This window comes from Pseudochaenichthys georgianus, chromosome 10, assembly GCF_902827115.2.
Source record: "Pseudochaenichthys georgianus chromosome 10, fPseGeo1.2, whole genome shotgun sequence".
Lineage (NCBI taxonomy): Eukaryota > Metazoa > Chordata > Actinopteri > Perciformes > Channichthyidae > Pseudochaenichthys > Pseudochaenichthys georgianus.
The window spans coordinates 6,661,378-6,733,466 of record NC_047512.1 but is presented as its reverse complement, the minus strand read 5'-3'; the positions used below and the strand labels follow the sequence as shown (position 1 = coordinate 6,733,466).

Below are 72,089 nucleotides of genomic sequence, written 5' to 3'. Positions count from 1 at the left end.
AGGTTTATATGAATAATTGTTGTTATCAAAGCAAGGTTACATCTGTGAGTTGGATGTAGAAGTGTCAGAATCAATATAGATGTTTCTGTGTCAGAGTAAATTCAGATGGAACATAGCAAAAAAATGTAAATTCCTGTCTCCGCCTAAAGAAAACCCATTACTTATAGTGAAGACCAACCTTGAATGATGGGTTAGTAGCCTAAAAGCTTTAGGAATCCAAATTATAACATATAATAAGTACCCTGTATCAAGATTGAGGCAAAACAAGTGACATTTGACCTTTTTAGAGAGGTTTATGAAAATAAAGTCCAGGCGGAATAAGCTTTGGGCACATTTGGTTCCATCAGTGCCATTTGACCTTTTTCAGATACCAGACTATACAAATCATTGTATTACATTGAATAATCACTATAGGTATTCATTCCATTCAAAAATTTTTTTTTTTAAATATTTAAATAAAAAAAAATATTCTTAAAAAAATATTAAAAATATTTGTGTGAGTGTGTATAAAAAAAATCAGGGTCCCCGTCGGCGGGGACCTTCGGGCTTAACAGGTTAATTCACCAAACAAAGTTGCTGTACGCCTTCATCAAAACACATACAGGTTATCTCCCTGAACTCAAGATATCTGGTGACTGCTTTCAATGTGTGTTAATCCCACAGAAACAACTGACATGTTATGATTCTCTCAATACCTTCTGACTTCTCGACCCTGTCCTTGGCGAATGTGAATCTTCCGAGTAGACAAACATGCCATAAATAGAGTTTCTTTCAAAATACACTTCTCATTAGTTCTCTAAAGCAACACGGTCCTGTAGCTTTTAGCTAACATCCCTTAAAGCAGAGTTAATGGTGCGTTTCTTGAGGACTATTTCTCGCTGCTGCTTAATAGTAGACTTTACTGCATTAACGACAGCAGGATGGAGTTTACCTTTCTTTGCACTAGAGTAAATTACATCATAATGTTTCTTCACATGTGATTTTTCTTTAAATAGATTTGTTGGCATGGAAACAGACGTGTATTTCTAGGACTTTTTTTAATAAGTCAGGATGATACGTTTTCACATTCAAATGTATTAAGAAGAAGAATATTAGTCCCTAAGAACAAATTCTGGGCCTATTCTTCCGCTCACTATCAAACCAGGGATTGTCAAAGCTGAGTGTACTAATCAAATGATGTCGTTATGCTTCTTTACAAAGTCTGCCATCCCTGTTAGCCAACTTGATTGATGGTTTGAAAGTTCCAACATTGAAACCAAAAATGTTGTTGCTAAGCAGTTAGCGAGTCCTTCAGAAGAAGCACCAGTCTCACATGCTTTGCATTTCCTTAACCTTTAGTATCAATTGGCAAACACAGGTGCTGCATGCAATCTGATGTGAGGATTGACCTTTCGTTTCTGAAGGGAAACAGGTTATGACGCTGAAACTCTAAAATCAGTTCCTCTTCATGAGGACTGTTAACGGTCTGCAGTGTTCTCTCGTTCACTTCAATCTAGTGATTCCTTGCATCAGTCCAGCGTGGATCATCTGGATGTCTAGCCTGTACTGTGTGTGTGTGTGTGTGTGTGTGTGTGTGTGTGTGTGTGTGTGTGTGTGTGTATGTGTGTGTGTGTGTGGTGAGTGGCCTAGCATTACCATCCTTGTGGGTACCTACATATGTTTACACAGTCACGTGTAATGGAGGTCATTCATTTTAGGGTGAAGACTTGGTTAAGGTTAGCGTAAGGGTTAGGCATGTGTTGGTTATGGTTAAGGTTAGGATAAGTCTCCAGGAAATGCATGTAAGTAATGTATACATGGTGTGTGTGTGAGTGAGTGAGTGAGTGAGTGAGTGAGTGTGTGTGTGTGTGTAGTAATAGTGGGGGATGGTAACCACTGCAGAGCACGTTTGGAAAGCCGCTGAGAGGTTATTGATTGGCTTGGAAATGATTAAACCTGCAGGAGTCGAAAGAGGCTGTTGCTGTGCTGCAGGAGTCACATTTAAAGCTGTAGCCATTCATAACCAATGGCAATAACAATCATGACAAATATAAATGTGTCACAATCACAGAGAAAAAAACTCGTTTCCAAATGTAGGGCTAGGGCTAGGGTTAGGGTTAGGGTTAGGGTTGTAATACAATGTTAAGCTGGGAAATTTAAATATTTGAATTGGACTTGTTGTATTGGGGTTATGGTCATTTATATGTTTCTATTAAAGAAACTTTTGGTCATTGCTCTTGTTGTCATCCTCAATGTCAATTTGACATGATAACAGCTTTCGTTTGCTGAGCTGAATTTTGTGCAGGAGTTACTTAAAAGGGAATGAATAACTCACCAGAAGGTCAAATACCTTATTTGTGTAAACAAGATACCCATGATTCCTGCTGTTGGCTTCATTCTGCTCTCAGGTGACACTGAGGTTATCGGAATATGTTTGACTTAGCGGAAGAAATATATCTTCTCCCCATCCGATTTCCTACCTATCAATCAATTACAGGGTCAATCAATATGTTAGTCTCAGTTCTATCTGTGAACCGTATGTACTGTAACGTTGTGGAGGCAAGCAAAACGGTCCTCTGATCTTCTGAGTGAGGCTTTCAGATTTAGTTGCATCCTTCTTAATCTTGTCTGATTGCAAGCTTCAGATTTCTTTTTTTTAGTATTCTGCAGAATAAAGGCCATCTCCCTGTGCATACGTTCCTCTCATTTTAATTCCTCAACCGTGAACCTATTACAAGTATGATGCCAGCATACAAATTCTGATGTTTGGTGACAAACGCTGTGAATTTATTAGAGATAAGTTAACTTCAAGAGAGTTTTACCCATTCACAAAGTAACTTTAAAACTGTGTGGATTGTAAAAATAACAAGAAGTGCAATATTAAAGTTTAAAATGAGATATGTCGTAAAAACCTAAAGTATAAGGCGAACAAGTAACTGGATACAACAACACCATTTTTAAAATTGACAACGTTATGGAGAACACACGATTAAAGCAGTGGGAGGCTGTGGCTCAGTGGGTAGTGCGCTGAACTTCGAATCGGGGGGTAGCAAGTTTGAGTCCCACTGCAGTCAGCATGTCGTTGACACTTCACCGCAAATTGCTCCTGTGGAGATTGTCCACAGTACAAGTGACATGTAATGTAATAAACAAATTATAATATAAGTTCAATATTGATGGCAAAATAATAGAACAACATCTAATAAAAAAAACTATAAAATGCCAATGGGTGTAAACAAAGAAAGGGAATGCGATTATTAAGAGTGTGTGCTTGTGTATGTGAAGGGGACAACCTGCATTGACTCCTAAGCCATACTATTGTTAATATCCCTATAAATGGAACAAAAAAATAAAACATGGACCCATGGACATCCATCGGGAGAAGCAGTTACAAAACAGCAGATGAATGGCTTCTTGTAACATTTTATAGATAAATAATACAAATAAAACAGTAAAACATTACCAATTGTTAAGTGACTCACAAATTATTGTTACTGTACGTAAAGTGCCCTAATGCTCCAAAAACGGCATTTTCATATCTTTGCCTGGTCTCGTTCTGGATACAGTTAAACTGCCACAGAACTGTGGGTTGCTAATAGCAACAGAAACTGGAACTAACTGCTGGTGGCAGATAAGATTGTGGTTTAACTCGGGATTAATGGCACAATACAACTGTGATACATGACATAAGGCAGCCGAGTGGATTCATACCAAGTGACAGAGCTATGTGTAACCTCCTGAGGAAAGTCAAAGGTCTCTGTTGTTAGAAATCAGACAGAGATGAAGTACAATGGAAAAAAAAGAAAAATTCACTATTTGCTTGTATTTTGCTGTATGTCTTTCTGAAATGGTGGATGTAACAATGGCTGATGTCGTACTATTTAAAACACAATACTGTCTCATGGACAGACCTGCGGTAGAGCAAACAAACAGTACAATTAATTGTTTTAAATAAGTTTAAAAAGGACCTGTTAACATGCCTTAATGTTCAAAAAGGTCCTTATGTTCCTCTGCCTGAGCTGCAGCAACTCCTCCTTTCACCCTCTATCTACATTACATCTATCAGCTCAGTTTTTAGGATTCTCCAGCTACAGTTTTCTTCAAGCATTCAAGGTAACATGCAGTTTCAAAACACTCGTTGATAACCTTTCACTTGCTACTGTATTCAATGTTATCACAGGAAGAGGATGCAGGCACATCTTTGTTAGCAGACAGGCCTTTAATGACTTCCTGTGGTGGTACAAGGCCGGTCCGATGTCATCGTTTCTCAGAGGATGAGGTATACAGTTCTATGTGACCCATATTCTTCTGCACCTGCAGCTAGCTGCCAAGTGTCCTCTTGCCAGGAAACACAACAGTGAAGGTGCAATGAATCAAACAAGGACACACTCAGCGACAGACATGAAGCTCCTGCACAAGTCATTGAGTTTAATAAATGAGGTGAGGAAAGGATCGCGGTCCAGTGGCTTTTCTTTGCACAGCGACTCCCGACAGACTGTATGCATGAAGAAGCCATGGATGATAGTGTGATGAAAGACTTCAATCTGTTTAAAGTCCTCAAACCCACATTTATTATGTCAGTATTCATTCTGCTGTACAGTATTTCATATACATGTTGTCTTTTTAGAATTCAGATCGTGTTTTATGTGAAAGCACTTATGGCACATTTCCACTACTGCACGGAACTCGCTTTAAGCGTGCCGTGCCCGTTTTTGGTTGCGTTTCCACTTGGCGTAGTTCCGGCTAGCGGGTACTATTTCACAGTTTTTCTGGCCCCATAAAATCGAGGTTCTTAGCGGGCCAACAACCAGGCTGAGTCGGGCTGAGCATGCTAAACTAGAGAGAGAATCGCTGGCTAGGGGGCTACAACTACAACAAGATGAACATATTTGACCGTGATTTAATTTTTCAAAATGATGCCGAAGTAACGACATACTGATACCGGTTAGTAAAAACCATGAATTAATGCTTTGACAAGTCTGCAGAAAGACGGCAGGCGAAAAACCCTTTTAAAATGCGTGTTTTCTAAATGGAGATCGGCTAAATTGACGCTGTATATGCTCCTTCCGTCCACACTCACAACCAGGGTCCGCTCTAGAACAAATCGAATGGGGGGGCAATCATTTACCAAGGGGGGGGGCACACACTGCCGTCAACAACTAACACACAAACACCAACGCAACTTCAATTTCAAAAAACATGCTGTAAAGTCTATTGTCTTTCGCACACATTGCAGGAGTGTAGTGCTATTGTATAGCGCACCTATGACTTGTGCACACATGCACGGTTGTGGCACGACCACCAAAACAGAAACATATGGACATAGGCCACCATATAAAAAGTGTACAAATGTATTTAGTATCCTATCCATGTGAACATGTTTTAGGTGGGGGTGGACCTCCTCTAGGAGGGTCTGGGGGCATGCTCCCCCGGGAAGATTATTTTTAAAATATTGAAGTTAAATCAATCTGGTGCACTTTGAGAGCTAAATGAAGAGATCTATGGATAGCCTACATCTCTCAGCATCCATATGAAACAGAACTGTACACAAATGTACTTTTTCTTTATGGATATTTTACTATCCCTTTTAAACTGTGTTCTTGTGTTACTGTCCTATAATATTTCATACCCGTTTTTCATTTATTCTCTTATTTTTTTAATAACTATAATGATCATATAAATGTGTTCCTCTCAAATACTTGTTTACATAAATGGTGACCAAACCGTTTGAGACCCACTGATAACTTACACTAAAGTGAACTATCTAAAACACTGAGAGTCCTTACCTCACTGAGCTGAGGTCGATCCTCTCAGTCGGACAGGAGAGGACTCTCCTCCACCTTGGTGTAGAAACAGCTCTTTATATCCGTTAGCATAGCTAGCTAACCAGATGCTAACAACAACATTCCACGTTACCGCTCGCGCACTCACAAAATGCGATCGTGCCACACACACAGAGCCGAGCTTGAATGAAACACAGAGACCCAGAAATAGGCTTGCACTGTATATCATATTATTTTCGATGGCTTTACTGTATAAAGATGAACAGATTGCCACCGGCTTTCATCTAAACACACAGCCACGTAATGATAACAAAACAAAAGTCAGGGGTCATTGGTCAAGGAACACACCAATCAGAGAGCAGCAGTGAGCACATCTCAGGCTGTGTTTTATATTTGTATTCTTTATTTCTGACGTATTTCACACAAAAAACCTTTAGTGGAAACGTTTTCACTTATATATTTTTTAAACGGCAAAGTGGCAAGGCTTGCCCACCCTGCGTTGGGGGGGGCACAGTGACTAATTTGGGGGGGCATGGCCCGCGAATGACCCCCCATGGCGTCGACCCTGCTCACAACAACGGCCTACAGACATAAATAAAGCAGCGACTGTATTTGCCATGACACAGACAGTCTGTGGTTTGAACTTGTTTCACTTTTGTCTAGTTTCTGAACAGATATGAGGAGCTTTGAGCTTGAGGGCTAACAGCTAACGGCTGATGTTGTTTTTCTGTGGTTCTCATTGAAGATGACATCACGGCTCCGCCTACACTGCGTTACTATAGTTACTGCCCCAGTTCCTAAACTGTAATGGAAACGCAGCATAAAGTGAGCCAGTCCTAACAAGTCCTAACGAGGCCTAGCCATACCGAGCGAGGCTGAGCGAGGCCCTGTAGTGGAAATGCGCCATTAAGTCTGTTTGGAAATGTGAGCATATTCGTATCTACCTTGAACTATTTTATTCTATTATGTTTTTACTGTTATGTTTAGTGTATGTTTTATTGTTGGAGGAGCCGGAGACTTAACGTTTTTACGGCCAAAGATACTGTGTTTCTGTAGCTTTTGAAAAATAAAGCCTTTGAGTAAATAAAGCCACATTATTTCTCTAAAACACTTTATTCAGAAACAAATACTTTAAGTTATTCAATATGTCCTTTAGAAATAAAATAAAAATACCTAGCTCATTAAAAACACCTCTTTAAAACCACGTATACATCCAGACTGTTGTTTTAGTTTCAAACAATGAACAGAACTGAGAGTATGTACGTGGTAACATTAATGTCTCATGTTCCCTCTAGAGGTGTAAAGACTAGAATTAGTCAAGTAAACAAAAAAGTCTCTATTCACCATCCAGTTTTGACATTTCACTGACCCATGTCTCATTAAGAGTCCTCTCTCACCATTCATTCGCCCCGCATGCAGGCTGGCCAGTAAATTGCTGCAGGGGCGTTGATGTGCAAGAAGAGCCGGCCGTCTTAATGGGGGACGTGAGTGGGTGGTCTGTTCTCCGAGGCTTTCTGCAGACCCTTACCTTGCTGTAATGACTCATTCAGATCCGATCAGTCAGCCGGCTCTCTGCTGCTTTCTGCAACGTATTGAAATGCATAACATGAGCAATTCAGGCAATTTTCTTTGCCTTTTATCATGAGTCATTAACAACAATCAGCCAGTAAGATTGCCATTGTCTGGAGATGTTCTTGTAGCTTTTTGGTGAAATTATGCCTGATGTTTGAAGGAAACAATATGATCATGGGCGCGGGAAGGGGGGTGCTGGGGGCGCAGCAGCTCCCCTGTCTGAATTATTATTTGACGGTTATTGCTGCTCCCGCTGTGCATAATCTGTGTAATATGTAGCCAATCAATTCCACATTGTTGGTCAAATAATATTTTGGCCTGCCCCGAATGTTTTTTCTGTAGCCCCGGACAATTCTACCTCAATAATATAATACATTAACCGTGCTTTACGTGAACCTCATCAAGACACTAGAGAGGATGGCAGGATTGTAATTTCCCGTGTTCAGTGAATGCAACAGAGGCAAGACACCGGACCAATCAGAAAGTTGCATGGAAATAAAAGTGTGCTTGTGTCAGCTCGGCTCTGTGTGTGCGTGCGTGCGTGCGTGTGTGTGGAAATAGCGCATTTAGTGTGAGAGAGAGAGAGAGAGAGAGAGAGAGAGAGAGACCGGTGCCAGCAGCAGGGACCGTGTTGTTAGCATCTGGTTAGCTAGCTAGCTGCACTAACGGACGGAGCTGTTGGTTCCACAACAAGCTGGAGGAGAGCTCTCCTCTCAGACTGAGAGGCTCAGGTGAGCTGAAGGACTCTCTGTGTTTAGATAGTTAACTTTAGTCTAAGTTATCTCAGTGGGTCTCAAACGGTTTGGTCACAAAGTATTCAAAAGATTATTTCCGCGGCACACCTTCATATGATCATTATAGTTATACAAACAATAAGAGAATAAAGGAAAAACAGTTATGAAATACTATATGGCAGTAAAACAAGAATACAGTTTAAAAGGGGAGTGATTTGTAAAATATCCATAACGAAAAAGAACATCTGTTTACAGTTGTGTTTCATCTGGGTGTTGAGATGTATCCATAAATCTCTTAATGTTTCTCTCAAAGTGCACCAGATTGACGCTTTTAACTTCAATATTTAAAAGGAGGTGAGGTCCGCTCCCCACTCATAAAAAAATAGCACTTTATGCAGTGAGTTGATTATCGAGCCTTCATTGTAACAGTCGCGGGTGTACTGTGTGTTTGCGTGTAGGGAGTGCTTTTGTGCGTGCCCGTAATAGTGTTAGTCCAGCACCTCAGCACCCCCACTCAAAATTCCTTCCCGCCTCTGGATATGATGGTTGGCCTTTAATCTGAGAGATGCAGCTGGCTCTTCACTCAACGGGCGAGGAGAGATGTTTCCTCTTTGTCTCGCAGTGAGTGTTTTCTTCATCTCTGCAGACGGTCTCTTGACTTTTGCCATTTCCAGTTTTGTCCAGATGCTGTTTGTTTTTTCTCCTGTGTTTATTCAAAGATTCAAAGGTTTTATTTTCATATGCACAACAGCTGCTGCGTAGTTTGGCAATGCAAAAGTCCAAGGCCCCTCCAACAATGCTACATACAATATATATAAGATTTTTTTTTTTAAAGGAATAGTGCAAAAAGAAGTAGAAATATAAGTCATATTAAAATTAAATTAAAACAAAAAAAGTTGATTAATAAAAATAAAAATATAGTGCAATCAAATGTTGCAAGTGTCATAATGTGCAAGTAAATACAGTGAATGACTCTACAGTGGAATTACATACTGCTTATTGTATTAATATATACATAGACTGTGAAAAGAGTTAGCTGGTAACCAAAATAACACAAAGTAAAAAAATTGCACTTGCAATTTTCAGCACAGATGAGCACACTGTCTGGAAAATGTAGCCTTCTTTAGTTTCAATAAGTCGGCTGTTTGTCATCAGTGTATAATCAATCAATCAATCAATGTTTATTTATATAGCCCAATATCACAAATGTTACATTTGTCTCAGTGGACTTCACAGTTTGTACAGAATATCAGTATGACAATACGACACCCTCTGTCCTTAGACCCTCACATCGTACAAGGACACACTTCCAGAGAAAACCCACAGTTCCTTCAATGTCCTTCATCTCTTTCTAGTGTTCATTAGATTTCCATATCACATGCTGCTCTGTGTCTGCATCAGGTCAGCCATGACAGCAGGGCCGTCCCTGGCCAACATGAGGCCCCACGCAAAGTGTGGGTGGGGGGGCTAGTGGAGCCTCGCAGCGGTGAAACCGTGCCGCGACACACTAATTGCGGCGCATAAGCGCATAGGTGCGCCGCATTTTCGGCTCAGTTGAGGCATCCTCCGCAAGATGAGGCCCCACGCAGTCTGCACGATCGGCCTGTAGGGAGGGACGGCCCTGCATGACGGACACATTTATTTTAAAGTTGGCAGCTTACTCATTTTGGATGAAGTTACAAAACAGTGAAAAACCCATATTTGACTAAACTCATAGCACGGATCTGTTCTATGAATACAGTGTTTACTTGCAGGAGTGTACTGATGAAAATAGTATTTTAGTGTAACGTGCAATTATACACGGTTCTTTTGGATATGCAGGCTGTTTACTACACATGTTTGAAGGCTAGCAGGCGCAGGGTTTTAAAAGCACCACTTTTTTGTTTGGGAGTTTACAAAGTACTCTTAAGGAAAACTCATTTGAGTTTATTTGCTATATAAAGCGTTTTCATTTCACATACAGCTATAAACTCGGTTATTAAATATGTTTTTATAACTGCAATATGCACTCGTAAGGTGAAGTAATCTGTCTTTGTCCAAAGAAAATCCATTTGTAATGTAGACGTTTATCTTTTTTTAATATATAGACTTTAATATTTAATTGATTAAATTACTTTTGTACATTGGAGACTTTTTGGGGAGACAGTGTGCATTCATCTCCCTCTCTTGCATAATAAATTGAATGCCAGTGCAATAAAAAGAACAATCACCGAAATCTTCGCCTTGCAAAGTTTATTGAGGAATGAATCCTCCAGCTATTTGAAAAAGCTTTGCAGCATATTAATTATAGGTTTGTTTTTCTCTCAAGAAAAGCTCAAAGGTATTGTTTTAGAAACTAATCAACTCTTGCTTTGGGAACAGAAGTAAGAACTAAATGTGTTTCTGTTACTCATTTGCACTGCAGACTACGAAATGTCTCGCCAAGCATAACATATTTAATATTTGGAGCATCCTTGAGTTGTAGGGACACCGAGGCCAACACCTTACCAAACCTCCCTGCCTGCACATCATCCCTATACACAGATGTCAAATGAAGGGCAGGATCTTGCCTGTAGTTTCATTTATATGTTAATCTTTCTGTGGCCCTTGGTTAGGATTTGACTGATCCCAGCGTAGGGGTTGGTATAATGCATTCAGCTGGACATATTCTGCCAGCAGTGGAAAGCTTGTACATCCTTGTAGCACGGAAGCAATCCATCATGTAGCTTTGGCGGCCCTCCAGTCTCCAAAACTGTTCTATTCATATCGGAGACTAGTCAGACTACCTGTAAAATATCTGTTGAATATAGAGCGGCAGTGCAGCTGAGGTTTGCCATAAATCCACAAGACAAAGTAAGAATTTTCCTGTGCATGATTAATATGTCTTTCTCTCCATCCATAACTTTCAAACTGTAAATTGCAAATGTGGAGAAGAATGGAGGAAATCCGATAATGTGAAAGCAAGTCTGTTGAAAGAGATTGGCAAGATGGATGGAAGCTAATATCTGACAGAAAGGGAGAACGAAAAGGCTTTAAAATGTGCTCTTTGCTGCTTTGAAAATATCGCACAATTTAGAAAAAGGTTTCAGGGCTACACAGAGCATTACACATAGTTAAATATACAGTCATGTATGATATAATAATCTAGCACTTGACACTAAAATATCAATACTTTATGTCATACATGTATGAGTAATTACTCTCTTACATTAGCTTTTTATTGCTCGTTATAGATTTTAGTCCTTTTTATTGCTTTATCAGTATTTTCATGCTGCAGCAAAGACATTTTTATATTTTTACTGTTTTTAAACAATCTGTCTTGCTGCTTCTATCACAGCCAAGAAGAAAACTGAAGTACAGCCAAAACAAGACTGTTTCTTCATGGACCTCTGGATAATATTGTGAGAAACACATTCTCTGGTGGTGCTCTTTCACACGTTGCACACACATATAGACCAGTTTCCTTTACTATACAAAATATTCAGTTTGGTTAAGGCAGCACGGCACAAACCTGATGAGGATTATATGTAGACAGCTCAAAATGTGGTCATAAATTATGAACCTCTTACCATTTGAAATGTGTCTGCCATGCTAATAACTCTGTTAGCGTGTGGGCTACTTAATTTCTTCAAGCTAAACTGTAGCATTAGGCAAGGCAAGGCAAGTTTATTTATATAGCACTTTTCAACACAATGCAATTCAAAGTGCTTTACAAAAATGAAAGACATTAAGAAAATGGCATTTAAAATCAGTCATTAAAAAGAAAAGCTAATAAAATAAACATTAAGGGCGGTGGTGGCGAAGTCCATAGGGACTTGGCTTGGCAACTGGAAGGTCAACAGTTCAAGTCCCGGAAAGACCAAGTGCTACCGAGGTGTCCCTGAGCAAGGCACCGTTCCCTACACTGCTCCCCGGGCGCCGTACATAATGGCAGCCCACTGCTCCTAACACTAGAATGCAGAGAAACCGTTTCGTTACATGGTACCTGTACTGTGTAATGACAATAAATTGAATCTAATCTAATCTAATTAAAAGAAAAAATACATTGATACAAGTTACAGTGCAGTCTAAGATATTAAGATATTAAGTTCAATTAAAAGCAGCGACAAAAAGAAAAGTCTTCAGCCTGGATTTAAAAGTAGTCCGAGTTGCAGTGGACCTGCAGGTTTCTGGGAGTTTTTTCCAGATATTTGGAGCATAATAACTGAACGCTTCTTCTCCATGTTTAGTTCTGACTCTGGGGACAGAAAGCTGACCAGTCCCTGAAGGCCTGAGAGATCTGGATGGTTCATAATTTAGCAGGAGGTCAGAAATGTATTTTGGGCCTAAACCATTCAAAGCTTTATAAACCAGCAGCAGTATTTTGAAATCTATTCTTTGACACACAGGAAGCCAGTGTAAAGACTTCAGAACAGGAGTGATGTGATCCACTTTCTTAGTGTTAGTGAGGACTCGAGCAGCGGTGTTCTGAATCAGCTGCAGCTTCCTAATAGATTTTTTAGTGAGACCTGTGAAGACACCATTGCAGTAGTCGAGTCTACTGAAGATAAAAGCATGGACAAGTTTTTCCAAATCCAGCTGTGACATTAGTCTTTTAATCCTAGATATATTCTTTAGGTGATAGTAGGCTGATTTAGTAACTGTTTTAATGTGACTGTTGAAACTCAGGTCAGAGTCCATGACTACACCTAGATTTCTGGCTTTATCTGTTGTTTTGAACATTGCAGACTGAAGCTCAGCGCTAACTTTTATACGTTCTGCCTTTGCTCCAAAAACCATTACCTCAGTTTTATCTTTGTTTAATTGGAGAAAGTTCTGACACATCCAGTCATTGATTTGTTCAATGCACTTACTCAGTGTTTGAATTGGAGCATAGTCTCCTGGTGAAATTGTTACGTACATTTGTGTGTCATCTGCATAGCTATGGTAACTTATTTGGTTGTTTTTCATTATCTGAGCCAGTGGTAGCATGTAGATGTTAAATAGAAGAGGCCCCAAGATGGAGCCTTGAGGAACCCCACATGTCATATTTGTCAACTCAGATGTGTATTTACCGATAGAAACAAAGTTGTTTCTGTCCTTTAAGTAGGATTCAAACCAATTTAGAACTGTTTCCAAAAGTCCCACCCAGTTTTCCAGTCGGTCTAGTAATATGCTGTGGTCAACAGTGACAAACGCAGCACTGAGATCAAATAATACTAACACTGAAGTTCTGCCACTGTCTGTGTTTAAGTGCATGTCATTGAAGACCTTTACGAGAGCAGTCTCAGTGCTGTGGTTTGGACGAAAGCCTGACTGGAACACATCAAAACAGTTATTTAAATGCAAGAAATTACTCAACTGTTGAAAAACAACTTTTTCAATGATTTTACCTAGAAATGGGAGGTTTGATATGGGCCTGTAATTATTCATTACTGAAGCATCTAGATTATTCTTTTTTAAGAGCGGTTTAATGACTGCAGTTTTCAGGGCCTGTGGAAAAATACCTGAGTGAAGATATTTGTTTACTATAAGAAGTAGATCTGAGGCCATGCAACGAAAAGCATCTTTGAAAAATCCTGTTGGAATAATATCAAGGCAGCAGGAGGAGGATTTCAGAAGTTGAATAATGTCCTCTAGATTTTTATCATTAATCTGATGTAATTGTGTCATGATGTCTGAATTGATGTTAAGTGGACACAGAGACAACACATTTGCTGTTCCTGATGCAGAGGCACTGACTGCTTGTCTGATTTTCTGAATTTTGTCAGTGAAAAAAGAGGCAAAATCATTGCATGCCCTGGTGGATAGAAATTCAGAGGCTACTGACACTGGGGGGTTAGTTAGTCTGTCGACGGTAGCGAACAAGGCACGTGCGTTGTTTTTGTTTTTGGTAATGATGTCAGAGAAGAATGATTGTCGTGCATTTTTCCATTCCAAAGGCCAAGTCTCTCTTTATAGATTTCAAAGTGAACCTGGAGATTTGTTTTTTGCCACCTGCGTTCAGCTTTTCGACATTCTCTTTTTCTGTTTTCACGGTCATGGCCTTTCTCCATGGAGATATTTTCTTGCCAGACACTTCCTTTACCTTTGTTGGAGCAATGGCATCTATACAATTTTTAATTTTTGAATTAAAATGATCTACTAGCTAATTTACTGAGATGTTAGCAGGGGCAAGTGTGGAAGAAACATTCTGAGTAAACATTTCCCTAGTATTTTCAGTTAAATATCGCTATCTCTTTTTGAACATTTGTGTGAACAGAAATAGAGCTCTCAAAGAAAACACAGGAATGGTCAGACAGTGCAACATCAGTCACCACAACCTTAGAGATATTCAGACCCTTTGAGATAATTAAGTCCAGAGTGTGCCCCTTATTGTGCGTGGGCTCCGTCACATGCTGAGTCAGTCCATAGCTATCAAAAACACAAAACAGTTCTTTTGCCCCTCTGTCCTGGGGGTTGGCAACATGGATGTTAAAAATCACCAACAATGACTAGACGGTCAAAGTCAATACACACTATAGACAGCAGTTCAGTAAAGTCATCAAAAAAGCTTGCACAGTATTTGGGTGGTCTATAGATATTTAGGAACAGGGCTCGAGAGGAGCATTTAGCATGCTAGGTGTGCTTGAGCAAAGCACCTGACCCCCAACTTCCAACATGGCAGCCTCTTTGCTTTGGCACCTCTCTATAAAAACGCGTGTGTTTGTGCATGTGTGTATTCAGACGTTAATGTGTATAGGTCCTGTACATGTGTGTACTGTGTACGTAGCGTAGAGTGAAAACTGAATTGCACTTCTATTCTTCTTCTGACATGCTTTCAAAATGACAGTGCTAACATGCTGATAAGCTGTAGACTCTGTTCATCATCTTAGTTTAGTATGTCAGCATGCTAACAATTGCCAATTAGCATTTAACACAAGGTACATGAGGCTAAGGGGAATTTCATTTATTTTGATGATATTGGAAAAACAAAATTCAAGCTAGATGAAAAGTCACCAACGTTATTACAATTCACCCCGATGGAGACATGCATGTCTGAACCAAACTCCATGGCAATCCATCTAACAGTTTTTGAGACATTTTAATCTGGACCAAAGCGGTGGACGGAACAACAGAAAAACATGTCCGTCCCCAGAGCCACACGGCCCACCGCTAGCATCAGGAAATGAAAAACAATCAAAGGAAAATGAATTTATACAGTTCCGCCCCTCATCTTTAGTAATACTTATTAAAACTATCAGGGAGGAACTCATCAGTCCGTCCTGCTCCATCACTGCTTCTTGGTCATTCATCGACAGAAACTCCCCTGACTGGCTGCCATGGCTCCTAATGAGGTCACACACTGTGTGTAAGAGTTTGTGTGATAATGAAAGTGTGTAAGAGCCATAGGTATTGACCTGGAATAGGGTTAGTGCTAATGAGGAGAGGTAGGGAGGGTGACAGAGAGATGTGAGGGGAAGCCCAGGGTTGCCAGATCAGGCCCAGTGCACATCTAGGGGAGGCAGAATTGAAAGGTCATGCACTAGTTGTGCTGAATAGCTACTTTCAGGGTTTAGTGTCACACACAAAAGCTTGGCTAGTGATTTGACTGGTGCAAAGTGAATGTCTACAGCAAGAATAGAAACCCCAGCCAGAAGCCATTACTAATACTGTAGCAACAGTGCAGCGACTCAGCTATGCAAAGTGTCTCTGGGGTAAACAGCCTAAAAAAGGCTAGCAAAGCTATTATGGCAATGACACGCCAGGAAAAACAATCCTGAAAAGAAATATATATATTTTTGGAAAAAATAGTTAGCAGGTGTTGATGACGATGTTTACTTTGTTCAGCATCTAAGCTTATGCTAGCATGCTAACACAAAAGCTTAAGCGTAATGGAATCCCTCACATTTTGCTGGTATTTCAAAGTATTGAACAAGATCTTGAAGTGTATGAGAGAATTAGAGGATTGAAAAGAGTATTGAAAAGTTGACCTGATGATGGCGTTATGAACTGTTGAGGGTATTATGAAAGTTGCTCAAACTCATCCTGAGGGTAAGGTGACCAGATTTTCAAAATTAAAACCGGGGACATTTTGAGTTTTGCGGTCAAAATCTCATTAACATATCCAATTGTCTTCACTGTTAAAGAAAAAAGGAGGACAATTCTGGTTCAATGTAATTCGAACATTTGAACTGTTGGATACAAACAGAAGGAAGTCAGCTCATATATGAGACTTCAAAGGTCTTTTATTTTGAAACTCTACATCAGATTGTCCAGATTCACTCTGAGTGACTAGATGGGGTCTCCTGCTATCACCCTGAAGTGAAATAAGTATTTAAATTGACTTCGAATGACTTTTGATTATGGACAGTTTCCATTCAATAATAATCAAAATAGAGATGGACAATAGATCTAATTTGAGATTCTAAACAGCATACATTTTAAATTGTGCTTCAGAAAGTAATGTTATTTTAGGAGTGTTGTGAGATGGTGTCAACATCAATTGAAATTAGTCACCCAGTGGAAATGTCAGATATGTCTTCTGTATACTTACATTTTACATTCACTCAGTTATAATGTGGTAGTTATACGTAGTTTGTTTTAAATTATTATTGATCACATTATATTGTACATATTTCTTAATTTAAGATCCAGTATATATGAATATGTTTGGTGTGTTTTTTAGGTATATTTGTTATTGACCGAGTAAACGCTTTTATTTTGAAGGCAGTTTTTACAGGCCTCTACCGTAATGCATAGGATATTCGCGCACCGCAATACAACGTGCGGGCTGGCTTGACTGTGTTTCCGAAGTGGGGGCTGGCTCGACCACAGTCTGTTTACCCAGTGTTTCCTGACATGAAACGTTTTATTTCACCTTGCTATGTGTTTTTAACGTATATTAAAACACGGGGACATTTCCGGGGACAGTTTCAACCGGGGACAGACCAATACAAACGGGGACTGTCCCCGGAAAACGGGGACATCTGGTCACCCTACCTGAGGGGGACACGGATATGTGTGCCGAATGATATGTTAATATATTCAATACTTGTCCACATATTTCACACTTAAGTGCCGGAAACATGATGGTCTGGCCAATATTATCCTCTCCAGAGAAACTCTGCCAGCGTGGCTAATCTCACTAGCTGAGTTCATTTTCAACATTTATTGCCAATAGACGACTTTCTGGCATCCCAATACTGGAGATGTTCCCTCACAGTGTGATTCTTTTCTTACTGCATTATTGTAGTGTTAGATAAACAAAATTGATGTAGTTGTCCCAAAGTATATCTGATCCCTCAATTTCCAACTCTGTGCTTCGGGCAAACTGATATCTGGTGAGGTCTTGAGACCGCTGATAAACATCTGCTGCAAAAGTGAAATCGGGTCAACTCTGTTAAGCACTCTTGACAGAAACAATTTAAATACTGGCAGTAGCAGGACGGAGCAAATAGATCGCAAAATGAAAGCCAAAAGGGCAGAGTCCGTGCCAGGTTTCCCTTTCCATGTGCTCATGTGTGGAATAGCATCCATTTGTGATATCATGTGGCATCCTAGTCTTAGCCCGCCTTGTCATTTTGATAGTTCTCCGCTATGTGCGTCAATGAAACTGGGAGAACGTCTTTCTTTCTTCTTCACGGTTCTCCATCTGTCCCCGGGCCCCGTTACACCCCTGATTCAGTAGACAAACGGTGTGTGTGCAGCAGCAGCAGCAGCAGCAGAGAGGGGTTTTGTCCCGAGGTGAACTCTGCAGCAGCCTGTATGGAGGGAGGAAACAGGGGGAGCCGGAGCGAAAAAAGGCAGGGGAGGGTGAAAACAGACAAAGGGGGAACAGAGCGACAGAGAAGGCGGAACATGACAAATATGAGTAAGAAGAAACATCTAAAAGAGACAAAGAGAAAATGGAAAACAAATGGAGTTTGAGCTCCGAAGAAGCAGAACAACAAGTAAACAGTGAAAAGACAATGAGGGAAAAAGTGGGTCAAAGGAAAGGTATCAACGCCAAGGAAAACAGAGCGACAGAAACAGCAAGAAAGGGGGAGAAATAAAGAATCAGAGTGGACTGGGTTAGGGGACACAACATGACGAAAGAGATATAGATCCACATAAAGGGATAAGGATAAGAGAAAAACTAAGACAAGAGAAAGAAAGTGACAGGAGGAAACTGTTGTGACTGGAAGCAAGTGAGAAAAGAAAGTGCATGAAAGAAGGAAAATAAAGAGAGACAGGGCCAAGAAGAGAGACAGGGCCAGGTAGTGAGAGCGAGTCGGAGCAAACCTTTGCCAATACGGTGCAATGTCCTAAACTCCAGGCGAGAATAGCTCAGCGTAATAAGCCGATTTAGCAGCTCAGTACCAATAACAGGCCCAGGTGGCGCTCACTTTTCTCAGCTCGATGAGCGGATGCTGTGTTTCAGACATCGCTCTGTCTGCACTTGTAATGTTCAGCTACAATGCAATGAGGAAGGAAGGGAGGAGGGAGCTGTGGGGGGTGCACAGGGTGTCAGTGATCATTAAAGCTTTGATCAAAATGAACACTGTGGTGCTGTGTGTATTGATCTATCGAGACGTGTGATACTGTGGGACAGAACATGCTGTTAAATGCTTTGATGCTGTCGGCGGTTCAGAAATGACTATGTTGTGGATTATGTTTTAATATCCATACGGATGATTCTCTGGATTCAGGTCTTTCTTTGTTAAGGCCCCGATTTCGGCCGTCAATAGATGTCAGGCCGTCAATGAGCGTCGTGTCGCCCTACTCAGATTGGTGTGTCCTGCACCGTCGTGTCTTTTCGGCCGTGCCGACACCTTTTTGGCCGAAAACGTACAGATTCAACATTTCGGCCAAAAAGGTGTCATTATTTCATTTCATTTCATTTGTATTTGTCCCGCTCATGGTACGCAAAACCAAATGTACAACAATTGCCATAAAACACGACTCCACCATCGAGCGAAAAGGAGCAGGGAGAAGAATAACATCTTATGTGACCTGCCCCTTTCTAAAAAAAACAAATAAATACAAATAGATGGTCTGCCCTTCATAATAATATATATTTATTTTTTATTTTTTTTCACAGACAAACATAACAGTATCTTAGGGAGAAGAGAAACACACAAAAAAAAATACTTATTTCCCACTTGACGGGTAACGGAAAGAAACAAAACAACACCAAAACATCACATGTATAAGGAAAAGAAACGTGCAACACCCTCACCTGAGTCCTACTGGAGAAGAGGGTGGAAAGCGACACATGATGATAATAATAACAATAACAACAATAACAATGGCAATGGGACCCGCAAATACAGAGGAGACATCACAAACATGAAGGACCAGAGTACATAGACTTATTCACATTCTGCTTCATATAGTCCCATCTTTCTTAATATATACAACTTCTTTAACTGAAAAATACAATTCTTTAGATCCTTGTGTTGAGAATTCCATTATGACTTTAGATTCGACATGTCGAATCGGTAAGCAATCGGCCAAAGCCTGTCGATCAAATAAATCACTCTGATTGGCTGTTCAGCTGGCGAATCAGTGCATGAGAAGCAAAACGGAAGTGAGGGACCCAAACAAACGATTACGAAGTCACTTTACCAAATGTTAATAGTATATTTAAGTTATATGCAAACCTAACTAGAGCAGCTACCTCCAAGCATCTTAGATTGATGTGTTAGATTAATGATATGTAATAATTCAAAATAGACTTAGGTGCTAGTAACACTGCAGAGATTTAAGTATTTACAGTAAAATACCTTCAAAGATTCCATCAGTTTCACAATTGTGACCAATTAGGGTCTTTGGATCGAAGGCGTGTGGCGCAGTGGATAGAGCCTTGGTGTTCGGATGGTGGGCACAGGTTCAAACCCCACTGCAGTCAGCATGTCGTTGTGTCCCTGAGACACTTCACCCCAATCCCGTGGGGGATTGCCCACAGTATTGAGCATGTAAGTCGCTTTGAATAAAAGCGTCTAACGAGTATCATGTCATGTCATGTCATGTATCTAAACAGCAATGCAATACTATTGAACTTCTTGGTTACTCACCGTGTGCCTGTCATTGAATTTGACTTATTTAACTTTTCGTTCTGGGCTTCACGAAATAAACCTTGCTCCCCTGTATATTTGTAAAGCTTGTAATTCCCAGCAGCTTCTTAAAGCAAACCTTTTTAAAGTCGAAAAGGTGTGAGGATTAAAGGCTCCATTGGTTGGGAACATTTCTTCACAAACTGTGGATTTGAGACAGCATTGTCAGATCATTGAGAGGGACTGTGATGGGGGAAAAGCATAGAGCTATAAAATAGTGAGCTTTGGTTTACAGCTTTGTCTGACACAAGCATATCTCAGCCTGTGGAGCTACAGCCTCTCATTGTGCCGAGCTCTAGTCCATATATTGTCCTTGGCTTCAGCCGTTATGATTAATGAGTATGACGGTGCACGATAGCCAACTCACCCTCGCTTCAGTGTTTCGTCTCCTCTGAAACACAGATTAGGACTTTCAGATTTCACTGTCAGGTGTTCCATGTGTGCTGTTTGGTGAAAGTGGAAAACCTGTGCACGTTTGGCCACCGTGTTGAGCTTCAAAGAAGAAGACAGGCTTTCCACAGAGGGTCGATGAAAGCTGCTTGATGAGAGACTGCAGGGATTATGTAAACAGGCAACAAAGAGGAATACAGTGCTTAATCTCTCAGTCTCCAGCTTTGTTGGCCATGAGTGCCTTCATTGTTGTCGACCAGCAACTGCTTTCATAGCTGCCTATTTTTAAGCAAGGCTTTTTTGTATTGTGAGTTGACGCTGCACTGCAACAGATGGTACTGTTTGTAAAAAGGTCTTTTAAAGTCCTTTGTGAGAAATGTGAATTCATAAAAGTGTCCTTTTGATAGATCTGAGAGCTGTTTATAAAGGCAGATGAGCACTAAGCCACTCGGCTAAGCCATGTTATAAACGATTGGTGCCCGAAGGCTCATGAATACCCACCTGATGTTCCACACTGACACACATTCAGACTATAATGGCTTTGCTTGAATCCATTGCTCTGTGTTTGAACCCCTGCCAGGAAAGTGTGTAAAATTCAGCAGAATGGCATCTGAACCCAAAGTGGTATGGCTGCTGGTTGGCATTGTGCATGTCCACAAGCTGTACGATTACCACACTATAGCACTAAGTGGTCGTAATGGTGTTTCAATTACCACATTACTACTTCAGGAGGTGCAAGGGTTTCTGGCTTTTAAGTTGTGCTCTTTGGAGGTCGTTTGAATTGATGCAAAAGTTATAAATGAAACTGTGGTTCCATGGGTTTTGGCTAATGTCGAGATCAATTGTTGAGGAGGGAGGGGTGCAAAATAGACACAGCCTCTCCTCTTAATGCATTCACATGTGTTGTTTGTCTTTGTTCTACTTCCTATGCAGCACCTTCTTGGTGTGGGTGGAATCTACTCTTTTATATCGCCATGCCTTCCTTTCATATGGAGTGTATGATATGTGTCGGGCGTTGCGGGACCGCTAAGAACAAATGTGGCCAGTAGGGGGCGACCCCTTTGGTTTCAATAATAAGTCTGATTGTAGAGAATAAGTCAACGACACAGTTTCTTACTTGATTTATGGCTTTAGTTTGATCATAGAACATGGGTGAATGATTTCAAAGCATAAGCCAGGAGGTGTGTGGCGTAGTGGTCTAGTGCGTTGGGGTTTGGATCAGGGGGAGCACAGGTTCAAACCCCACTGCAGTCAGCATGTCGTTGTGTCCCTGAGACACTTCACCCCATCCTGTGGGGATTGTCCACAGTATTGAGTATGTAAGTCGCTTTGGATAAAAGCGTCTAACAAGTGACGTGTAATGTGATAAGCTGTAATACTGGTTTACCTTGTGATTGACAGGTCACTTATCGTGGTTTTGGTATTATAATTTTAAACCTTTTAGCTATAGTGTATGTTCACTTAATTGAAGTTAACATTGTGAGTGCCTAAAAGTCTTGTTATGCGTTGGGTTGTACATATTGTATTTCACCACCTCATCACGGCCACAACGCCAAACTCCAGGCTTCGAAACTACTGTATATTCAAAAGCAACTTGTTTGAACCACAGTGACTTTGTTTGATCCTCTTATACAGTCTAAGGGTCATACCAAGTACAGGCTGTGGCAGTGTTACTTCAGGGTGTGTTGAATTCACCAAGGGTGTGTTGAATTGTGACTTTTTATTTCTTAGAAAATTGAAAGGTTACATCATCTCACTTTAGAGGCAGCAGCTCGGTCAGCCAAAGTCTGTCTTGGATACATTGAGGTTAGAAACAAGGACACGTCTCTGATTGACCCTAATTGTTAAAGCATTTCCAAACATTGTAGCTTTCAGTCAATGCAGCTGTATTTGAAGCCTCCCTCCAGGTCAGTGGACCTCCAACGTGTTTTTCTCTTCAGAGTTGTCAAGTAACTGCAGTGATTTTTGGAAAGAAAATCACCTTTCCAGCTCTGTTTCAACAGCACTCTGGCAAAGACAGCCAATCTAATTTGAAACCCTGCATGATGAAGGGCTCTGCATAGCTGCACTTGTGACTTTATAAGAATGGATCTACTGATTTAAATATCGCTTTGTAAAATGTTTCCATGAGTCTGCCACTTGGCTGCCTCCTCACCACATCACTGCTGGCATTGATCTGCATAAGTTGACTATTTATGTGTGCGTGGATGCCAGCTTCCCAGAACAGCAATTCACATTTGGAGAATAAAAATGGACCGACAAGATGTCTGACAGACAGTCTCGCTTGCTGTAAACTGTGGGAGTTGTAGTGGAAAGGGTCAGCTTTACAAACGTGTTTTATAGTCTAGCGTTTTATCCACAGTCTTGTCTTGATAACAGATGTGACAGAAGCCCTGCCAGATGTGTTCATGTCAGTGGTTTTAAATGTTAATGATGACCCAGGGCCAATTTAGGGATCCAACCTATGATTGAGGACAGCTAAGGAAAAGTGCACACACTAAACCGAATATATTTACCATCTCATTCCCACAGTGTGCTAAGCTAACAACAGACTGAATATACTTCCTGCAACTCTTGTGAGATGACCTTCTATGACATAATTATAACTATATATATTGCAAATGTTTCATGACATTCTTAAATCATTTAAATGTTTTACACTTTAATGGCACATTTGACCATGGCATTTTTATATCATATGACACGTTTTATGATTGTTTAAAGACATTATATACGATGACATTTTGTCACGATTTAATGATTTTTATAGCATACTATATTAGTACTTTTTATGTCTACCCTCACCTATGGTCGTGAAGGATGGGTCATGACCGAAAGAACGAGATCGCGGATACAAGCGGCCGAGATGGGTTTTCTCCGCAGGGTGGCTGGTGTCTCCCTTAGGGATAAGGTGAGAAGTTCGGTCATCAGGGAGGGACTCGGAGTTGAGCCGCTCCTCCTTCGCGTCGAAAGAAGCCAGTTGAGGTGGTTCGGGCACCTAGTTAGGATGCCACCTGGGCGCCTCCCTAGGGAGGTGTTCCAGGCACGTCCAGCTGGGAAGAGACCAAGGGGTAGACCTAGGACCAGGTGGAGGGATTATATCTCTTCGCTGGCCTGGGAGCGCCTTGGGACCCCCCAGTCAGAGCTGGTTGATGTCGCCAGGGAAAAGGAAGTTTGGGGCTCTCTGCTGGAACTGCTACCCCCGAGACCCGACCACGGATAAGCGGGAGAAGATGGATGGATGGATGGATGTTGCATGCCTTTTATAGTTGTACTTTGAATTGTGTACTGTACTGTAAAGCACTTTGTACATTCCTGTTGAGAGCGGTGCTATATAAATAAAGTTTTACTTACATATTAATGAGATGCAGTATTTCATGATAAAAGTTATTCTGACATTTTTCTTATATTCTATATTGTTAACTTTTGATGAAATACCATACTATGACATTTGATATGCCATGATAGTTAAAATAAACGATTGCTATATTACAAAATGTTCAATGACATTAAATGACATTTTGTCCGCTGAGATGTGTTCACTGTGCAATTAGGGAATAAGTATGGATTTGATTGAAAATGAAAAATAGCATAAGAACTGAAATGTCTCCATGGAAACAAGATTTGAGGAGCACTAAAGTCCTTTTTCAGCAATACTGTGCTTGATCATACCTTAGTGATTGAAGAAACAGTTGAAAATGCATCTTGTTTTTTAATCCTGGTCCACTCTGCTTGCATTTCCCACCCACTGAAAAACATCACTCTTAGAAAACCATTACAGGAATCACCAGGTCTCACACTGGAGGTGTTTCGCTCACAGGCCTGTCATCTGGGCCGATGCATTCTGTCTTGTTACACCTGTACCCTGCGATGATGAGCTGTTCTGAAACACAACATGACAGGATCACAGAGAGCTGGAAGCCAGACAGCCGGCACACAGCTCTGCCAAACGGCACACATATCTTCAATGTTTGCATTCCTTCTGAAGGTCCTTCGAGGCAAACTGAGAAACGTGTTCCTCACAAGGACACATCAATCAACATGTTTTTCATTCTGTAATTACCAGTTTGGAGCCATATGTATGCAGGTTGTCAGCACAACAAAACAACAAAGCAGCTGGTTTCACTCAGTCGCTCCCGCTAGCTCGAGCTAAAAACTGCTATTCAGGAAATGTGTTTTTGAGGCATGAAAACTGCACACATACAGCTCTTAATGGCACGTGGATTAATGCCATTGGGTTTGAAATGCGTCTGGAACTAGCCGACCACAACAGTCGCCATGATGTGTGTACTGCGTGGGAGCTTGTTAGCACTGTATCCAAAGCAAGGGCATGGGTGGAGAAGAACCAGATGTGGCCATGTGCAGATGGAGGAGACCCTCTAAGCTCGGACGTTACATGCTACATGACATCAGCGCCAGATGGTTTAATCGTTAACACACACCCTGTCCAGACCGACACGGAAGGCTGTGCTGAAAGGCCGGAAATCTCAATACCTCTTAAGCTGCTCTGCGGGAAAAATGTTTTAGGTGAAGGACGCAAAGCCAATTTAGTTTGCATAACAACTTTGTCCAATCTTTGAGCCAAAAGCTGGAATGGTGCTCACTCATCTCGATGCATGGAAAGACATTTATTACATCTATTTTGAATTTAAACATTTACACAAGATATGATTTGTAGTACCAACCAAGGAGTATGGGGATATGTAGCGTTTATAGTATTTAATCAAATGTATTAAAGGAGACACATCCTGACACCATCTCTGTATCTGATCCCTCTTGCAGATCCTGTTTGAGGTGAACTCAGTGCGCTCTGGGGGGGGGGGGGGGGGGTTGGTTGTTGATAGCACTTGGCACACTTATCTGTTCCACTTCAGCTTGATCCATCTGTTTTGATGCCTGCCGTGTCCTGGTTTGGCCCTCCACCACCAAATGACCAACATGGAGGTAGCTATTAAAAGCATAGCTCGTGTTTTTGCAGCCTCAAGTGGATACAAAAGGGCGTTTGGATTCCAAGAAAATCAAGTTATCTGCGATAGGAAAGAAAAACAAGTAATCACAAAGGATTTGACAATTTTCTGCCTCTCAAATATCTGTCTGGCTTTTTGCCGTGTATATTATATTTATGCTAAAACAGTGTGGACTTCTTCAGTCATATGAGCATCAGTACTAAACCTAGCTTTTTTAAACCATATTTATTTATTTAATATACGTTTTTAAGACTTACCTAACACTTTTCATGACTAACATTTTTTGTAAAACAGTACAAATATTTTATTATGACACTTGATGCTGAATATTTATTATATAACATTTTGTGACACATTGGTTTTTAATTACACACTAATCATATTTTTCTGATATACCTAATTGTTTGCTATGACATACAATACTACGAAATGTATTAAAATGTATTTATAATATATAAATTGGTCATTCAATTAAAAATGAATGGCATATTATAGGACATTTCTATTGGTTGGCCTTGGATTCAGGAGTATTCGGCTCAAAGAAATCCATTTATTTTACCATCACATACTAAACATGAATTTAAATGTCCACCGGCAAGATCACATTTTATTAGCATGTAAATAAATTATCAAAAAAAAAAGGCATTTATTTTTCAGCAGTAAAGCAAATATGTTTATTAAGCACTTTAATATACATCAGAAAATTCCACTTCATATAATACAGGAATTATTTTTAAATGAAAGTTGAATTTACATGTTAAGCTATTTACAATCCAATCACTGACAGTCAACTCAAAGATGACAGACGCAACACAGTCAAGACAAACGAGAGAACTGCTGAATAAGACTATACAGAATGTTTCCAACACTGCTTCGAGACCCCATCCTGCCTTGAATCCTTCCAACGACCCTTCATGGCGGACGTTTGAGCTACTGTAGTACTGAAGAGCTGATGCTTTCACTAGGGCTTGTGAGTGTTTGTGCATGCGATATGTTTCTACTCCCCCCCCGATCCTAGTTCTTGGCAAAAAATAGCTCACTGTTGACAAAATGAAAAGCCTGTAAAAATATGACAGAGCCTGTAAACGCTAACGCAGCTCTCCACACAGTTCATGAGAAACAGATGTTTCAGTTCCCTCAGCGTCAGTCGAGCACCCCCCCCCCCCCCCCTTCCTCTCTTGAGGGGTTAAGTCCTGTTGAACCGATTTCCAGCTTCTCACAGGGAGGAGGTGGGACAGAGTTACGTTGGATCAAACTTTGGCTTTACAACTCTGCATATCTTTCACAGCTATGCGTCGTCTTGATGGCTGAACCCTTTTGAAACCATTTTGCCCCTGAAACAAACCCAGCAGGAATGACTGGAAATTAACCACATGACGAGAAGGAAACAAAGCTTTGATTTTGTTTCTTGCATTGCAGCACATGTAACTCTGCAGACAGATGTATTTGTTATTTTTTAAAACACTGCTTTCACTTGAAATTGCTGCATTTAGCACCAGACGTTTGCCGACGGTACACAATGGGTTATTTAAATAGTTTTATGCACACACAAAATAATAACACACAAGCAACTGAGAAATCCCATAGGGACAAAATGAACTTTTTTTTACACTTGAAATGAAACTCCCTCTTTCTTACATATTTGTAATAATACACAAAACCAACAAAATTGGGAGTCCAAAAATAACTGCAGGCAACTTCTGAACACAGCACCATGGTTTAGCGTAATGCAACAAAAAAATGCAGCAAAAGTGGCTTTTTTCCAAAAAATAAATATGCTTGTGATGAAAAATGCCATTGCTATTAACATATTACACACAACGTAGGCTTAGCACACTGATCCAAGGTTAACACAGATTGTTTTGGGTCTCTAGAAAGGCAGACTATCAATGCTTTTAGAAATCATACCACGGCATGAGTTACTGTTATGTCCTCTGGTCTTGTGACAATGTACTCGGTGGCACATTGCTGTCAGTGTGAACAAAGAGACACACATAATATAACATAATAAAAAAACATTGGTATGTTTCTCTCAAACAGTTACTTTGATAAAACATGGATGGGATACAAAGTGAATAGAACAAATGCATGTCTGTCATTTTACTCTTAAAAGTGCATACACCGTTTATTAAATAGCATTAAATTAAAATGATAGTTTGCATGAATACACGAAGAAGGCTGTAACAGATGTAGGCACATCGATGTATCAGTTCACATAAGCTGCATTCAACAATCGTCCCTTGGTTTTGTTTCGAGGTCTCCCCATGATGAGAAAAAACATCCAGTATTTTTTTTTACGCAGATGAAAACAGTTGCTTTGGCACATTCCCTCCAATGTCCGCATGACGAATGGCATTCAAGACAGCTGACACAGTACAGGAATGATCTGGGTTCATGTTGTTTGGGAAAACATCTGCTGATCCAGATTGAAGTATTCTTCATGCAAGTCTGATTAACTCCAATTACTGACGGTTGTTTTGAGTGCAGTACAGTGCTAACTAAAAGTCAGTTATCAGCCTAATTATTAGCCACTGCCAATGAAGAGACAAGTCTTGCCTACGTGACGTCACCCTGACTTCATTTGAACTTTGAGACAAATGGTTGATGTTTTCGCCACAAGATTCGATTCTTAAGGATTATTTTGAAAAGTATCTCTTACCAGCTATAACGGAGTCTCCTTTTTGTAGTTAAACCCAGGGTCTGATCCTTCAATCTGCAGTTTCAGGGCTTGTTTAAGGCTTAGTTCTGTTTCCCCAATGGGATAGTTCTCTAGAACATCCTGGTGGCCTCTGTTCTGCACAGTCCGAGGAACCGATACCCTACTCAGGAACACCTGATTACCCTGTTGGTGATATTTGGGGTTGGTCATGATGCCGTTCCTCCTCTTCTCAGAGCAGCTCTGCTGCTGGATGAATAATTGATCCTGGCTCAGCCCCCTTTCCTGCCGTTTGGAACCACCGATCACGATCTTGCAATGCGGATCCTTCACTGAAATGTTCGCTACTGATTTGTTGAGAGCCATCCTCTTGTCAAACTGTGTCATCTCGTACTCCAGAACCTGACTTTGGGTTGATCCGCTGTTCTTGACTTTTTTCTTGTCTCCGATTCCTCCTTTACTGTTCGATGTCCCATTTCCGGTCTTACTTCCCTTTGTTGACTTGGGACCAGATTTTAACTGGTCCCAGTCAAAGTCATTGGATGGAAATGATGGGTGCTGACCAATAGACTTGGTCGTAGAGGAAGGGGACACAATTGACTGTCTGCTCCGGCTGCGAGGCAGTGAGTGCTGTTGGATTTGTTCTGTGAATGTCAGTCCATGAAAACTGTCGATGGGCACAGTCTGGGCCGTGGCTGTCGATGATGTGGTTCTCAAGGAGGAGTTCTTTGAACTCTTTAGGGAATTGTTTGAAAGTGAGGATTTCTTCCTATCTACCGTGGAATCAGGAGATTCTGACGGGGAACTGAAAGCATGGACAGGTCCGTTGGGTAGACCCCGTCCAGACGACTGCATATCTCCTGCTCCTGTGCTGCTAGAGCTACTTGATTTAATGGTGAGGGACTGCATTTTACCAGTCATACCCAATGGTGTTTTTTCTTCCATGGTGTGTACTGGGGATGGATTGCAGCCATTGAGAGTTGTGCCTCCATATTTTTCTAGAAGTTTGATGATCATTGAATGGCCACCTTTAGCTGCAACTCTCATTGCTGTGCGTCCAAATTGATCGGCGTGGTTGGGCTCAGCACCATTCTCAAGGAGTATTTGCACAACATCGATGTGCCCCTCCTGTGCTGCGATGCCTAGTGCTGTTGCTCCCTGGTTGCAAGTATGATCCACATGTGTGCCACTCTCTATCAAAAACTGCACCACTTTTGTGTGTCCTTGCCACGCGGCAGACTGGAGGGCAGATCGCTTCTCATTGTCACAGGCGTTCACATCGGCATGATAGTTAATCAGCAGCCTGACCATTTCAACATGCCCTTGCCAGCAGGACACATGGAGGGCCGTTCTCCCCTCAGTGTCGCAAGCTTCCACGTTTGCTCCATTTTCAAGAAAATACTCTGCCATGGCCAGCTGATTTTCAAGTGCCAGGATGTAGAGTGTTGGGCGTCCGTCTGCGTCTTTGTGATCGATATCACCACCGTGGCTCAGCAGCAGTTCAACAATGTCCCTGTGGCCGTCCAGTCCGGCCACCCTGAGAGAATTCCTCCCATCATATCCCCTCTCGTCAATGCATGACTTGTTTTCCAGAAGAATTTGCACACAGTCGTAATGTCCCTCTTGTGCAGCTAATATCAGCGGTATTCGACCATCATTATCAACCTCTGTACAACGAGCGCCTTGCTCAATAAGGGCATCGCAGACTTGGCGGTGGCCCTCAAACGAAGCCATGTGCAGCGGGGTCCAGCCTGAATCGTCCCTGTGATTCTCGTCCAGCCCTCTGTCCAGCAGAGTTCTGACCACTTCCACGTTACCCTGAGCAGATGCGATGCTCAGCACAGTCCTCCCCTCACTGTCGATGCTATCCACAGCAGCCCCCCAGAAGAGTAACGTGTTGACAACAGAGGCGTGGCCCATCGATGCAGCAGCGAGAAGGGGAGTGCGACCATTGTTGTCCGTGTGATCCACGTCAGCACCACCTTCCAGAAGTAGATCAACTACATCGACATGTCCTTCATAGCCAGCCACAAGGAGAGGAGTCATGCAGTCTTTGTCACAGTGGTCAACCTCTGCTCCCCTTTCAATCAGGAGGCTCACAACAGAAGCGTGGCCTTTACTTGCAGGAACACACAGCGCGGCGACGGAGAGCGCAGTCCTTCCATCCACGTCTTCGTGATTCACTTCGGCCCCGTGTTCCAAGAGGTGCTCAACGATCTCTCTGTGTCCCATGTATGCTGCGGCGATGAGAGCTGTTCTTCCTTCATTGTCTGCTTTGTTGACCTCCGCCCCATGCTGGAGAAGATTCAACACTATGTCTTCATGACCGCCCCAAGCAGCAGCTCTCAAAGCAGTTCTTCCATCCGCATCGGCACAGTCCACTTTGGCCCCTGCATAAAGCAGAGCCGATACTACCTCTGAATGTCCACCCCAAGCTGCTGAGCGCAAGGCCGTCCATCCATCATGGTCCGTGTGGTTTATGTTGGCTTCACAACCAATTAAGCAGTTTACCACTTTGGTATGGCCCTGCCTCGCAGCCAGAGTAAGTGCCGTCTGTCCATGGTTTTCTTCCAGCTCCATGTTTGCCCTTCTAGATATGAGCAAGTTGACAACATCAAGGTTTCCACTGTATGCAGCGTTGGCCAGCAGAGTTCTCCCACTGGAGTCACACTGGTTCACAGATGCCCCGTTGTCAAGCAATGTCCGTATCGAGTCCTCTCTTTCCAGGGCCTGTTGTACAATACACGATGCATGGTCGTCCTCATTGTTTACATGAGCTCCAGCTTTGACCAGAAGTTGCAGGACCTCCTGCTCTTTTGGTATGGAGGTGGTCAGAGAGTCTTTTGCAGGGGTTCCATTCCAAACCATCCAAAGAGCCAGATTAAATGGCTCAATCTGCAGATTGGAACTGACAAGGTGCAGTGCAAATTCCTGCACTTCGAGTGGTTTGAGCTGCTTTGCCCGACAAGTGTAACTCATCGCCAGCATCCTGTGTCCCTCTGCTTTATTGCACAGGTACTTCTGGGTGCAATGCTTAACATCTAGTAGCCACTCTGCAAAACTGTAGTGAAAAAGGATTTTAGTAATCCCAAGGCCACCAACCAACAACTTGGAGAGAATGTCCATCTTTTTCTGAAACTCTTCCATAGTCAGTGTCATGTTTTTAGTCCAGACTGCATGGTACAGTTCCTTAACGGTGAGTGGTCTGCAGGTTGCCAGGATTACATTTAAGATGGGCTGGACTTTGGCAAACTGTTTCCTGACAAAGAGTCTCTGGCAGAGCCACAGGTAGAGGCCATTGAGGGTGCCGGGGATGTCACGGATCTCGCGAAGCATGATGAAGTTCTCCACCACGCCGTCCAGCACGCGCTCCAGGTAGAGGAAGCAGCCACTGCTTTTGATGTGGAGTTGGTTGAGCATCTCGGCTGTCTCCTTGGTCAGGTGCTGCCTCAGGGCCTCCTCCTGGTCCAGCCTATGGAGGATGTACTGCTGCACATCCTTGACGATGTAGGCCTTGCGCAGATCATCAAGGCTGATTTTGCGGAATCCTGAAAGAAAGGAATTGCACATTAGAGGAGTCTGATTACAAATGGATGCTGTTAAGAGGATCTAACAGCTTAAAAAACGCATACAAAATCCCTTAGAAGACGAATCTAAGAGATGGAGTGGCAGTAGTTGTAGAAATCATTGTTGATGACGATTAGTGTTACTCTTCCCACAGAGCCACTTGAGTAATTATCTTATGTCTGACCTTGAGATCATACCCAGTATTTATCCATTGATCTTGCCCCTTTGGATAATAAGGTCAAGCCAACCATTAATTTCCTGAGGCAAAGAATGATTCACAGTAAAGCCATGTTGTTAAAGAAGAACCCTTCAGAGGAATTGAGTGCATAACCCTTATGGCTGCTAGAAGCAGAAATGATCAGGTAAAAAAAAACGATTAGGCAGAACACTACGCAAAATGAAAACTACTGCACTTGTGTTTGAAGTAGGGCTGAGCGATGATGGCAAGAAATCATAATCACGATTATTTTTGGTCAATAATTGATACCATGATTATTAAAAACGATTATCCATTTACTTTGAAAACATCCATTTATTAAAAAAAATATTTGAACTGTATGTTTTGACTGAAAAACCAATACAAAAATATTATTGTTTTTAAATAGAAATAAGAATCGTTTTATTTAGATTGCGTTGTTTTCGTAATTGTTGCAAGCCAAAATCGAGATTAAAATACGATTAAAAGACAGCCCTAGTTTGATAGTTCAGAGTGTGCCTAGGTCAGAGTACATTTTCATTTCAGTAGAAATACGACTGATATAACATTAAACTTAACCAAATGTATTCATCAAAAAAGAAGGACTTCAAAGCGATTTCCCTGGTCATAATGGAAATCTAAAAAGGTTGTGGTTTTATTGGTCATTCAACTCGCCCATTCACTGCAGAGGTTATTCGAGCTTAATCAGCGGGAGCAAATCATCTGTGGTCGGGGCTGAGGATGTAGGAAAGAAAGAGTCAAAGGGGGGGCGAGCAAGGGAGACATCATTTCCATGCCTGTAGCACATCTGTGGTCTGTAAACCATCACTCCAGTGTCTCACTTATTACCATGCCCCCAGCACACCCCTCGAGAAAGTCTTTTGAGAAAGAAGGGAAGTCGTCACAGTGGGTCTTAATGGGAATTCCTCTCCGAGCTGGGAACACGGCTCCGTGATGCCTCAGCTAATGGACGTGAAATGAACTTCCCTCCAAATTAAAACAATCTGTTCAAGATCTGTGAAGCCCCAGTCAGAGAGCAAAGAGATTATTTGTGCATACTTATATATACAGTTCCCATGGTTCTCGGGGGGTTACTAAAACAGGAAATAAATGTCACTAGAGGGTCTCCGTGTTGTTGACATACTGTATTTGACAACGACTAACAGACCTGCTGCTCAGGGAAAAGCAACCGCGTTTTCTCCCCGAAAAGCTGCATTATATGATGGACACAACATGAAAGTATTGACATAAGTAAAGTAGTTTAATCTCATTCCTGAGTATTTCATGTACTGACAGGAAACTGCTCTTTTGAAATCGAGTACAATATAATGCGAGGACTTTTAACTTTTACCACTCAACTGTGATTGCTTTGATTATATAACACAACTTTTGCCCGTACATCATATGAATCAGACTCTCACCAGGCCTTAGGCTCAAGCTCTGTTATTCTGACTGCTATCGTGTGGGTGGACAAGGCTGTGAAATCGTGCTCCACACAGGCCCGGTGCCAACCACACCTGGAAGCCAGATAAGAGACGATGAGTTTAACGCGAGTTCCCAAGCTGGTACTGACAGTTTGGACAACAAGCGCTGGTAAACAACAAGCGCTGGTAAACAACAAGCGCTGGGGTTTCTTTATCACCTGCTTCTGGGTTTGTTTAAGATAAGCGCCTCCACTAGCCGTGCCTCACAATCATCTTCCTTACTTTGTCCTTGAGAGCTTTGTTGTGGTTCCAACTGGAATGTAGGGCATTCACATCGAAGATACTATGGTGAATGACCTACACGGCAAACATCTGAATGTGAGAACAACTTATTTTGATTTTAATATTTACAATCTTAGGTTGGACATTACTGACAATATGTTGTGCCGTAGTTTCCTACTCTAGACAAGGAAGGAGGGTGCCATCACTTTTGTTATTTAGGATTTCAAAGAAGGACACGTCTCGCTATACTAAACTGGAACAAAAACGGAGAAAATGTAAAAAATAAATACATTTTTGAATAAACATGTCAATAAATCGAATCAAAGATGTGCCACTGGGGCAGCTGTGCACACATGTTTAATGAATAAAGCAATGAAGTATCTTTCTACAGCGTTCTACCATATCATTGCTAAACCATTACACAAACCCACTGACCCTAACCCACTTTCAGTATGTCTCAGTGAATGTGCACGTGTACCACCCTCCCTTCACCCTCTTCTCTCTGGCTCCGACCCCCAGCACCAGTTCCCACTCCCTTGCCGGAGAAGCCGTGGACATTACAGGAGACGGATGCAAAGTGAATCTGTGAAGTAGCTATAGGTATGTAAAAAAACACTCAAGCACTCCTACCTTTAAGTACTGAAAAACATTACCAATTGTGTGTGTATTGAAAGTCTTTGCTCCATCAAGCGGACTGATTCCTCGTGTTGACAAGGAAGACATCGGGTCCTTTTAAGCTCGGCAGTGGATTATTTAAGCTTTGTATCAAAAAGATAAAGAAACACTTGAATTTAACAAATGTTCCTCATGTGCACTCCTGTTCCTCCTTCGTCTTACGGCTCAATCTTCAAGCTATTGAGTTCCAATTTCAGGCTCTCATGCAAACATCACAGGAACTCTTATTTTTCCTAGTCTTTTGTTTCATGTGCTTTTGTTTAGCTTAAAGGCCACACTAGCTGATGTACTTCCCACCGTGCTTTTGAGTCTAATGTACAATAACAAGAGCCTCAGTCACACAGTATAAAATTAGCATTTATAATTTTAGTTTCGATACATCTGATGCCTGGTACGATCTCGGGCCCATGTGTGTGACTCTTTGATGTCCCTGACTGGTCCTCCTACTCCTTATGGACCCGATTCCTGCTTTGGACATTCTGGGTTTGCTCCAGTTGGGACAGGAAACCCACTGGCCGGGAGAGGGGAAGAGGCCATTAACGGGGGGGAAACCAGGGAAGGAAAAAAAAAAGGATTTTTCACACAGCCGGTGACTTTAGCAAAGTGTTGATTTCATATTGTTTGGACGTTGATTTGTTCTATTCACAGAGGGGACTTGGAAGAAGACTGCATGTGCACCACTAACACATTCTGGAGATGTTACTCCGTCATGAATATGTTCTCAAGGGAACAAAAGAAAAAATGCTTCGGTGCTGTAGTTTATGATAAACAGTTTCTCCAACATTCCACGGTCGCTGACACGCCAATTATTAAGATACAGTGACTAGGAGGAGGAGGAGGAGGAGGAGGAGGAGGAGGAGGAGGAGGAGGAGGAGGAGGAGGAGGGAGGGAGGAGGGAGGAGACAGACATTTGGCTGCAGCCACCATGAAAACATCTCTAGCCTCTGTTAAAAAACGATTTCTATAGACAAGAAATAAAAGAATACAACGAGCAAGAGCCTCCAGTCAGACCAAACCAAAACCTTGTCTTTGATTTCCTACACATGGTGGATAATGACCCACAATTTCCACGTTAGTCATCCGCAAACATACGGCTTGGATGTCAACTGTGAGGTCATGGCATTATTATTGCCTCGCTCCTGCGAATAAAGCACCAAAACAACCGCAGGGGGAACGTCATTCAACCTGCATCTGATGACTGTGGTGTAACGAGAACTACTATTACGCATTATACAAGGATACAAGGACTCTCATTGGGTACTAATGTCTAAATGCCTTCCAAGAACCATTATCCGTCTTTCCAAAAACCCGGCAGACATGAAGAAGTCGGTTTTGCACCATTGTAATTGGGTTACGCAAACTGTAGCTGCGTATTGTGTTTGCTCGGGCTATTTGTGTGTGTGAGCGAGGACGGTTCAGAGAGCGAACAAAAGCGACTGCTAAACAAGCAACAACTGACACATTCATCGGGGTGAGGGATGCAGCTCCCGAGTACAGGCCTCTGAGCCAGCTGCTGCTCGTTACAGAGCTGGACACCAGCCACAGGAGACAGAGCCCGGTGTACAAAAGAGCGACTGTTTGCCTTCTAGATTCATTTTTCCGATGACAAACGAGGCAGCGTGTGTGCATGCACGTCGGGAAACTAGAGGTCCGAGCTCATCAACTGGGCATCTCTGAACGACAGCTTCTCTGATTCGTTTTGCGAGACACCATCTTAGGTCATCTAATCCATAAAGAAAATAGAAACCCAAGCCCTCTCTTCAGTCTCTCCAGCAAACCTGTGGTGGACAAGCGTCTGTTCGACAGCTGCAGGGACCCGGGCTCCAGAAAACCCGAGAGCGCCAACCTCCCAAACAAAAGTATGTGGATGAGAGTCCGCTCCAACGGTCTGCTCACGGCAGAGCTTTGAAATAGTGATGTTATTAATCTAAAATAAATACTGTTCCTGGTTAGATGTGCACTTTCCAATTTCTACTCTACCGGACAAAGGGAGATAACACTTTCTCGTTGATTTCACATTAATGTGGCTTATTCACAAGTGAGAAAAGACAAAGCGTTGCCCCTCTAATGGGCGATAATTCCACCGTGCAGAGATAACTATTGCAGGAGAAAATCATTTTAAAATTGGTACATTTTATGTTAACTCTGTGTTTCCCGCTGTACTAAACGAACACCAGGCGAGACCGTGAACTGATTACACTTTTTTTGTTGTTGAGGCAAAGCACATGAAAATGCTCCTGCCCAAACACGCCTCTATCTTGATTTCAAACGGGATGTGAAAAGGGTTTCCAGTCAAACCTGTTGTGCTGCAACTGAACCGAGCTGACGGGGGGTGAGGCGAACAGGAACACATTAAACACTAAGTGCTTTCTCAAACATGGATTTCTCCTTTGTTTTTATCCATTTAAAAAAAAGGTGTTACTCAGACTTTGATGTTCCTTAACTGATTCATCAGGACATGTAGGAACACTCGAGGAATGAGCTGCATGTTTGCGCAGTAGTTATTTGAATATCTGCTTCTTTTTGGGGAGTCAAAATGTATGATAGTTGTGGAGTAGACACATTTCTCTCTCAAACTGCACCACTGGTGGATTTTAAAACTTATTTTGCCATGAAAGCAATCACCAGGGATGGCTTCAGGAAACTAACTTTAACCCTAACATGTTATTTATAGTGAATTATACTCACTGTTTTACAATATCTGACGAGGTGAAACGTGTTAATTCCTATTTGGATAAATATTTCATTTTAGGAGTTTTTTCATTCATGTTTTGCACACAATCCTATAACACACTATGGGAAAGGGAAAACCCCCCAAAGCATAATAGGGCCCCTTTAAACATACTGCCGATCCAGGCCCTCTCACTCTTTGCATTACAGAGGCTTTATAGCATATGCATTATTTGCATTCTGATAAACCTATCAAACCACCGGCATTGGGAATAAAATATCAATCTTATGATCATCCGTGCAGAGCACACCAGAAGTGATGGATTTATTTCCCTAACAACCAAATAGAAAAGTCGCTGTACACATGATTTTGAGTGACAGGAGCTCATTAAGCTGGTGACAAGAGACTGAGTCATGAGGCTGTGCACCTGGCCACATGTGTGCGCCTTCACTCACTGTATCCCATAATGCATATCTCTACAGGAGAGATGTAACTATATATCATGGAGCTTCTTGCAGCTGCACAAATGACTGGAAATGTCAACCAAGTGAAGACATTCCAAAAGCGAACTATAATAACAGTGTTAAGCAAGAAATAATAGAAAAACACATTAACAAAATTAACTTCATTTAAAATGCCCATTTACCAATTCCTGTAATGGATGGAGAAAGTAAAGCTTGTACAGACAATTATTTTAATGCCATATGATCCTATTTTCTTAAATGTTAAAAAGGGCATATGTGTGCTTAATAAATCCCATCATACAAAGCACCATAAACGGTCATTTAATTAAGGCCTGCTTGTCAAATAAAATAACTCTTTTGTTTCTGAAGACACAAGTCTTAAGTCTACATGGTGGCAGTAAGCTCTTTAGTGCTGGGAGTTCCCTGATCCATAAAGGATCCTCGATCCCTGTCCGTGTTTTTGTTCATTATTATTAAAGCGGCTGACCTCCCGGTGACCTCATTTAGCCGGCCGGCACATGTTTCTATTCACCTGCACAAGGAACTACTAAGTGAAGCATGGCAGTCAAACAAGCCATAATCTGCTACCGGCCAGTGCCAGGAAGGTCTGGGATCATTTGGTAAGGATTCCCCAGGAAAATGATTAGACAACAGTTTAAGGTGCTGTTTACACGGGAACGCAAACGGGTTGTATCCGCTACTTTTCACCTTCGTATAGTCCGTTCGTTCACACAAGGCCGTAACGGAACCGCGGAAACGATAATGGGTCACAAGGTGGATATAACGCTTTGGGGGGCCAAACGGATCCGTGTGTATGTCCTATACGATAATTTTCCTGATAACGATGAAGCCATAGCCCCGCCTCTGCTGCTCACTGCTGTAGCTACTGCTACTGCTATTCACCATGCTTCAGATGTTAGTGCACAAATCTACAGCTCCTCTACCACAACCATCAGCAACAAGTGGACATGGAGAACTACATGAACTACATGTTGCTAAATCCACCGCGGAGAATAAACAGAAGGGCAACCAGGCAACCATGGCAACCATGCTCCGGGGTCTTCTTCGCTGCTTTTGGTGTATTTTGTGACGAAAGTACAGCGCCACTTACAGGCCCGGCATATGTACTACAGCGTCTCCAGCGGGTTGAGCGGTCTCGTGTGAACGGACACGTTTATTGAGCCGTATCCGTGTGAATGGAGTTTTTTGATATCGAATTCGTTTTGTTTGCGTTCCCGTGTAAATAGCCTCTAAGAATGAGGAAAGGTGTGGCAGCTTGCTGTAGAGTCAGGTACTTGCAGAGTCATCCATAGCACAAAGGTTAAGAGACCGTGTGATATAATTTTTTTTTTTTTTTTTTTCTTTGACGGTTTTACGCCTCAAGCAACACCAGCCCAAAAATGTGCCAGGAATTTAACGGCATTGATTCCAACTGAAGTTAAATTAAGACTTAATTAGATTACCCTTTAATTAAAGCAGAATCTGACATGTCGTACTCTGCATCACTGCCTTGAAAGAAATTCTATAAAAGTCTATAAAAATGTGGCAGGGGCATGCCACATACCAAGGGGCATCACCTCAGGAGGTAAGAGGCCAGCCGGTTCGCCCGCCATGTTCAAAGTCATGTTACTGCAGTGGAGCACCCAAGGTGTTATAGATAGAGACACGGTAGACCTGTAATTTGCCCGGCTGTCAGACTGCATGCTGGTAAATTACAGTATTCAGCAAGGATTATGGTCTTCGGCTCATCCAAAGTGAGGCTCGACGTGCAGCCTCGCAGACGACAACTGGAACACCAACATGGACATAAATCTGCTTGTCTGTGTAAGCCGATTTTAAGAAAGGAGGGAGTTAAGCTAATTAAATATGTTGTCCTTGGTCTCGTTGAACCAGAAATCAAGCAGAGAGATCAATACTAAAAACTTTTAAGAAGGGAGGACAGAACAAGCTTTAATAATGTGTTGGAAGCAGGAGGCATTTGTCGAATGTGCTCTTTGGTTTAATGTTGTGCAATTTAGTCTCAGTGATAAATGCAGAACCTTTTGGAATTGGAATAAATGATTACATAAAGACTTCAATTTTAAGTTTGAAGAACGCCTTTCAGTAGTGAAAATGGTTCTTGTCATCAACTCGCTCTCATAAAAATCTTACTTTTCTAGTTACGTTTTAAAATCATTTGTTGCATTCCTGGCGCTGAACATCCAACCGTCTAAACCAGGGGTGCTAAACCAGGGGTGCCCAACCGGTCGATCGCGATGTGTCTAAAAATAGAACAACAATATTCTGTTTTATCGTTAATGTCCTGTAACATAATCTTCCTGTGCCAGAATAATGCACTTGAACGCATCAAAGCTTTGTGATTGGCCGGCTAGACCCCATGTGTCGGGCGTGGCTGGTCGGCAGTGGGCACTATTTCGCTGACGTTGTCCGTGTCAACAGGAGTGACAGTCCGCACACACACAAGACCGCAATTATGGCAGAAGCAAAAAAGCCCAAAATATATAATTTTCACTCCGAGTGGGAGGATGATTATTTTTGTATCTATTCCAATTCAAAGTCCATCTGTCTCATCTGCAATGCGAGCGTGGCTTTATCGAAGAAGGGTAATTTAGGAGCGGCATTTCAAAACAGTGCACAAACGCTACGAGACGGAATTCCCTCCTGATTCTGCCCTACGCTCCAAAAGGGCAGGGGCCTGAGAGGACAGCTAAATGCACAGCAGGCCATTTCCACCAGGCCCAACAACAAGAGCAAGGCTGCTACCAGAGCACTTTATCGTGTCAGTCACGTTCTTGCGAAACACATGAAGTCTTTCAAAGACGGCGAAGTTGTGAAAGAAGCATTCCTGGAGGCTGCCGACGCGCTTTTTGGGGACAGTAAAAATAACAGAAGCATTTCAACAGGTTTTTGATATAATAAAAACTCAAGTTAGATACCGTTATTAATCAGCTGTAAGTTTGAACTTATTCATTCTAATTATTGTACAAAATGGTATAGGAATGCAAACTTAAATTGATTATAGTCTATCATCAATTCAGGTTAAGAAACTAGTGTTGCTTGCATCCTATTTTAAAAAGGCATTTCTTTTTATACTCTACTAAAATGCAACAAAAAAAGGGTTTGATTTTATTAATTTTGTATTTTTATTGCACTTTGGCAGCAGATTCCTGAGTTGTCTCATTAGGAAGCCTACTTTTAATGGCAAAGAAAGGGTTCAGAGTCTTTTATTTTTTCCTGTGTCATATGTGGCAGCACTGTTCAATGTTTCTTGAAAACATTACGTATGTGACGTGTGAGTAAACTCCAACTCTGTATCAACAACACTGTTGTGTAGCTTCAGTTAAATACTTGTATGTGTGTAGATTAGAGGTAAGATAAAGGATCTGCAGTATTTTATGGAGTATTAATCATTCAATGGTCAGTTTTATACAAGTAGTGTGTATTTTCCTGGTAGTAGGCTGTCAGTAATGGCTACGCCTCTCTATTTGGACTGGTAGATCTCGGCAGACTGGCAACTTTAAAAAATACCGTACTTTTCGGACTATAAAGCGCACCTGCATATAAGCCGCAGCAGCTAAATTGTCCGTCTGTCTTGCTCTCGTTCTGTCTCTCGGTTCCACTTTTACTTTGGCGCGCTACCTGTCTCACTCTTTTCCGGCCTCCAGCCTTTCCTGCTGGAGCCCGCCGCTTAAAGGCGGCGGGCGCAGACCGGTCATAGAGCCCATAGCGTTAAAGGTGGTTAATTTTACCTGTAAAATCCATAGATTTAGGAGGTTCCCTAGTGGCCGTTAGCTGTACAAAAAAAATGGGGAAAAAAGTCGCGGCTTATAGTCCGAAAAGTACGGTAGCTCTCAGTTAAAAAAAGGTTGGGAACCCCTGGTCTAAACGATGCCCCTAAATGTCATTTACTGGGGAGTCGGAAAGCAGAGCCCTCTTTGTCTCACTTCAGGGAGCATTCCTCAGCCCAGAAGAAATAAACAGTCCTCGCTGCTTTACGACTGTGTTTGTGTTGTCAGTCGGCCAGAAGATCTCTCCGTCCCTCCAGTGAGGTCTCACATTAGACCAGAAAGAAAGTATACAGAAATAACACATCCAGAGGAGATGTTAAGAGTTTCCTTGACCTTTGCGGCAGAACGAGCGTGTGTCAGATTCACCCTCAGGACAAAGGGCTTGCTTAGGGAGGTGGAGGAGGGTGCATACTTTAAAAACACGGCTGTTCTTTTCATTTGTGATCATCGGTGGTAAATCAGTTCTGTCTCTTGGCCAGAAAGAAAGGTCCATTCACCGAGGTGGAAGATTTGGTTCAAGTGTGCGGGTGGGCTGCCCCTTCCTCTCAAATACAGGAAATACAAACCCACCCTAGAGTCATCGTTTCTTGAAAGTGAAGCTTTTATAATATAATAGCTTTGGAATTTATATTGACATATCTATAGGGCTGCTCAATTAATCATATTTTCATCGCGATTACGATTATGGTTTGCAACGATACGAAAACAATGTGATCGAAATAAAACGATTATTTTCTTATTATTACTTTTTTTTTTGGTTTTTCAGTAGAAATATACTTAAAGGTGGGGTAGGTAAGTTTGAGAAACCGGCTCGAGATCGCTAGAATTTGAAAATAAAAATACACAACCGGAGAAAATCTGCCACTTCCTTACAGAGCCCCTCCTCCAACACACACGAACGCGCACATGACCAATGAGGGCACGAGATAAGTGTGTGCCCCGATGGAAGGCTGACAGACAGGTAGGCCATAGGTTGTACTTTTTACAGTATTACGGCTTCTACAGATGACATTTTTTTATGGATTTTTTGTCAAAGCACTTCAGATATTCATTGCTATCGGGATGTTAAGAGCATTCCATGGAATATAACAAAAAGTGTATCTCGAGCCGGTTTCTGAAACGTATCTACCCCGCCTTTAAAGTTCAGGGTAATCAACTGTTAAAAACATACTGTTCACATTTTTTTTAAATAAAAATGAGGACTCGTCCAAAAAAAAGACAAAATATATTTTTTTAATAAATTGATGTTTTCAAAGTAAATGGATAATCGCATTTAATAATCGCAATTACAATTATTGACCCAAATAATCGAGATTATGAAAGATCCCCTGCTCATTACTTTCGAGTTAAAAAACTCATGTGTCATTTTAGGAAGGAAATGAGTAGACCCCGCATCTAAATGCCTCCCAGGATGAGTGTCTTCTTAAAGGGGCCACGCGCTACTCCGACATTCCTCCGACTGAGCCAGGAATATAACCGTCTTAATTACAGCTGTGATTCATAACTAAGAGGGGCTTTTATGTGTGGCCAAGTTTCTCACTGGTACACCCTCAAAACGCCTGCCTCGTGCCCCCTGTGACCGACAGTGAGAACCAACGGTAAAAATTGAAAAAGCATGAAAATAATAATGTATTTTATGATGGAGGAAATCAATCTAATTGAAGTTGCCGTAACTCTGGAGAGCAGGAATGTGGTTGTTTAAGGGGAGCTGTTATCTTTCACAGCTCCATCTGATGCTATATTATTATTATAACTACTGGCACCGCAGTCGACAAATCCATGTCTTCGCTCCATACTTCCTCATCCCTCGCTCATGTTGGCTTCTCTCTCAAAATCCTAAGTACAGATTGCACAGGGTTTTGTTTTGTGTTCCCTTTAAACGGCGCTGTATCATTGTCATCTAGCTACTCCTGTATTCGTGGATTAGTCACGACAAGCTTCCGTACGGGAGGAGAGACTTGAGAGGCGATAATCTGCTCACGCCGATTATCTCAGATTTGACAAAAAGCCCTTTTTATCTCCTAGGGTTACGATTTGGCAGATTGGATAATAGTTTAAGAAGTCTTTTATTTTTCTCATCAGGTGGTATAATACCTCTTTTCAGGGAATGCATGTCAGGTTTTTTTGGTGGAGATGACAGGAAATTAGGAGAGAAAAACATTGTGAATGACGCCTACTGCTAGAATATTCTTTGAATATGAAACTCTGCCATCAATTCTTAAATAAATAAATAAATAATTATATGGCTGCTGTTTTATTAAAAGCTAGTTCACACAGGGAAATTCAAGATTTGAAAAGATGATTTTTAAACGTGGATGACTAGCTAGCTGGATGTCACAATGACTACGTGGGAAAGCTGCTTATTTCTGCTTCTGAGACAAAAAACATAAAGGTTAAAGGGGCCCTATTTTTCTTAATTGTAGCCTAAGAGGCGGGACATCTCTAAAAAGGTTGACCAATCACAACAGAGCAGACTGGCCTCTGGTTTCAGACAGAGGGTGAAAAGAGGAACATTAAATACAAATATGAAAGTGGAAATTATCATAATAGGCCCCTTTAAATATAATGGTAAATGTACTTCTTGAAGAGTTAAGAATAGGCAAGTATACTCATACGATCAGTAATTATTAAAATCATATACATATCAGAATTGGGGTTGAGTATATAACTACTGGCTCGTTCAAATCTGTGCTTCAATGCATGTCGTATCAAATTATTATTTATGAATATGTTAAAACTCCCAGCACGTTCCTCTTCTCCATGCAGTTCTCCCTGCTACAACTAGGACAGCAGGCTACACACGCGTCTCCACTAGATTAACAGTGATGTTGACAAGCATGCACGATAAACAATATTGGACAGATGGTATCCATTACAGTCCAGTGATGGCTTCACTCGATAAAAAGATCACACACACGGATAAATCAAACGCTATGGGGGGGATTAGGATTGAATTCAATCTATAATCATTTTAATTATACCGTAAGTACATTTGAAAAATCCAGCAAAAGGAGTCCACAAAAAGCGAATAAAAATATATTGAATATCTGTTATTTGAGAAGTTATACGTGTCAGCACAAGCTAAGATCCGTCTCATTTTAAGATATCATCGGCGTTATGAGTGAGAGGATGATGAGAGGCTAAGGTATGAGCTGTTGAAAACGATACATGTCTGAGAGGCTGTTTCTATTTAGACGCCCTGCCCCCTCCGCCACATCTCCCACCTCCACCCCGCCTTCCCCCCCCCCGTTCCCTTGCTCTCCCTGCTGCCGGAGGCCTTGTAAAATTGGCACAGGTTCTACCCCGGCTCCCAACCAAAATCGCTGCCTAAGTGTTTCCACTCCGCTACCTCTAACATGGCCTTAGTAGCACAGCTCACAGAGGGAGATATGTGGAGGAAAAGCTGCTTCTGCTGTCACTTGGGGCGCGAAGAAGCAGCTCCACATCGAACCAACTGCCGTTTTTAGTCTCAACACAGCATTACGTCCATTTCAAAGATAACAAATTGAGACTTAATTAAAAACGGAGAGATCATATAATGTGAGGCAGCCAGGAGGATACGCGGCAACATTCTTGTACTCCTCCCCACCAACAGAACGGTCTTTGTTTGCGAGGCTTTAGCAGAGCGGATGCGAGCGAGGCATTCTGCCGCAGAAGTCAGAATGCCTCCTTCTTCCTGCTCGGTCTCAGAGGTGTTGAAAACTTCCCAAAGCACATTCCACTCCGACAGACACAAGGAAAGAATTCAACGCGCTGCTCGTGGGGTGGAAAGGCATCTCTTTTCGAAAGAAAAAAACATTCCTATTGATGCATATAGTAACTCTTCTCTTAAATAATGTTCGAGCTCTTGAAAGCATCTGCGCGGGTTTCCAGTCCAGCGACTTTTCTGCAGAGCGACCCTCTGGTTAAAGGTCATTCCTCAAGCTCTATCCACACCACAAAGTTCCCATCACCACAGACCGGAGTATACTGGGAAACCCACACAACCTCCACCCCAGACAAAATAGACTGCTCATATAAAATAAGAGTTGGCTTTGCATAGAGCATGAAAGTGGACGTTTTGTCCGGTCACTGACTTGTAAACAATACAGAGGGTATTTTTAGGGGCCTCAATTTGATATTCTGAAGTCCTTTGGTCTATTTTAGGTCCAGTGCTGCAGGAATTGGGAGTATTCGCACTAATGTACTTATAATGAGGCATACGAGCTAATGGAGGATGCTGGAAGTGAGTTCGCCTGCATGCCTACATCCGTTTATGTGTGAGGGGGGGGAATAGCCAAGTCTAGCAGAAGAATTTCCACGGTCGAAACTAAAAGCGGAAGACTGAATCTAGACAAAACAAAGGCGCAGCTGAAAGCGTCAGCCAGGGAGAAAGGCTGAGGCGTATAGTAGGAGCACCTCAGCGCACAAACTCAATGGCATCCAATGAGACGCTGGAATAATAGAAGCCACCACATCGAGAACGGCGTGTCTGCACAAACAAAGCGACTTCGCTCAAGTCCTGACCTTCACTCCTATTGAATGGAGGCATCTCATCGGATGTGTGAGTGTGGCTCTGGTCCTCTGTTCAAACGACTCGCTTTTCTTTTAAACCAATTCCGGGGCAATTGAAATAAGAGCTTGACGAAAGATTGGCCATCATCAAAGAAGCAGTCAACGAGGGGAATGAGATGAGAGCCAGTCCAAAGAAGAAAGACAGAATGTAAGACTGTGACTGCCGTTTATCGGATCGTTCCGAGATGAGATTCCCTTCAAACCGTATCAGAAACAAAAAGAACAGACGGCTCTCTGGCTGGCAACATAAGAGGACGCACGACAAACAGGCAGTCACTCGGAAGAAAGCTACACATGAAATGTTCCCATTAACATTCACGACTGACTGACACACACACACACACACACACACACACACACACACACACACACACACACACACACACACACACACACACACACACACACCACACACACACACACACACACACACACACACACACACACACACACACAACACACACCACACACACACACACACACACACACACACACACACACACACACACACACACACACACACACACACCACACACACACACACACACACACACACACACACACACACACACACACACACACACACACACACACACACACACACACACACACACACACACACACACACACACTTTGCTGTCAGAGGGGCGCGTGGGTGGGCATGTCTCTGCGATTACGCAGAAGTGGGCAGCTTGCATCGCAGTTGCTTTGTCGCTAGAGGCATGACAAGATTCAGAAAGAGTTCTGGTGTCCCGAAAAAACAAGCCGCTTTCTAACTGCCACTGTCAACACCGATCAGATCTAAACTTCACTTCCACCAGTCCGACGCCTACACTTAAGATTTCACTTAATCCCAAACACTGCACCCGATCATTTACAAACTACTTTCAAACTATAGTGTGGAGGCACGGTGTAAACACATGACAATCATTCTAATGAGAGACAGGTGCTCTGATAATGCTGACACTGAACTGCATCGTGCAATTATACTCCGTCAACACACAGATACACGCAGTTTATAAGATACCTTAAGTCTGGACTCGAGTCCTTTGAGCTGCATAATAAAAAGGTAAGCGTCTTACTATTTTAGACAAACTGTGTAGATTCCACCGGCCCTTGCCATTATGCAATGTTGGACAACATGCCACAGTAACATCTGGGTTTAAATGAAGTCAGTTCAAATCTATATTTTTGGGTCATGAACATTTGACAGAAACAGTATGTAGGATGTTTTGGGATATTTGTAGATGTAGATAACAGGCCATTGTAACATTTGGGATAACATCAAGACAGTTCTGTTCAAATCTATATATCTTGCTAATGAAAATGTGATAGAAGTAGTATGTAATATATGTTTTGGGAAATCAGGGTATGTGCAGGAATCCTGAAGTCAAATGTAAAACCTTTTAAGACCCTTTCCACACATTTTAAGACCTCATCGCCACTTAGAGTTTTAACCGGTTACCTTGGCGACACACTTTACCTCACATTGACTATATACAGTATTGATTGTCCTTCCTCCTTATCTTCCAACCATTTGGACGCAGACTTGTATTTCCCCATAACGATGTTGTTTAGCAACCGGCGTAAACGGAGCTTCGCGCTATCAAGCAGTGAGCGTGCGATGTCCTGTTCAGATGACGTCAAACCCAACGGGATGCCGTCAATAAACTGCACAGAATCACACCACACACCTACGCCATGATTACATTCAGGCAGACGGTAGAACACAACCTCTTTGGACAATTTATATACTTATTGAAAACAAGCTACAACATGTAATACCTTGGAAAATGCCCTTTAATACTTTTTAATAGCCTTCATTTTCGCTAAATAGATTTATCAACTTGTAATACTTTTTAAGACCCCGCGGTAGGGCTGAACGATTAATCGATTTTAAATTGAAATCGCGATTTTAAATTATGCGATTATCAAATCGCAAAGCCTGCAATTTTTTAAACCATTTTTTTTCTTTTTCAATTTTTTTTTTTTTGTGTCTCAGTCTTCCACACCAATCAGAAGTGCTGTGCTCCACATGTACCAGCCATTGTTAATCAATCAGAAGTAGCCCATGATAGAAGGTGATAGACAGATTGATCCAATCACCTGCCATGTGCTTCTGAAAGTGCCTGCCCTTTCCAAATGGCTTCCAATGGAGCTTTAGATGGTTTGGTACCATCAAACCATCTGAGTCAGGTTAGTACTGCTCCATCACGTGTTTCTATCACAGGGTGAATCTTAAACTGAAGCTCGACTTTAAAGCAACCCAACGGAAGTTTCATGTAAGTTTAGTTTTTTCACTCGTAGCTCGGGCTGCTAGAGACTAGGGATGCCAGCGATTATTCGATTATTCGAATATTCGTTACAGTCTCCATAATCGAATATTATTTTTAAAAATCGATTTTATTTATATATTTTTTTTTTTATTATTTAAAAAAAAAAAAAATTCTGGCTTAGTTTCAACCAAAATATATATATAAATATATATATGCTAATAATAGTAATAGTATTAATAATTGTAAATGGCCATTGGTCACACCACCAGTTTGTTTTACTGTAAACTTGGAGGAAGCCTGCTGCAGAGCAGACTGCTGCTGCAGCAGCTACACACCGACCCCACCCCCACCCCCCCTCTCCCTCACACGTGCGACTAAAGATGAACAAAGCGGCAGCCGGCAGGTAAAAAGAGTTCCTCGTGGAACTACTTCGAACATACAAGTCCAAAGGAAGTTAAATGCAAGCTCTGCGGAAAGACGTTGGTCTATCACAGCGCAACCTCAACAATGCGTTCGCATTTGAGTGCGAAGCACGCCAAAGAGGTTACAGAGAAAGACGCAGCACAGCTGGCCATTACCAACTTCACTTCAAGGCCACGTCGTTGTGATGACATGCTTGTTTGTTGTTTGTACTGTAAACATGTTCTAGTAAAGAAAACAACGGAATTCCTTTACGGAGTTTTTTTTTTCAGGGGGGGGATCGAATAATCGATTATTATTCGCCAGGGCTGCCGAATAATCGATTATGATCATGGTCAGTTTCTGGCAACCCTACTAGAGACGGGAGCACGTTGATACGACCTTCCTAGCCGGAGATATGGTCGCATTTTACAATAAACTTCCGTTGGGTCGCTTAAAAACAAATATCGCAAATCGCAATATTTGTCAGAAAAATCGCAATTAGATTTTTTCCCAAAACCCAGAGGACACCCTGCAAATATCTGACCATTATGCAATGTTGACAACAGGCCATTGTAACATTTGGGCTGAAATTAACTTCTGTTAAAATCTACATATTTTGCTTATCAACACTTGGTCTGAAGAATATAAATTATTAGGACGCTTTGGGGCAAAAAAAAGGTTAAATATACTTGAAGCTCACACAGCCCTGAACCTGAGTCATGAGCACAGGAACCACTGCGTACGGCTGGATGTTACGTAATGCTTTATGAGCCGAGGGCACGAGAAGCTCCCACATTAAGAGGGCTTTTGGAAAGGTAGAGAGGGCTCACACAGCAGTGCGAGTCTGCGGAGGAGTCTTCCTCCCACACACTCAGGCTCTTGATTAATGTAATGCCAGCTCATCACCACAGGAAGCTGCTGGCTGACAGGGAGATAATAGCAGCTGGTGTGGAGTTATAGGACATCAAGGAAGCGCTGCTACGTGTGCGTGGTCTGCAGTGGTGACCCTAATGTCTTTAGGCATGTCGTGATGTGAACTGCTTTTCTAATTCAATGTATCACATGGAGACGCACAATGAGCATTAAGCTCAAACGTGAATGAAGAAGGCTGCAAATAGTCTTATCCATCAAACAGTCATGACACCTTAAATGGATTATCTGGCCATCACTCAGAGAATAATGACCTTAATTGACCGAGAGGGCAAGCCATTACAGACAGCAGCTGTTTACCTGTGAAGAGCTTAGTGATGGCCTTGTTCTGTCGCCGGGCGGAGCAGATGAGCAGCAGCCAGGGCGGCAGGAACTCCAGATGACTGGCCAGGAGCTCTGCGATGGTCCTGGGGGAGCCCACGGGGGATTTCTGCTCCCCCTCGCCCAGCTGACAGCCCTCGTCCATGGAGTCCACCAGCAGGAAGAGAGACTGCTGCGGGGGCTTAACGCTCAGCAGAGGCAAGAGGACACACCTGAGGACAGAGGGAAAAGACAAAGAGAAAACGTTAACCGTCAGGGAATCATTTGCTTAGGTATTCAACCTTCGACCCAGTTCGTCGTTTTCTCTCTTCACCGTCTCCTTTCCCACGGCACAGGTCTACGGCCTTGGGTGTCGCTGCTATCTCTCTTTAGGAAGGGCAGCTTGGGCGCATTGTTGTTGCCAGTCTATGACGGAGCACAAGCCGCCATGAGGTCGTTCACTGTTCAGGGACGAAGGTTCCCTGACACACATTCTTTCCTATGGACGAGAGCTCTAGTTAGATTCAGGGTCCATCATTGTTTCGTCTCGCTGATGAAGAATGTTGATTATTACACTCCGAACTAGTTACAACTTCGAGCTACGGAAAGAGTTCTTCAGAATTGGTTTGCAACCGTTGTGTCAACTCGTGACGCACCACCTGTCTTGTCAATTCTCCGGCCGTAACTCCAAATAAACCGCCAGTGTTTTGCCATCGCCACCTCGTGTCTCCAATAAGATACATTTTTGTTTAACAAGCATTTCAGAGAGACAGCACTCGTCTGAAGGCAGATGTCGAGTACATTACAAATAACATTCTTTCTTTTAGACATTGTGGAGCTTCACAAATGAAAATGAGAGGTTGTCTAAATTAAACTATTGTAACAACATTGTAATTCCTGTTAATGACGCCATTGTATTTCCTGCTAATGATAGCATGCGGCTACGGTTCGCCATTAGCATGTCTGATGTTGAGTCAGAATCTCATTTTCACTCTGACTGGCGCCAGCAAACACCAGGCGTCTGCTTAAATTACACTTATTACATTTGGATGGACTGTTAAGTGTCAACTTGAATATTACAAGTTTGTTTTTTCAGAGGGATGAATCATGTTCCCAGAACCTCCAGGAAATATGGTAGGTCCGGGGATGATTACTCAGTCTCCTCTTCTCAAGTTCTGGCTGCACTAAGTAGATACTGGAGACAGAGCACGAGTCGGTCAGATTGAGCTTCACTGGTCATGTTTGTTGTTACTTTTTAATTGGCTGCATTAGACTGGAAGCTGTTAATTTGTCCACAAGCTACAACATACACATACACATACAGTCCAATAGAACAAATGTTTTTTCTCAAGAAGAAAATATGAACCATTTTTATACTGAAAATCTGAATCAGAAATACTAAAAAGAATCCCCGGGTGAAATTGGTTTTCGTGACAGTTGTCCCATGAATAGAATTAATACAATAACATATAAATAAAATGAAATATAATGTTTTATATCATTTTAAAAGTAATAATGTGCTATAAAAGATACAAATATAAAAAAGTAAAATGTCCAATAAGAGATAACAAGGTGCCAGCATATTGACTCCGAGTGCCTGACGCTCGGAGGGAGGGTTGAACAGTCAGACGCCAAGAGGGAGGAAGGACTTCCTGTGTCTCTGTGTGGTGCATCTTGGTTGAATGAGTATTTCACTGAAGGTACGCGTGTGCCAGATGTAATACGACAAAACTAAAACATGCACCTGCTGACCTTCAGTGATTCAGACCAGGGTTCATACACTTTTTCACCAATGATTTTCAATGACTTCTCCAGGACCTTTACCTAATTTTCCATGACCAAAAACATGACTCTTTCTCAGCGGTACCACTGGAAATGGTTTATTTGAACATGGAACAGGAAAATAAGGTCTGCATCTGAAACCTGTTGTGCCGATAAAACAAATCAAATAGGCTTACTAGCTTCTACACGCTCAACTCAAATCTCTCACCAGCAAAATACCTCAACAGTTAAATGCCATTTTACGTTCATTACTATACGATACAGTATTTATTATCATTATAGTATTACTATTTCGGCGGTTAGATAAAATCTAAATTATATTTGATGCAACTTTAGTTACATTTCCTTGACTTTTCCAAAACGTTGGGAAACATATTGTTTTCCAGGGCATGGAATTAGCATTTTGAATTTCCATGACTTCTCCAGGTTTGTAATGACCGTGAGAAGAACCCTGTCAGACACTGAAGCTGAGACAAAGAGGACAGGAGGAAGAGTGTGAAATCGCATTAACCTCTTTAATATTACTTGGTAAATCGGTCCTAGTGTTATTACTGTTGTGGTTCCTGGTGGGGATTTTCTTATTTATGAAAGCAAAAGTTTGAGAACAGTATGATATTTTGCAAATGTAAAAAATGTGGTCGATGCGTTTAGTTTTTGTTGTAAAATTCTGTGTAAATGTTTCAATCTATCAAAATAACAATAATGCATAAATCTGTGCTGGTTCCGTGTCAGTCATGATTACATATCTGAAGTGTATTCACTCTTAACCAATACCACTTTACATTAGGGCTGCCCGATTATGGCAAAAATCATAATCTCGATTATTTGGGTCAATAATTGTAAATGCGATTATTCATTGACTTTGAAAACATCAATTTATTGGAGAAAAAATGTTTTAACAGTATGTTTTTAACATTTGATTAACCTGAACTTTAAGTATAATTCAACTGAAAAACCATAACAAATAATAATTATAAAAAAATAATCGTTTTATTTCGATTACGTTGTTTTCATAATCGTTGCAAACCATAATCGTAAATCGCGATTAAAATACGATTAATTGAGCAGCCCTACTTTACATATAGTTCACCTTTCTCAGTGTCAGGTGTCACAAGACATTATTTCATGAAAGATGATGTTTTGCTATCTGGAGGTGCAACATGGTAACCAAGAATGTGACTTTCTTGGACCGTACCATTCTCAATTCATCCGTCTCAATTGGTCGGGAGTTAAGCGTTTAAATATGTCTCCATCCAGCACATATTGCATCGATTAACAGGCCCACTGCGGACGCTTTGAGCGCACAGGAACATCCAGAGTAGATACAGCCTTCTATAATTCAGCGGGCTTTTTTTTAATTCGACAAAAAACAGCCGAGAGCTAAATGTTTCGCCTCGAGTTTTCATCACAGATGTGAAGAGGAATGTGTTGAGCAACTATCATGACAAATACACATGCAAGATTTGTCAAACAAACAAGTATCCCTGCAACTTACGGTAAATATTGATGTTTGAATAGGAAAAGCCATTCAAACCAGCCCCGTGGCGTACAGTGATAAAGTCAACATGAAGTATGGCACTCTGCATCAAGCATCGCATCAATATGCAGCCGAGCACACAGAGATATATCAGTTTATATGCTACGTTAAGCTTGCATCATCTCCATACTGCAAGCTAGACATGTATGCATGGTCCATTGCGTATGTATCACTTCACACATGAATGCACGCCGATGCTAAAGAGCTAGCCCGGGCATTTTCTGTTCTGTGGTTGGTGCTGGCAGGACCTCTGTGACGGCCTGCAACAGTTTGAGCTGTAAAATGTCCGTTTGGGGAATTGCCCAACATTCAGAGAATTACTTCTAGCCCAACTGGCCGTGTTAAAGAATCTGAGGACTTCACATTAGTGACATTTTAATGGGGGGGGGGGGGTTAATTAAACACTGCGGCTGAGCAAATCAATTAACATGAAAACTTGATTCAAGAGTGGAGGGACGTCTGCAGTGCATTCGAGGATTCAGGGGAAGATGTTCGATGCGGTCCCCTTCCAGGTGATGGGACTCTTCACCTACCACTCTTTCATAATGGAGGTGACATTGCTTGTATTCTTTGTCATAAAAACGGTTTTAATGAGACTGCTTCTGGATGCTCAACAGCCTGTCACTAAGCCTGTGGCGGCTCCAATGCCATTTCCTTTTAAGTATGTACCATTTTAGGCTTATATTTTAGCCATAGCTCATTATCTTTAAGCACACGGGGGCGGGACGGACTGGAGTGAAGGTCTGTGTGCTCTCAGTGCAACCTACTGGGACATACAGAAGAGGCCATTACTATAGAGAAGTGCAAGTGTCAAAACTGAATATTTCATAACAAAAATCCCATAAATTATGTAATGCTTAATATTATTTACCTCAGTGAGAATATGCCATATTTTTCTAATTTTCAGTTTAATATCAGTATGTAGTGTCTCTTCATGTCTCCGTGCTTTAATGTTCAAAAAGCTCTTTATTTTTCTCATACTGCCTGTGCTGCAGCACCTCTTTTCACCCTCTGTCTGAAACCAGAGCCCAGTCTGCTCTGATTGGTTGGCTGGCTGGCTGGCTCTGTTATGATTGGTCAATCGCTTAGAGGGGGAAAAAAAGGAGTTTCAGGCAGGGGGGGGGGTAGAGTGTGGGAGAGAAACTCCTTCTGGAGTAACACAGGAGATGTTTCTCAGTGTCGAGGAAGGCTGCTCCAGAGCCACTATTTCAAGGATGCTACGTCATCGAGTCCCGCCGAAGTACTGTTCCGGTGTCCAGCATACTTGGAATTCTACCGAGGCCGGTGTACTTCGCTGCGGGAAATTTCGAGGCTGCACATGTGTAGACTCCGGTCTTAAAATCCCCACAATGCTTTGCGCACGGACCAATTTCCAAATCTTTGGCGGAAATCGCGCTCCATTTAAGACGGGGCCTCGCATATGACGCACACCTCTTAGCCTGTTCCACAATTCTTTGTTTTCCGAGGCTTGGAAGGATTCTCGCTTCTGAAGGAAGTGACTCGGAGGTACATGTGCTACCAAGCAAGTCTCCTCGACATTGAGAAACACCCAGGGATTGCAGACCATTGACCCATTACAAAAACCCATAGGACCAATGCCTTACATAAAATGCCAATAACTAACATTGCAAATTAAAACATTCATTTGAAGCGCCCTTTCCAAAATGGTTGCCTTTCTGGGATGAAAGATAATTTGTATTCAAAACACTGCGAGCTCTTTTTGCAATGTGGCTGATTAGTTTTAATGTATAAAAAAATGGGTTTTAAAATGTTAAATATTTGGTTAAATGATCGTCACAAGTCTCCAAAGCCCAAGGCAATGTATGCCATTAACTTGTGTTGTACCGCAAAACAGTCCAAAAACACAGAACTCTTTCCCCGAGCAGTTTGAGCTCTCAGTGGGAGGGAAGTCAGTGCAAAGTGTGTCCAACCTTCACACTCGGTCGTCATGTTGTTCAGCCTTTCAGAAACAGAGTCCATCACTCCATAGGATGGCTGCAGCCCACAGAGAACCTGCGGCGCCATCTGGGAGCCTTGCCAAAAGGAATATCCATCCACAGGGGTGCGTGTGTGTGTGTGTGTGTGTGTGTGTGTGTGTGTGTGTGTGTGTGTGTGTGTGTGTGTGTGTGTGAATGGCTGTGTCTGAGGCCATGTTGCCTACTGAGACAATCAAATCCACGGTGACAGCAAGTGGGCAAAACAAAGAGGCATTCTTCCCTCACAATCCAGCTACTTTCGGGCTGTCAAAGAGTAGGGCTGCAGACAAAGAGAACTCCCCGGGATGCCAGAGATGGAGAGAAAATAAGCTCGGGAAAAGCCGGTTTAGTTTGCCAGAAAAACCTGCGGCATACCTGAGCCAGAAACATTTAAAGCCATTCGGCCACACACCGTGGGATTGAACATGTGTTCCAACTTTTAAGTCCTCGACATATGGCTAGTTGCTACTAAAAAAAAAGAGAAAAAGGGGAAAGAACTTGATGTGAATTGCATCTACCATTTCTCCATGTGTGTTTGCATCCGCGGCCGCTTTCCCCACAATGTGCAAAGTGAAGCTTTCAGTGTGACGTTCAGTGAAGATGTCTGGGCCGACAGGGCAGCACCGGGCTCGTAGCCAGCGCCTTACACATTTACACGGCTCACTTTATAGAGCGGGCGTAGAGCCCGAAGTCCATGCCACATACTCAAACATCACACACACACACACACACACGCTGCCCAGGATACAGCCGAAGCTCAACACAAACAGACGGTGAAACGTTCAATCCAGGTCCGGCCTTGACACCGCTCTATTAATAGAAGAGAGGGCAACTGGTGAGTGGAGCTTCAGGCGGACCACCACGACGCAGAGTGGTACTGACAAAAACGTTCAGACAGTATCAGCAGAAAACTAGAGATACTTTTCAATAAAAGAAACCCGCATCTCTTCCTTTACTCGATTGCAGGAAGCGTGTCAGCGTGTTTGCAAAGTCAGGAGAACTTCAACAACCGCTGAGTCATGCAGCAGCTCGCCCCAAAGCAACGAGACAACTCCCGTTAAGATTCTGCCCTCGTACTTCCTTATGCAATCTGTACATTATGCATAAGTGCAGTCATGCTGTTCAGAGCAGTCACACTGATGTGGACAATGGGATTGATGCGTTCTGCTGTATTATCCCCGCTACGTCAGCCATATGCTCCCGGTTCCTCCTCAATCTGTTCTCACATCACACTCCACTTTTATCTGATTGAGATCAACTCTAAATCTAAACGGCTTCATTACAGTTTATGCAAAGTGGGTATGAATTGCGTTGAATAAAGCTTGTTTTGCAAAGCTTTTTCTAAGTCAAGGTTTTGATGCAGAGTGGTACACAGGAGCAGAAATGCAGTTATGTAAGCGGGGGACAGACATAGTTATATTCATTTGTGCTGAGAGCCTTTCACGACACAGATAACCCTGAGAGCCTCGCAGCAGTACATTAAAGTTACTTTTTTTAGATACAGAAATGCCCATTGCAACCATTTGTTCATCAGCGGAGAATTGAGCAAGGTTTTTACAAATCCATTTCACTTAAACCGCATTGTGTCTAAAGAGACAGGGCTTGAAAGGATGCAGACATTTTTTCACTAAGTGCACAATTTATCAACATTTCCCTCGACGTGAAGCGACTCTGCCCACATTTCAGATTTTAGGGAGTTGTTTTCTACATAAGTTAGGGTTGAGTTATTAGAGACGGCTGCTGTTTGGAATTTGTAAAGCTCAAATGCTGATCAATTCCTCATTGAAGATTTCATCTCCTCTGTTTTTAGCCCCACTTGCTGGCAATCTGTCTTGGTCAGTCAGTCAGTCGGTCCACCACTTCTCAACAAATACTGGAGGAGTACTATGAAGATTTCTACAGACATTGATGTCCAAAAATTGGCATGGAATACCTTACCATACCTTTCTTTACCCATTTTACATTAGGCGCTTTCACACCCGTACTTTTCCCGTTTAGTTCCGTTAGCGCCTGGAATTTTGCGTTCACACCAAAAAGAGAACTTAACTCAGAGAACTTGTACCGCCATTTGTAGTGCCTGCTAGAGAGGTGGTGCTATCCTGGGGAGAAAAAAGTACCAATTTCTGATTGGCTGGGCGAATTGCAAACTACGGCACGTAAAAAAAAATGTTTTTTGAAGCCGCCATTGTATTTGCTGGCATTAGAATTATTAGCATTAGCATTATTAGCATTAGCCCCGCGCACCAACGGAGAGAGACTAACTTATGGCAACACAACAAAAAAAAACATGGGAGCGGTGGAGATGAGGAGGTGTCGGCGTTCTGGCGATTTACTTGAAGGCCAGTCCCCAACTCCAAGGGACTTCCGGCCGGGGACTTTGGGTGGCAGTATATGCCGTGAAGAAGAAGAAGAAGAAGTGACGTCAGCGGCTTCATTTGCGTAATAGATGATAGATAGATAGATGGAACTTTATTTGTCATTGTACAAGTACAACGAAATTACAACAGACACAAGGTGCCAACACGCAACAACAAGACAATATAAAAACAACAAGACACTATAGAAACAATAAATGGGACTTAAAAAAAAGGGAATATTTTTTTTCAATACGATTGAAAAATCGTATTGAAAAATCGTAGGGCAATACGATTCCCCTCGTATTGCACGGAAGGTTTATATAACTTAAATATTAGCAGCGTTTAGCGTTAATCTTCCCTCAAGGAACTTATTCCGGTGTGAACGTGATCGGCTCTTAGTTCCATGGGGGTACTAAGTGCTGGGAACTAAGTACGGCAAAGTACTTGGTGTGAAAGCGGCTATAATATTTTCCAATTTTAATAAGGACGTCTTTCATTTTCTTATGTTAATTAAGTTCTTGTACAGCTGCATGTGTAAGGGAAAGGTTTACAAGTTATTTAATATGCATAATGTTGGTATTGGCGCAACAATTCCATTTGGCACCAGTTGTTTAATATTCCCGGACCAATTCTGCAAAAGCTGAAACTCTGAAGCATGTTGCCCTTCAGGACACACCTACGTCAGTGATGAAAAGGTAGGTGTTTTCAACAAGCTGTCAGCAATACACTACCTCATATTCTGACATAACACTTCAGCAACAAAAAACAATGCAATTGGGTCCTGCAAGTATTTAAAAAGTGCTTGTTTCTGCGGTTCTGAACACATGCTGGACAATGTGAGAATCTGATCTCGGCTTAATGGATTTGCACAATCAATTCTGTGCTGGATCCTGAGCAGACAAATGCCTCCGGCTGTCTGAGGAACAATGTCCTGGAGACTGCTTGGTCAGGGGGAAGAGGGGTCGAGTGAGAGCCAACATCTTACACAAAAACAACCGTTTCTTTTAGAGACGAGCCCAAAATGGAGCGTCGCAAACAACCCTAACTAATGTCATTGAAACCAAAACTTCGTGTTGCTATCTGATGATATTAGAATAAAGCCTCATCTTCTTTTTCATTTTAAAAAGCATGTCACGGGATGGGTCACACACAGTGATCACATTGTTTTTGTGAGGGTGAGGGGCTGCATTTTGGAGCGTTGTCCATCTTGACATCTAACCAATTCCCCACCCTTCAATTACATCACATCATATTTTTGCTGTTAAAAAACATGATACTCTCTTGAGTTGCCATTGGAAGTCAATAAACCGACCTTGTTAAAACGTTTTTTAGATGTATATTTAATGCAAAACATTCCCACCCCGCCTCGTCAATCACCGTTCAAACTCCTTCACCCCTATAATGCAGGCTATTAATGATTCGCTAAAGTGTAAACACCGCACAGTGTTTCTGGAAAGCGCACATACCTAGGATAACTATTCCAAGCCCCCGAGCTCTTCCCAACCCAGACGAGGTGTGCATTCCTGGCCGGCTATCCAATACTGTCAAAGGATTCTGAAATGTCATCCTTTTCAACCCCCTCGCTCTTCTCCCCGCCGACACTCCTGCCACAGTTTGCCTCCGAACCGTTCTCTCTGCTCTCCTCACACAAGTCTTTGTGTTCAAAAGCCTCGACACATGAATGAATACACACCGTCCTCATGCATTTCAACACGGACAAGTAAACCTGCAAGGTGTCCGCTGCCAGCCAAGAGAGCATTTTGGACATGGATCAGCAGATTTCTGGTGACGAAAAGGCAGCAGTGTGAGCTGGATGGAAGAGATGGCATATCATACTAATAGAATTTGGGATGTCGTGATTCCAGAAAGGCATTAGTCTGCCTCAATAGCTAAAAACAAAGCCATGTCCTTCAACTGGTGTTTAGGGCAAACAAGCCATCATTTCGTTTTTGATATGCTTTTTGCCAAAACAAGATTTTACAAGACTACATTTGAGCTAATGCCAGAATGAGGGGAGCCCGGTACCATCGGGTACAACAGCATGTACTGTCGAAAATCAGTTTTGGCATGGACTTAAAACTGAAGAATATACTATGGTGATATCCTTAAATAGCATAGTGCTAAAACAATGAGTACATCACCAATAACACTTAAATCACACTTACATTAAAATACCTAAAACCAAATATGTTCGACTAGATTCTTATTATAAGCAATGGGATCCAAAATATGCAAGAAAAATAAGAGGGCCAGAGTTTGAACCGTTTGGATGTTTCCATGGGGACATTGCTTTTCTCAATACTACGAAGTTGGATCTCTCACTTGGAAATAGGTGATGTCACATGTTCACATCAATCAATCAGAGCACAGCATCATTTGAATCAAAATGTAATGGCAGATGTGCAAGTGGTTGCTTTTGTTGCCAAGGCCCTGTCAATCAAATGTGATCAATCCACACCCACAAAGTCTTTGTAAAGCAGATTAGTTGAGTTTTAAAGTGACAAAATACACATAAATAATACCTAAATATGTTGTTTCCTATACTTTAAATCATGCAAAAATCATTTACAAATTCTAGTTACTTAAAATACTTTTTTCTCTTAATTGTAAATGGGATAGGCTACTTTCCGGTTTTGGGCAACAAGTTAGACGAGATAATCAATTTCAAGCCAAACCTTGGATTCTAGGAGGAACGTACGATGGGTATTTTGTAGTGGTGCCCGATAATTATCGGTCCGATATTAGGAATTATGACGTCATCCCGATAACAGTATTAATAGCCCCGATAATATACAATATATTTTTTGGGTAAAAAAAAGAAAAAAATCCTGCGGTGTGGGTGGATTGGGATGAGGGGCGCTTGTTTTTCACTCGGCTCCTCCCGTTTTGCCAGTACTGTGGTATTAGTGGTTTAGGAAGGAGGGGAGTTTCTCACAAATCCAGCGCTCCCTAACTCATGCCTGGCTGTGACGTAAATGGTGTGCGGCCGTGAAGCCAGGACAGTAAACAAACATGTCGTCGGTAGTATGGGACTATTTCAAAGTTTCAGAGTTAGATAGCTCGCTTGCTATTTGTATTAACAGATGCAGAAGTTCCACGAGGAGGGAAAAAGGCAACGAGCTATAATACTTCCAACCTGATGAGTCACCTGAAACATTGCCATCGCTACGATGGTGTGTTCAAAGCGCACAAAGATGCCTGCGCTGCTAAACTAGCGGCGAATCCAAAGCCAGCTGCAAAGGCACCAGGGCTTTTACCTATAGACAAGGCTTTTGAAAAAGGCACGAAGTTTGCCAGAGACGACCCCAGGGCTAAAACGATCTCTCACTTCATCATAGAAATGATGGCGCTTGACGACCAGCCCTTCTCCCTCGTCGAAGATAAAGGATTCAGTCGGCTAGTCCATCATTTAACCAGGTGTGCAAAAACGACAGGTACATTTAATATATATATATATATATATATATTTATATTATTATCGGTTATCGGTATCGGTCTTGAGAAGCAGGAAGTTATCGGTATCGGATTCAAAAAACCAATATCGTGCATCCCTAGTATTTTTTGAGACCAAACATTTTTCAGGGAGGATTTGTCAAAGGATCTCAGGCGCCACATGAGCTTTAATTTATTTGAGTGGGGTATAACAATAATATGAATGACTTATGTATGCCCACACAAGCGTGTAGGCACATCAACACAACCCTCACAGACACACACACACACACACACACCCGCCTGTGGTGTGGAGACTGAGGCTGGTCGAAGATTGCTGAGTCATCGTTGCAGCCACACCAGCACTGCTGTTTCTTCTCATCTGCTCCACTGGAGTCGATGCGTCACACTGGGAGCCTTTTTTTGTTCCTAAAACGTGGCCCTAATCTGCAGAGAGTTTTCCACAGCCGTGCACCACATGAAAGGCACGGGCCGCTTTCATTTAGCGTCCCTTAACCCCAATAAGCAGGGCCGCCCAATGTGCGACAGTCACAAAGTCAACATAAAGAAGAAAACCCACAACGCTCCCTTGCACACTCAATAAAAAACGTCTTAGTTGGGTTTATTGAAACTGAAATGTGTCCTAATTTGAACTATGGTCAGAATCAGACAAAGGGAGACTTTAATTTACCGTTTTCCACTAATCTCACATTCTCAACGTTTTTTTTTCCACATACGTAATGATTAGATCTCAAAATATTGCTGGAAGTTGGTAATGTCATGATGTCTTGGTAAAGGACCTTTAAAAGCCAAACAATATTCATGTTCACTCAAAGCTATTAGACCCGATTTAATCCCGCTTCTTTTTTGGATTACCGTCCCTACTCATCTAAATTATCTACATTTGTTTGGAACAAAAAGGACGTTTTACAAAGTCATGTTTGATGTAGTCGCCAGAAAATAAAAAAATCAATCCATCGTTTTGTCGAAAATCTGGACCGCAGTATCAATGTCTTCCGCTGACACGCTATGGGAGTAAAACACTTCCAAGTAACTTCAAATCTCTTTCACCAATGTAAGCCCCGGCCATTCATCATTACTGAAGTCTGTGCCCTTTACAAAGAAACACAAACTGGTCCGGCTGCAATTCTAGCCTCGCTCATGTTCGGCCCAACAGCAGATCAACATAAGGTCGCACCTAGACTAAAAGGCAGCTTTGTCCAATCAGCAAAAAACCCTGTTGCCTTTAGTTTGACCCACATGCCTGGGTTAAATCCACCTATTTGAAGCCAGCTCTTTTGTCCAGACGGGAGAAAGTGAGGCATGTTGGATGGCAGGATGCTAGTTGTTTAAAATGCATACGGCAGTGGCCTTTGATAAAGGCAATACAGCGATTCATTAAACAGAGGAATGTGCTTAACAGATAAAATCCTTGACGGCACAATACAAGTGTCAAACCCTTCAGATAGCACAGTGCAATGCAAGTAAGGGTATCAAGTGTATTGTCGGGACAAGACATCAGCTTGTTCTGGGAGACTACGGTGAAACTGCTTTTTATCCGGATCATAACCTTTGCTTGAAGGCGTGTGCCAAGATAATTCAACACATTACTTTCTGTAATGTATGAAATGAAAACGCATTCTAGTGAAGCTGGGGGATATGGATGTAATCAATACAACATGATGGGTTTCCATTAAATATTAAGGGCTATTGTCAATATCATTTCATGCAAGTTCTACTAAAAATGTCCATTCTATGTTACTGCAGGTAAAGGAGACATCTTAAAATGCCATTGTATCGATATGGTCCATAAATCCAACAATATTCACTTGGCTATCACTGGAGATGGAGAAAACTAAAATACATTTCCATTTGAGAAGCTGGAACCATCCCGCGTGTGTGTGTGTGTGCATTGTAGCATTACAAAGGAAAGTCTAAGACAAATTGTACACCTTACACTGCACCTTAATGTTTATTTTATTATATTTTGTATTTATTTGAGTGAATACGTTATTCACAGTTTAATAATAATTAAAAAAATATATATATATTTTTGTGATAATTTTTTCTGCTGTACCGAAAACGTACCGAACCGAACCGTGACCTAAAAACCGAGGTGCGTACCGAACCGAAATGTTTGTTACACCCCTAGTTAATAGGTATAATTGTATATACGTCTGCATGTGTTAGACAGCCTATTTGCACCTTTTGAGCTAAAACATAGCTTTAAAAGCCCTGGTTGTCAGTGGTTGCAGACATACAGATGTCAAAGATCAGGTTGCACAGAGTGGACGTAAAACCCGTGTCTGAACCAGTTTCGATGTATTAGCACAAGCCGGGTGATTACTATCAACAAACACACTTGTTTGTCTTCGACTCGGCTAAAGAATTTGACGGCGCCTCTTGCATTCACTCACTAGCTATCATTTAAAATCACAGCTGGAGGGAAGTTGGGCGGGGGGGTTAAAAGCCCCCCCAAAATCTGTGTTAAACAAGGCCCTTAACTCAATGAAACTTGTATAACTTTTATTGAGTGAAGCGCAGGCCAGATATGCTCAATCGAAAGAGGTATGCGCCCCTCTGTGAATGTGTATCCCTGCTGTAAACGAAAGGTCATAAAGTGTGAATGATAATTAAGTTTTACACCCTTCATTTTCTTTATTCTCTAAATGTCACTGCCAGATGCAGCCTGGAAGCAGATAGCATCTAGAACAGTAGAGTCGAGTGGATTATGTGTGTACGACGGTGCTTTTACACCTCACAGGGCGATAAGTCGTCTGCCGAAGTGCTTACTTGGCTCGTAAACAAAACAGGCTGCGGTGATAAGCATGCTGTCTTTGTTGTCCGCGGATTTAGAGCTGGTGGTTTTGCCTGAAAACTTGTTTCATGACGTGAAGAGGAGGAAACGTGACTCTGGACACTCAGCGTGACACAGACCCGAGCCGAAGTGAGAACCAGCTGGGTTCAGCGTCTGGTTCTGTCCCGACGACAACCTGCCTTTTATCTGAGAGGGTCAAACTGAAGTCAGGCGCATCGCTAGAAGCCACTTGATTACAAGCAGATGACAGGAGGAGCGCTTACTTCCTGGGAACAAGTGTGTTTTAGACGGAAAAAAAAGGTTGCTTTGTTGAGCTAATAAAAAATATTTACCTTGCTGAACGTTTGACCTACTTCCCCCCCCGTGTGTGATGCTGCACTGGTGGAATACGCACCGCCAGATGGCCAGACGAGAAGTGTGAGTGTGTGTGTTCAGTGCTGCATTCCAGCCTGCGTTGCATAGCCTGCATGACCCACACACTGTAGACAAGTCGTGCAAGGAAACCACACACACACACACACACACACACACACACACACACACACACACACACACACACTCACGTGCAGCTCCGTTCAAAGCCTCTGCCTACAATAACAGTTCATCTTGATCATGTTACATGCCCGGGCACGTGCACGAAGTCCACAATGCGTCAGTTTCACATGTGCACTTCATCTCTCTTCCGTGCGGTGAACCGGGCGCCTCCGTGAGTCAGTCGCAGTTCAATGAGTCTTTTGCTCGTGAGTCTCCGGCCACCTGAGCCTCGGCTGCAACTTTAAAAATACCTGACCTTTCTCGGATCGGAAGCCAAGCGGAGCGACAGTCCCACCCAGCATGCCACTCCGGGGGGGGGGGAACCAACAAAACCGTGACATCAAATAAGTGGAGGGGCTGCTGAGGCGGAGCTATGCAATGAGTGTGAGCAGTCAAAATAGGGGGGGGGGAGGGGTGCATCAGGGTCAGGAGGTGGAGGGGGAAGGGAGGGGGAGGGGCGTTTTACATTTCTAGGCAAAACGGATTCCTAGATTTCAAACGCTACCTGGAGCCTGGTGTTGTGGGAACACATCGGAACGCCCGCGTCGTAGATTAATACGCCTGGACAACAACTATGTGAAATTGAAAGCCAGGTTTTAATTCCTAACAAATGAAACTGCAGGTGATTTCCAGCCGGGATGCAACAATAAATTGCTTTTATTAGCAATTCAACAGATACTTGTTGTTATTGTTCCAATCAATCATTCAGGTACTGAGAAGGAGGAATGAAAAAGAAGGTGGTAGCGTCTGCAAAATGCTTGTTTTGTCCAACCAACAGTTCAAAAACAAAACACAGATATTCAGTTAATAAGGATATAAAACTGAAAATTAATAATCCTCTTTTTGGCACTTTCGCTTGACATCTGCCTCAAGGAACAGATGACCAAATTGTTGTCTATTAATTCTCCATTACTCGACGCTTCATCAGATCATGGATCAGTTGCTGCCCTCTCTCAAAGTGTGCTAATCTGTGAAGTCCTCTGGCAGTAACCGATAGTGACGAGCAAGAACTGAAGATGTCAGTGTGTGTGTACTTGTTGCTCCTTACCTCTTGAAAGCCTCCGTGGGGTTCCTCTCACACTCCCCGGGCTGCAGAGTGCTCTGCACAGCTGGCTCGCGCACCTTCTCCTCGAACCCCGGCAGCACCCCGCTGCGGCAGATCTGAGCCACCAGGCCTCGGATGAACCCGGCGACGCACAGCGTGTCCGAGTCGTCCGCCCGGCAGAAGTGGTAGGCCAGAGTCTGCAGCTGCATCCCCCGCTGGGTGCCCTGCGTCGACGAGGGCCACAACAGCTCCGTGCCGAGTGCCGTCTTCCCGCTTCCCGGGCCCCCCACCAGCAACACCCCCCAGGAGCTAGCCGACTTCGTGGATCCTGCTGTCAGGGTGCTGGGGTTGGACGCCCCCCCGCCGGGCGCCACCGGGGGCTGCTTGCATGGAGTGCTGCTGGTCACTCCAATTAGGTTGTTGGTTTTCTCCTGGAGGCAATGCTGGATCTTATGGAACACCCACTCCCGGCAGTAAAAGCGTTTCCCCTGCAGCAAACTGGTTTGGGCCATTTTGATCTCGTGCTGCTTTTCCTCCTAATCCTCCTCTTCATAGGGGTCCCTTCATGCTGACCCTCACATGATCAACTCCAGCAGAGGTCGGCAGTAAATCCGAACATCCATTTTGCTGACTGAAAAAGTGCCTCTCGGAAAGCAGGTCGCAGTCTATCCGTCCTTGGTGTTAACAACAAGAGAACTTGGGTTTAAAGGAAGCTGCTGCAGATGGCAGGGAAAAAGCAGCCAAGCTGTGACGACAGAATATCTAGGTCAAAATAAAAAAAGGAAATCAAAATTGAGGCTCAAACCATAGATTTTCCACCAACTTTTTCCACAGCTTCCCCACTGGTTGAGCTGAGTGCTGCTTATTATTATGCGTGTGTTGCTTTAGCATGGCGCTGGGCATGGCAGGGCACCCGGCTCTTGAGTGCATCCACTGGCAAACTCGAGCCGCCGCCGTTTGATACAATTAGCCATGGGAGCTGCTGGTATATTTCCGCTGATGCATTTCAGATGCTACCGAGGGTGACCAAAGCGTGTTTCCATTACATTAACATGGAGGGGACTGCCAGCCAGCGCCAAGTCAATCTCTCCACTAACATACTAAAGCCTGGCTCTTTCCCTGGAAAACAGAGACAGAAAGGATGGCGAAATTAGGACACATCATAAAACACATGCTAATGCACCATTAACCATCCAACTCAAAGACATTGTTGAGATATAAGACAACATTAGAGCCAAGAATGAACAATTACTAATATTAAAAACATATGCACATTTCTTAGCTTGTCCTATATAAGCTGCGACAGTTTGCACATCCTACAAAGAAGGGTTAACTCTATTCCTGCAGCTACAAATAAAAAGGTGGGTGCTGCAAGTTATTGTTTGTTGCTCTCATCCTCCACATCACTGCGTGCAACTCGATTCTTGGCAGGGGTTCGTCCAGTTTCTCTAGTCTATCCACTGATATCCCCTTCCTTCCTATGTGGCTTTAAATCCCAAACAGTCCACATCCGTCCTGAACTGTAGAAAAAAAGAGGGGAGGGGGGGGGGGTTCCAAACCAGAGGACCCCCTTTCCTTTCCTGCACTTACAGGTCGTTTACATGGGTGGAAGTGAAAGGTAATCCACCGCAAAAGGGTTTAATTGCTTTTAAAGTGGCAGGAATCTTAGTTTAATCCAGAGTAATGCAATAGATGACAGACTTGGATTAGGAATGGTGTTAATTGCAATGATAATGCATCTGGAAGTAGGACATGGCATCCAATCTAAGCTTCATTTCTGATGCTTTTATGGCTAAATGCATATTTCATCGCAGTTGTCTATTCTGGAGCAGATGCAAATATTACCCAGTGTCTCCAGTGAAGAAACACACACACACACACACACACACACACACACACACACACACACACACACACACACACACACACACACACACAGTGTTGCTGGCGACTTTGTACCGCTGCCAAATAACAAGGTTTCACACAAGCTGCGATGCATTGTCACCTTTCTGTTTTTCTAGGCGCTCCCCACCTCCAACAATAAAATACATCAAGGGTCAGCTGTGTGTGGATAAGAAAGGCCACACGTTATTAATCAGAGCAGGCGACATTAATTCACTCGGGAACTGAAAAGGCAGCACAAGTCTTTTGTATGGCCGCACAAACCTCACCCATTTCAGATAGAATTTACACCTATGGGGGCTTTTTAAAAAACCGTCCACAGTGGCCATCAGTTGCATGCTTTGAGGGGGAAAACCCTAACCTGTCGTGTAACTGCAGCCAAACAAAACTGCTCCTTAAACAACTTCAATGTAAGCCAATTGTGGAGCGTTTCACTGTTTTCGCTACAGTTTCAAATGTCTCCCAAACGGTTTTCCTCTCACCTCTTCTCTGGTCCTCCTGCTGTTTTGTGGGGGTTGCTGTTTCCGTAGTCGACACCCTTTATGTCCACGTTGAAAGCGAAGTGTTCAGGTACATTATTAGTCCGTTTGCTCGCGTGCAATTCAAAGCCCAAATGTGTGCATTTGAGCGACGGTCGTGTCTTTCTTTGAACGTCTCTTTTCTGTCGGTGTGTGCTCCTCCTGCTGCCCGACACAGCTCCACAGTGAGCGGACGGACTCTCCGCCTACAAACACTTCTGCACTGCATGCAGAGCACACACAGGGAGCCGCGCGGTGTCTTCTGGGACATGGAGTGCTAACCTCGCCTACATAATAATATCCAATATTTCTTTAATGAGAGTTAGTGTAAAATGCACATTAGCTACACTGTTGTTTTGGCAATGGACATGTGAAGACCCATGCTACTCCAATAATGCAACATACAGTATACTTAAGACATAAAAATAAATACAATCATAAAAAATACAAATAGAAATGGAGAATGGAAAGAAACATGTCAGTCCAGTTTGGTTTTGCCTTGGGATTATCATGTATTTTAAAAATACTTTTAATGAATAAATATAGAAATGGTGCCCTCATAAAGCACATGAAGTGGTATTGCCATCTCCTGTGATACTGTCTAATATATGACATTTGCTATTGTAACATTTAAAGGCAAAATGATGTTTTTTTAACTACATCCTATATTAAAAACACAAAAAAGCAATCAAATCAAGTTTTATTTATATAGCACATTTATAAACTATTTTTGGTCGAACCAAAGTGCTGTACATATAATAAAAATAGCCTACAGTAGAGACACTTTACAGCAAATACAACAACACAGATTGTTCAGAATATTAGTATGAGAAAAACGACCCTCTGTCCTTAGACCCTATGTCCTTAGACCCTCTGTCCTTAGACCCTCACATCGTACAAGGAAACACTTCCAGAGAAAACCCACAGTTTAAAGGGAACATGGGAGAAACCTCAGGGAGAGCAACAGAGGAGGGATCCCTCTCCCAGGACGGACAGACGTGCAATAGATGCCGTGTGGAAATCCAAGAGATAATACATTTTACAGCATAGAGACTGAATGTTAGGAAATGCATGTGTCTGTAATAAGAAGATGAATCCACGAGGATGTCAGCTACAATCCTGAGGAAGCCATCAGGGAAGCAGCATGACGAGACCCAAGGCAGGACCGCAGAGACAGGTTCAGCCACGACCCGAAGTACTCAATAGCACTTTCGTTTTTCAACAGATAAAAGAAAACAATAATTGGTTTTCAATGATAAACCATCTTCTAAATACATGTCAGCGGGACTTCTTGAAAAACGGCATTGATACTGAGAGGATTATTTTGAAGAAATGAAGTAAATTGAGTGAAAGACTTTATCAGTCTCTCTCTCATAAACCTTCCCCTCTGGTCTCCGTCCTTGTGCCTCTTCCATCTCAAAGAACATCTCAAATCCTGTGGACAATAATGTATTTAAAGCAGCATCAAAACAACTGGTCGTGGCTTTTAAATAAGACATACATCTGAAGAACAAAGTAAGGACGACATCCACAATCTGATGAGTTAGACTTATGCATCACGGTGGTTGCTCATGGCTCAAAACAACTTGGATATGTTACACACAGAGACTGCCAGCATTAAGAGATTAGATGCAATTGATGAGAATATATTTTAAATAAAGCTTAATCTCATGCTTCTCAATCCGTGGTGGTTGTGGGTAGACTGTTGGCGATGGTTCTTTGCTGTTACACTTTAATATGTCTTTTGGACTATCTTTGGGCATTAGATGCAATAGTTCCTTCTTTAAAAACATGCTGTAACAGTTGTTGGCTCCCTGTTTTTATTCGGCAGCTGAGCAAGAATCTGCGTAATGATATCTTGTATACTGCTTAAGGAAAGTTATCATTTTGTCGCTGCTTTTAATTAAACTATTCATATCTTAAACTGCACTGTAACTTTTATCCATGTACTTGTTCTTTTAATGTTTAATTGAACTATTCATATTTTAGACTGCACTGTAACTTTTATCCATGTATTTTTCCTTTTAATGTTTATTGTATTAGCTTTTCTTTTTTAATGCTTAATGTCTTTCATTTTTTGTAAAGCACTTTGAATTGCCTTGCGTTGAAAAGTGCTATATAAATAAACTTGCCTTGCCCTGCCTTACATGTAAGCAATACCACGAGGATATGTTACTATTAATGTACCTACTTGTATCATTCCAACTTAATTATTCATACTTGGGTGTTTATGTTTACTGTATGGCTCATCTGGAAATTGAATAAAGTAATTGGAAACATTTCCAGGTTTCTCTCACAGTCCAGCCGTTACCTGTGATGCGTTTCAAACCTCACAGCTGAAACACCAGATGTTAGTGAGCAGCAGGCAGATGTGTGTTTGGGAATTATGTTTGAGAAGAATTAGAGGAAGCTTCCCACTACTTTCCTGCCTTAATGTGAATGTGCTTTTATTTAGCAATGTCCCAAGATGGGTGCTCTTTTATTCGGAGATTCACTACAGGGTTGTGGTTAGTTAAATATGAACACTTTTCACTTTCACTGCGGCTTGCTGTATTTCTGCTGCAGCTGCAGAAGAAAATGTAATATGTTGCGTAAGCCACATTTAAAGTGCAAGTGAGCAAGTTGCAAAAAGCAAAAAAGTGAGGTTTAAAAAAGAAATCCTTCTCCCTTCCCCCCAGCAGGGGCTTACAGGTTGATGTGTTTTGATCCAGCTGGAGTCTGCTGATCTTACAACTTATGTATCACTCACTGAGGAAGGGCGCCAGGGGCTTTTCCTTTGAGGAGTTAGGTTCTAATAACTGACAGTGATACCTGCGGAGTCCGTTTTCACTTCCAATCTGTGTTGCCGCCATCCGTGTTTGGGGTTTGGCTTTAACCCGGGTAAACAGTTATGGTTTACAGATAGGATAGGTTTGGGTTAGGGCTAAGGTTTAATGTAAGGGTATGCGCAAATTGTTTTGGAAACAGAATGCGACAGAGCCTCTGACAGAGGTCAACACATAAAAGCTAGTAGCATTGTTCCACGTATTATGCTTTATTTGGACATTCAAAGCATTTAAGGTAAGACTTTGGTTAAGGTTAGGGTTGACAGTTACCCTCACAACGTTGTGTAACCGTTGTGTATGCTGACGTATTATTTTACATTGATCAAGTGAGAAGAATGACTGTGATTTACACAACTTACCCTGCCAGTAGGAGAGGGAGGGTCTGAAAAAGGAACATATGTGTAGGAGTATTGTAACAGTCTCAGTGTAGCATGATGATAATGCAGAATCCAAATGTTCAAAGCCTGTGAGAGTTTGTTATAGCGACCATCGGCTCCAATCCCGACCAGGCAGTTATGGTCCTATTCCCCCGGGTTAGAATAGTTTATTATGTTGGACAGATGGTGGACATTCCTAAACATGGGGAACAGCAGCACCTGGACGCATTCATCTGGCTCTAATATAGAGAGCATCAGTATACTGTACTGGTTCTCATGTGTTTCTAAAACTTTTAAATTGCACCGACACCCGTCTGCTCTCACATTCCCGCATTATGTTTTGTGGGAACCAATCTTTATTTTTTTCACACTCTATCCAAGCTGCAAATTTGGGTTGGACACAATAAATAAAGCTTTGCCAGTTTGGGTCCATATCACAACTGATCAAGATGGCCAACAGATTCTCCGCTCAGAGGGCCTTGCAAATGATTTTGGAAGAGAGTGAACCATTTGATGATGATGTAGAGGAAGACGAAGAGGTTTCAGAATGTGAGGATCACATTTATGAGAATGTTGAGTCTGTCAGTGACTTTGAAGAAGAGGGTGAGATTGAGCATCAGCTAGTTACAAAAAAAAGACGAGCTACAGGACCAGCTGGTCAGCGGGCAAAAAAACAAGTCCATCCATCTTCTCCCGCTTATCCGTGGTCGGGTCTCGGGGGTAGCAGTTCCAGCAGAGAGCCCCAAACTTTCTTTTCCCTGGCGACATCAAGCAGCTCTGACTGGGGGGTCCCAAGGCGCTCCCAGGCCAGCGAAGAGATATAATCCCTCCACCTGGTCCTCGGTCTACCCCTTGGTCTCTTCCCAGCTGGACGTGCCTGGAACACCTCCCGGGAGGCGCCCAGGTGGCATCCTAACTAGGTGCCCGAACCACCTCAACTGGTGGTTGAGCGGTTCAACTCCGAGTCCCTCCCGGATGACTGAACTTCTCACCTTATCCCGAAGGGAGACACCAGCCACCCGGCGGAGAAAACCCATCTCGACCGCTTGTATCCGCGATCTCGTTCTTTCGGTCATGAAAAAAACAACATTCAACAAGTATTCAATTTAATTCAAAACCTTTATTTATCCAGGTGAAATCCCATTGAGATCAGTGATCTCTTTTTCAAGGGAGACCTGCAGCAGTAGGTTCCACAAGAAGACATAAAAACATAAACAACAGAACAACAAAAGGACATCATACAGCAAAATGTACACGGATTACAATTTACATATTTAACCACATGTACAGGTACCAACAGCATCTGATTAAAGTAACACTTTAATTCATTAATGTGATCTA

At 42.3% G+C, this 72,089-nt stretch overlaps 1 protein-coding gene across 1 annotated transcript; it reads right to left on the bottom strand.

Annotated features, from left to right (window-relative positions):
• Positions 1-26,620: 26,620 nt before the first annotated feature.
• On the bottom strand, positions 26,621-67,763 carry ankrd50 (ankyrin repeat domain 50). Its single transcript, XM_034092554.2, has 4 exons — positions 67,511-67,763; positions 65,130-66,245; positions 49,646-49,878; positions 26,621-31,664 (listed from the first exon to the last, which is right to left on the bottom strand). The coding sequence occupies exons 2-4, from the start codon at positions 65,636-65,638 to the stop codon at positions 28,123-28,125; spliced, it is 4,284 nt and encodes a 1,427-aa protein (XP_033948445.1). The 5' UTR covers positions 65,639-66,245; positions 67,511-67,763; the 3' UTR covers positions 26,621-28,122.
• Between the last annotated feature and the right edge of the window lie 4,326 nt (positions 67,764-72,089).

Bases quoted from the DNA above. Each gene is read 5' to 3' on its own strand.
- ankrd50 (XM_034092554.2), bottom strand. From the start codon at position 65,638: ATGGCCCAAACCAGTTTGCTGCAGGGGAAACGCTTTTACTGCCGGGAG. The intron at 49,879-65,129 runs GTAAGGAGCAAC...CTCTGTCCTCAG, and splicing joins CCCACGGAGGCTTTCAAGAG to GTGTGTCCTCTTGCCTCTGC. The intron at 31,665-49,645 runs GTAAACAGCTGC...CCTTTCTTTCAG, and splicing joins CATCACTAAGCTCTTCACAG to GATTCCGCAAAATCAGCCTT.